Source organism: Prosopis cineraria, unplaced genomic scaffold (assembly GCF_029017545.1).
Source record: "Prosopis cineraria cultivar Desert tree isolate PC_DT_omini unplaced genomic scaffold, ASM2901754v1 PC4, whole genome shotgun sequence".
Classification (NCBI taxonomy): domain Eukaryota; kingdom Viridiplantae; phylum Streptophyta; class Magnoliopsida; order Fabales; family Fabaceae; genus Prosopis; species Prosopis cineraria.
The window spans coordinates 39,142,093-39,212,848 of record NW_026555335.1 but is presented as its reverse complement, the minus strand read 5'-3'; the positions used below and the strand labels follow the sequence as shown (position 1 = coordinate 39,212,848).

The 70,756-nt window shown below is 33.2% G+C and overlaps 6 protein-coding genes and 2 non-coding genes across 16 annotated transcripts; 4 read left to right on the top strand and 4 right to left on the bottom strand.

Annotated features, from left to right (window-relative positions):
- Positions 1-8,916: 8,916 nt before the first annotated feature.
- LOC129309121 (elongation factor 1-delta 1-like) lies at positions 8,917-11,851 on the top strand. Of its 5 annotated transcripts, XM_054950516.1 has the most exons (9): positions 8,920-9,088; positions 9,244-9,290; positions 9,716-9,827; positions 9,944-10,060; positions 10,291-10,384; positions 10,768-10,888; positions 10,991-11,104; positions 11,235-11,396; positions 11,532-11,851. In XM_054950516.1, coding segments are annotated over exons 3-9 (696 nt in total). In that variant the 5' UTR covers positions 8,920-9,088; positions 9,244-9,290; positions 9,716-9,741; the 3' UTR covers positions 11,534-11,851. The 5 variants fall into 5 exon arrangements, with proteins under 5 accessions (XP_054806487.1, XP_054806488.1, XP_054806490.1 ...); XM_054950512.1 differs by lacking the exon at positions 11,532-11,851 and having other exon boundaries at positions 8,917-9,088; positions 11,235-11,401; XM_054950514.1 differs by lacking the exons at positions 8,920-9,088; positions 11,532-11,851 and adding an exon at positions 9,117-9,132 and having other exon boundaries at positions 11,235-11,401.
- Positions 11,852-14,959: 3,108 nt separating this feature from the next.
- On the bottom strand, positions 14,960-19,474 carry LOC129308762 (uncharacterized). Of its 2 annotated transcripts, none has more exons than XM_054950107.1 (6): positions 19,159-19,474; positions 18,030-18,075; positions 16,919-17,030; positions 16,604-16,674; positions 15,626-15,738; positions 14,960-15,307 (listed from the first exon to the last, which is right to left on the bottom strand). In XM_054950107.1, the coding sequence occupies exons 1-6, from the start codon at positions 19,276-19,278 to the stop codon at positions 15,269-15,271; spliced, it is 501 nt and encodes a 166-aa protein (XP_054806082.1). In that variant the 5' UTR covers positions 19,279-19,474; the 3' UTR covers positions 14,960-15,268. The 2 variants fall into 2 exon arrangements, with proteins under 2 accessions (XP_054806082.1, XP_054806083.1); XM_054950108.1 differs by having other exon boundaries at positions 15,626-15,735; positions 19,159-19,472.
- Positions 19,475-20,681: 1,207 nt separating this feature from the next.
- On the bottom strand, positions 20,682-26,838 carry LOC129308760 (histidine biosynthesis bifunctional protein hisIE, chloroplastic). The gene is made up of 6 exons (XM_054950106.1): positions 26,695-26,838; positions 26,220-26,433; positions 21,776-22,021; positions 21,580-21,675; positions 21,361-21,512; positions 20,682-21,182 (listed from the first exon to the last, which is right to left on the bottom strand). Exons 2-6 carry the CDS (start codon positions 26,385-26,387, stop codon positions 20,966-20,968), a joined length of 879 nt encoding a protein of 292 aa, XP_054806081.1. The 5' UTR covers positions 26,388-26,433; positions 26,695-26,838; the 3' UTR covers positions 20,682-20,965.
- A 2,191-nt stretch (positions 26,839-29,029) lies between these two features.
- On the top strand, positions 29,030-48,208 carry LOC129308473 (pre-mRNA-splicing factor ATP-dependent RNA helicase DEAH1-like). 4 transcript variants are annotated; one of them, XM_054949582.1, is made up of 28 exons: positions 29,030-29,320; positions 30,618-30,722; positions 30,851-30,981; positions 31,122-31,316; positions 31,431-31,502; positions 32,584-32,670; positions 33,148-33,181; positions 33,301-33,355; positions 34,465-34,524; positions 34,693-34,764; positions 36,295-36,358; positions 37,203-37,282; positions 37,507-37,574; positions 37,680-37,737; positions 37,941-37,998; positions 38,073-38,141; positions 38,492-38,560; positions 40,031-40,120; positions 40,553-40,639; positions 40,876-40,991; positions 41,069-41,135; positions 41,474-42,514; positions 42,654-42,716; positions 43,042-43,165; positions 43,238-43,338; positions 46,770-46,832; positions 46,927-46,999; positions 47,759-48,208. In XM_054949582.1, the coding sequence occupies exons 2-28, from the start codon at positions 30,623-30,625 to the stop codon at positions 47,797-47,799; spliced, it is 3,138 nt and encodes a 1,045-aa protein (XP_054805557.1). In that variant the 5' UTR covers positions 29,030-29,320; positions 30,618-30,622; the 3' UTR covers positions 47,800-48,208. The 4 variants fall into 4 exon arrangements, with proteins under 4 accessions (XP_054805557.1, XP_054805556.1, XP_054805558.1 ...); XM_054949581.1 differs by having other exon boundaries at positions 42,654-42,737; XM_054949583.1 differs by lacking the exon at positions 29,030-29,320 and having other exon boundaries at positions 30,615-30,722; positions 30,851-30,916; positions 42,654-42,737.
- Positions 44,431-44,549, bottom strand: LOC129310184 (5S ribosomal RNA). Its single transcript, XR_008593027.1, has one exon. It is a non-coding gene; the product is annotated as a 5S ribosomal RNA (ribosomal RNA).
- Positions 48,209-52,360: 4,152 nt separating the features above from the next.
- On the top strand, positions 52,361-55,178 carry LOC129308644 (SNF1-related protein kinase regulatory subunit gamma-1). The gene is made up of 6 exons (XM_054949909.1): positions 52,361-52,596; positions 52,863-53,035; positions 53,207-53,377; positions 53,474-53,749; positions 53,951-54,114; positions 54,218-55,178. Exons 1-6 carry the CDS (start codon positions 52,431-52,433, stop codon positions 54,513-54,515), a joined length of 1,248 nt encoding a protein of 415 aa, XP_054805884.1. The 5' UTR covers positions 52,361-52,430; the 3' UTR covers positions 54,516-55,178.
- A 287-nt stretch (positions 55,179-55,465) lies between these two features.
- Positions 55,466-61,161, bottom strand: LOC129308643 (nucleotide pyrophosphatase/phosphodiesterase-like). The gene is made up of 12 exons (XM_054949908.1): positions 60,889-61,161; positions 60,464-60,555; positions 60,220-60,289; positions 59,993-60,115; positions 59,651-59,743; positions 58,941-59,070; positions 58,282-58,363; positions 58,054-58,186; positions 57,135-57,340; positions 56,888-57,013; positions 56,383-56,692; positions 55,466-56,131 (listed from the first exon to the last, which is right to left on the bottom strand). The coding sequence occupies exons 1-12, from the start codon at positions 61,096-61,098 to the stop codon at positions 55,826-55,828; spliced, it is 1,881 nt and encodes a 626-aa protein (XP_054805883.1). The 5' UTR covers positions 61,099-61,161; the 3' UTR covers positions 55,466-55,825.
- Positions 61,162-66,344: 5,183 nt separating this feature from the next.
- LOC129310209 (U1 spliceosomal RNA) lies at positions 66,345-66,505 on the top strand. The gene has a single exon (XR_008593047.1). It is a non-coding gene; the product is annotated as a U1 spliceosomal RNA (small nuclear RNA).
- Positions 66,506-70,756: the final 4,251 nt, after the last annotated feature.

The window sequence follows — 70,756 nt, the reverse complement described above, 5'->3', positions numbered from 1 at the left end:
AGTCAATTTTTTTTACTAATCAAATTGAAACTACAAAATTTGCATATATATTGATAAAAAATATTACAGTGTTCACAATTCCAATCATTTGTCCTTGTGATTTTTACTTAATTAAAACTTAATCTTTTAACTTTAATTCGGTGCCATTCAATACCCATAGTTTAGACCTGATTAAAACTCAGTTTCTGAATTTTAACTTAGTATAATTCAATCATATAATTTTAACCAATTAGAAAATTGGTTTCTATATTTCAAAAAATAAAATAGAAGAATTTCAATTTCAGACCAGGGATATCACATTATTTCAAATTAGATCCAATGAATTCTAAAATTTCATTTAAGGATCAAGGCATTAAAGTGAAAATAAGTTTTGAAAGGAAATGACCATAATGTCCTTTAAATGTTATTTGAAAAAAATTATTGATTTGACGTCCTCGAGAGTAGATAGAATTTCCTTTGTGGAAGAACTGTTGGCGTGTTGGGATGGAGCTAATCACTTCTTGATTTAATTCCATCTTCCCGTAAATTGCACATTTTGGGATGGAGCTATGACTTGTATTTAATGTTTCACAAGTTTGTTTCAAGCTGCAAGCGTGTCGCTCTATATCCTCGACCAAAGAATTCAGGTAAAGCAAATCAAGGGCAAAGTTTAGACCCACCTAACTTGATGAGTTTCAATAAGTACCCTTGCTTCCTCTGTTCTCGCTGAGTACTTTTTGGGTTTCCTTGCATGCTTTTTGCATTTGCCTAACTACTGATAACTCGTTTGGATTTCAGTTAGATATAATTAAATAATTAATTATTATATTTAATTTTAATTATAATTAATTATATTATAATGTAATTTGTTTAAATGTTGAAATTGATTTTAGCTATTTAAATTACTATAAAAGACATTACTTTTTAAAATTAAATTATTGATAAAGTTATATTTAATATTTTTAAATTTGTCAAACTTTATTTAAGAAGTAAAATATATTATTTAATAGTAAAATTGAATCCATTAGCAACCTCCCAAAACTTATTTCAAAACGTAATTCTGGCCATTAGTCAATTATTAAATTCATTGGTTGTTTGAATAACTTTCATTAAAATATTGATTTTGACCAAAAAAATTGATTTTATATCCTATCCAAACATGCTATAAGTTCTTAAGACTCAATAAAGCCCCATTCATTCAATGTCTTAGCCGAACATGACAACCAAAATTGTATTTTCACCTCCCACTATCTACTTTTGGAATCTCGAAGCCAGCTCAAACTATCAGCTTGCTCTAAAAATCCTTGAAGTATTTACACCCTCAACAATAAGTTCCCTTTTGTTTTTTCATATCTATCCACCTCATTGCTTGAACTCAAGCCCTATTGTCTAATTTTGAGATGAGTTGTTTATATGACCTATTTAATTATTTTGACATAAATATTTATGATTCCCATTTAATTGGAATTAGAATAATTCCTATTTCAATCTTGTATCATTAAAAATAGGTGCATAACCTATTTAATTATTTTGGCATAAATATTTATTATTATGAATAATGATTTGTTTATATGTATTATAGTTCCATGAGATAAATAAAATATATTTTTTAGAATTATAGAATTATAAATAGCGGTTTCCCACTATATAAAACATGTGAATGTTTATTGAATTATAAATTTGTATGAGAAAATTCATTAGTGATTATCCTCTCTTAATAGTAATGAACTTAAAATTTAATGATAATACCATAGTAAAATTCAATTTCATTAATCTAAAATTGGATTGGAGGCTAAGTTGTTAGAGATCTTCTTTGCAATTTTTTGGTGTAAAACTGATACTTGTTGTCGATGAGCATTTCCACGATGCTAACATGTTATTAAAAAAGGGGGGATGATTCTATTGCTCAATATATATATACATATATGCATTTTCAAACTTTAAAGAGTTTACTACATGAATTAATGTTAATCCCATGATAGAGTTATGTTGCTTGAAGATTGAGCATATCAAGTTGTCTTATAAGGGAATGAAACCAATGAGTGTTTGAGGGGTACCATAAATGTTGGTATTACATATAATGGATTTCCATTATAATAAAATAATACAATGATGTAAATTGAATTATATATTCGGATGAGGAAAAATTTATTGATAGCCAAATAAAATAGTATGTGAGCCAGAATGAGGCTAAGTAGTTAAAAAACTTCTTAGAGAATAATATTACATTGAGAGTAAAATTGACACATATTATGTCAATGATTTATGTAATTGCCAAATGGCGATAATCATTGTAAAAAGAATAATGGCATAGGTAGATATCGTTTGAGATACAATTAAGCATGCTAAAAAGAGTTATTTCAATTAATTATGTGAGAACAAATGTAAACTTGACAGATGCTTTTCAAAGGGTCAATTTGGAGATATATTGTTAGTGGCAGTAGCTCGTGACCTTAACGACCCATATTTTCCATTGGCTGTGGTTGTGATTGAGAGCAAAAATAAGGATTCTTGGATGTGGTTCTTGCAAGACTTGCTTGATGACATTGGGAACGTGGCTAAAAAAAAGATGGGTATTTATCTCAGACCAGTAAAATGTATTTATTTGAGTTTTAAAATTTCATGTATTTCCTTATATTGACTTTACTAATTGTGTGTTTCATTTTTAGGGATTAGTTCAAATATTTGAACACTTGCTTGAAGGTGCTGAACATAGATATTTTGTGAGGCATTTGTATGCCAGCATAAAGTCAAGGTATGGAGGTGGTACTGTAATTAGAGATTTAGTTATACGTGCAGCAAAAGCCACTTACAAGCAAGCATAGGAAGAACGAATGAGGCAGCTAAAAAATGTATCCAGGGAGGCGCACGACCACTTGATATATTTTAAACCTTCATGTTGGACCAAGTCACATTTTTCAGAGTACTTAAAATGTGATATGATTATGAATAACATATCAAAGTCCTTCAATGGTAGATTGTTGGAGGCAAGAATGTTCAATTGTTAGTTTACTTGATCGGATTTGAATTTATCTAATGAAAAGATTTGCAAAAAATCATGTCAAAGCATAAAAGTATCGTGATAAGGGAAGAGTGTGTCCTCAACCTCGTAAAAGGCTTGATAAAGAGGTTGAAGAGTCCTGAAGGTGGTTAGCAATAGAGGCTGAAAATGACATTTTTGAAGTCTCATTTAAATCTTATTGGTTCTTAGTTAATCTTAATTTTAAGAGTTGTGAGTGCAATTAGTGGCAATTGATTGGAATTCCATGCAGGTATTGGTTTAGGTCATTATATTTTCATGGTTGTCATAATAAAAAATAATGATATCGTGTATGTCTTGCAGGCATGTTGTTTCTTGTATCTATGCTAAGGGAGAAGATCCTCAAGACTACATCAACAACTATTTGACTCTAGAGAAATATGCTGATTGCTATTCTCCTATGCTGCAGCCTATAAATGGAAAAGATATGTGAGTTAGAACTAACTTAGAGCCAGTTGATCCTCCAAGATACCATAAGTGTCCTAGTAGGCCAACAAGGAAATGTAGAAGGGAGAAAGATGAGCCACCACCTCAGAACAAGCTTAAAAGAAGCAATACGAGCCTCAAGTGCAAGCTTTATGGGAAAAAGGGACGCCATCGAAGAACTTGTGGTGAAGCACTCAAGCAAGCTTTAAATGCAAGTTCACAGCCTGGATCTAACTCATAAGGTGGAAGTAGCCACTCTTAGGATAATTTGTTTAGCATATAGCAAATGACTTGGGTATTTTTATTTTGAATTTATAGGATATGGCTTTAGATTTTGAGTAATACTTTATGGTTGTACTCTTCTAAATGTTTTGGTTTTCGTGAATAACTTGAGTATTATTTTGGACTTCTTGTAATCTCAAGTACTTTTTTGGATCTTTAGCAAATATATGGTTTCATATCTTTAGGTTTTCATTCATGAAGGTATTATTTTCATTTACATGACAGCAAGTTTATTTTAGTTTATATGATAGCAAGTATCTATTATTTACCTTTTATGTTGATTTTCAAAGTGATAATCAGGTCGAAGGCACCCAAATGCAATATTTTGGTGCAAGAAAACAAGCATAGTTGATGATTGTGCTTTAATATATATAACAAAATGGTTGAGATTCAATTTATGTGTTTTCATAATATCATTAACAGGATGAGAATTTTCACTTTTTCTATTTTTACAAAATCCAAATTTAGTTTTTAAAATGTTTTGTTCCCAATTCTTTATTTATCGACATGCAGAAGTGAAGTAGATTGTCATCTTTTTGTTTGGCTCAAATTTTCCTTGTCATAATATATGTATATTAGTAGTTTCATGATCGTACAAAATTTTATAAGTGAACTGGTCAAGCTCTTTTTCATTGCTATTCAATTTGGCAGCAAAATTTGTATCCAAAACCACAAAAATGACAGTAGCAAAACAAAAGAAGAAACAAAATATGACATTAGAAAATACAATAATTTCCTGTTAACTGATCTTCATTCCACAATAATTTCCTTTACTCACAACATAAGTGGTCCATCTACCCACTTGAATTACAAATTACATACAGTATAGTATAATACATCAGGAGACAAAGTGATCTACCTTGCTACTTTATTATATTCCACAACTTTCAACCCAATAGTCCCAAACATTCTTAAACAATAAAGTCTACATTCAACCTTAAAAAAGCTTGCACAATAATCACAATAAACAACACAATATTCAATTTCTTCAAGTTTCTCTTCAACCTCTCACTTCATGTTCTCATTCACTTGTTGGAAGTGCTTTTCTCTCTTGCTTTATGTCCTCAATCTCTTGTTTTAGATGATTTGATTAGGGTCTAAATCTCTTATTTCTCTTCTTTTACACGAGCAACTGCTTGCGATTTGAAGTAGGGAGAACCATCTTTAGGAATATTTTGAATAATTTTGTCAATCCGATAAGAATCCTTGCATCCTATGAGGAAAGGAAAAAAAATACAAGATTGATAAAGGTAGACCAATAGAATATTATCAACCTCAAATTGAATAAGCAAGTGGGGAAAAATAACCTAAACACAATCTAAAACTCTCTGCACAAGCCAGTTTGTCACATAAAACAAATAATCAAAATTGGTTAAACCAAATAAAAATGCAATATCTACCTGTAAAAACCCAAGTCACAGTAGCCAAAAACCTTTCATATGAATTCCACACCACAAAACTATTTAAAAATACCCTCTCTCATCGTCCTTGCTTTATTACATGCCAAAAGTATTACTGTAACAACTACTTATAGAAACATTGCTTCTTCTCATTGCCACATGTGGTAATAGCTTCAAGATCTAAATTAAATTTGCATCAATCCAAATGCAAACAGAATTTAAGTGTTGAATTAAATTTTGAAGAAATTTAGTGTTGTGAAAAAAATAGTTAATTTAAAAATGGTAACCACTAAGGAATATCTTCTTCTTCCCCACTCCTGCTCCATTGGCCATTACCCTTACACTTTAGTGGAGATGAAACTAGCAGCACAGTAACTGGTTTTTATTGGCAGCACATAAAAAATAATAAATAAGAATGGAGGTAGTCTAACATGCTATCATATTGCCACTAAAATGTACGTCCAAGATAACACTTCCCTTACTGAAACAAAAGAAGCCATTATATTTGAGAAATTAAGTTAAAAGACATATAAGATAAAGTAAATCAACTAATAAATCGAAACTAAAAAAGGAAAGGTAAAAGATAGGGTTATAAGTGGAACGTCAAGTAAACAATGTGACCACACTAGAAGCATAAAAATTAGATAGTTGAAACTTCAAAATTAATAATATGAATATAGATAATAGATTTGTCCCACAAATTTTTCTTTTTTCTCTTTTTTTGTGCGCTCCTTTTGACATTTAGTTTGATTCCATAATTGTATAGGATTCCAACATCATAATCATTTCTGTTCAACCAAAAGTACAAATATTGGAAGTCCCTAAAGGTTATTAAATGTAACACTCTCAAAAAATACAAATTGATTTTTTGCAAATTATTAAAACCATTATCGTGGTAGAAATTTTTTTTACCATAATACATCCAAGACATAACACAAGTCTTAAAATATTCTAAAAGGCAATTAAAACCATGAGGGACAGACATAATCCTCATGGCATGATATTCAAATCAGATCATAAATCAAGAGGGACAGACATAATCCTCTTGGTCATATAAATACTTTTAATAAAAAGGATTAGAGTTTACATGCTTCACAAAGAAGATATGTCCTAAGTTGGCACAAGATACATTGTATAATCCAAAATAAGAGGCAACGTAAAAGATGGTGTCTCATACACCATAGTTACACCTCTGGTGCTTTCTCGGCCGGAATCGCTCCTGTAAAAATATTAACCACAGGGAATGAAACTTAAAAGTCCCAATAACCAAAAATTAATATGTAATGATGCATGCGGTTGTAACTAATCATGCGATTGCTAAGTAGGCACACAAAACATTTAACCGAACAATATTTTCAAACAAACTAAACAAGTATTTAATTTACATGACTACACCTTATATCCTCTTTTTGCCATGCTCGGACGCCAAATCACCCGGCCAAAGGTGAGTTAGACCAAGCGACACGCCACTCATTGGGTCCAATGAGGGCTTACCACGTGGTAATAATTAACCGAACAGAAATTCCCATTAACACCATACATTAAAATACCCTGACAAGTTATGCATCATTCAAATATCTGAACAGGAATATATCCGAACAATAATATCTCATCATGATAAATAAAAATAAATTTTTTTAACCCACTTGGCAATAATTTCAAACAAGTATATACAGTATTTATTTTCAATAATTCATAATTTTTCCAAACAATAAAAACAACACATAACCATTCACAAACACACCCATCACAACACATTAATAATGGTTACCTTGTGCCTTAAATAATAAGTTTTTCTTCACAACTCCTCTTTCACCACTATCTTTATCAACACAATCTACATAGTTATTTCATAATACTATATATTAATTTTACATTAAAATAAATAACTTTAATTTAAAGAGTTAGAAAATTTTAAATCTATAATCCATATTAACACAAATTTAAGATTTATGCCTCATTTAACTTCCCAAATTCTTTTTTAAAATTTTCATACCTTAATAAATTATTTTTTTTCTTTTTTATCCTCAAATTACTTATAGTATCACAATTTCATCCTTCTATATTCTAAAAATTCGTTCAAAAATAAATTAAAAATTTTAAAATTATCCTAAAGCCTCAAATCACCTTTCTATAACCTCAAAAATACCTATTCATACTTAAATAAATATTTAATAATTAGAGGTTCATCCCTACATCTCAGATTCAACATAAATTCAACTATATAGATCTAGAGTTTAACTCAAAATTTTTAAACATGAGTTTCAACCTCAAGAAAATATTATATAATATTTATTATATCCCTAAGAGCTTTAATCTATATTTTTAATCCATCATATCATCAGATTAACTATCCTATAAAAAAATCCTAATCAGAATATTTACTCTATTCTATAAAATAATCATATCACTAGAAAGCTATTTAAAAAAATAACTATAAAATTAATTTTATAGTTAAATAATTTTTTAAATGCTAATCTAAATAGAAAAGTTGGAGCATACCTGAAGAAAAAGAAAATAATTCTCCCTTGAGAGAAAACACCGAACAACGTGAGAGGAAGAGAGAAAAATAATATAAAAATGGGATTGTGGGTCCTAAAATTATATTAAAAAAATTATAAGTTTGAATTTAATTATTCAAATCTTTGGGTCATAACTTACAATTTTCTTTAAATTATATTTTGGGCCCTTAATTGTAATTTTTATAAATTGCATTAACTTTCTTTTTGCCTTCCTCTGCACGCTTTCATTTTCTTTTATACATGAGGAATCCTTTCCTCATCTTATATATAATCGATGTGGGACTTCTACACCCTCCTTTCATTTTTTTTACTTTCTTTTCTTTTTTTTAAACTCACACACACATAATTTTTTTTTAATCTTAAAATTATATCTTAACAAAATATTTTTTATATAATTTTAAATCTAAATTTTTAATTCATAATTAAATTTCTAACCATATTATTATTTCTGAATAATCTCAAATAATATAAATTCTTAATATTATTATTTATTTATTTTTTTAAATAAAAACTTAAATTTCACAGCAATTTTTTTTATCTAAAAAAAAAATCAAGATGTTACATTAAACACCCTCACAACTTAAAATTATAACAAACTAGAACAAACGACATTTTCTTCCACCCACCAAATTGAGAAAATCAATGCCATAAAAATGCATTCTACAACAAGCAGAACAATTTCCATTGATAAATTGTTTCAAATGAGGCACAAATATTTTTGGGCAGTTTTTTTTTTCTTTTTATATATTTATTTGGTTTTTTTTTTTTAGGAGAAAAATGGAGAGAGAAATCATTCTTGCTCAAATCGGTGGAGATCACAGGTGAATGAAGATCACCCCATATCCTGCCGCACAAAGATTGCCATCTTGTCTAGTGATTGCAGATGGCACAGTTGCACGAAGATCCCTATGGTTTTTTTACTAACAAAGATCGCCCCATCATCAATTGCAACAAAAATTGCTGCTTGAGATGCTAATTGCCTTGAAGCCTTGGTTTTGATTTTCAGAGTTAACGACTGTCCTCCTCTGTAAGTGCCTCAAGCTATTTTTCAATCTATAGGATGTAATGTGGCTAACGTTAAAAACTTGAAGGATGGAATGAACAGAAAAAATAATATAAGTACCAAATTATAAATTGAAAAAAATTATAGGTACCAGCAAAATGGTTTTCCCTACTTTTTTAACAAAACAGATATGACTTTTTTTTTTTTTTTTAGTACACGAAGCATAACTCACTTATTATTCACGTCGTCTCGCGCTCGCTCCCCGAGCCTGTCTCTCCAGTCCATTTCAGTTTTTACTTTTTTTGGATACACAGATATAATTCACTTATCTTGCCCTAATCGCTCATTCTCTCCTCCTCCTCCTTCGATTTTGTGCGCCGCTGGGCTCCCCTTACTCGAGCTTCAAGATCCCGCGACATCAACTCTCCTGCTCCACGTAATTTCGATCCCTTCCTCCTCTCCATTCTGAAACTTCTTCTGGTTTTTTTCTTCATCCTTTGCTCTTCCTCCATTCTCCTCCCATCGCTGGGTCAGTTCCATTTTTTCACTCATTCATATGGGTTTTGCTTTTTTTAAATTGTGTTGATTCAGGTGTGGCTTCTGGAAAAATCTTGCTTGAATTTTATCTCCTGGACGTGGTTCGTGTATATATATATATATATATATATATTCATTATGTAGTCAATCTTCAAAGCTAAATTTGAATCATTATCTGGTATTGCTTCTTGGAAAAAAAAAGAACATAATTTATATTAAAGTGCAGATTAGAGTAAATGGAATGTTTTGTTCTATGATTTCATTATATTTTATTTTCATTTCTTTTTTGGGCTCTTCCATCCCTTTAATTTATGAAGGGGCGAAGTTAAAATTTCAAAACTTGAATAAGATTAAATATATTCATCAGCCAAAAAAAGAGTCATAGTCCAGTGGACTGGTTCTGTTTTTTTTATTCTAGTTTCTATAAAATCTTTGTTGTACTTGAGGAGAATCTCAGACTTGCTTTGCTATACATTGAGTTTATGGATGCATCAAACACTTCGACCCCATTGTATGCATATTGCAGAAGCAAAGGAATTATATACATCAGAAATGGCGGTCACATTCGTTGATGTCAATTCTGCTTCTGGGTTGAAAAAGCTTGACGAATACCTTCTCACCCGCAGTTATATAAGTGGGCAAGTCGCTATGCTTGATTCCCCCACCACACCCCCCCCCAAAAAAAAAAAAGAAAATTTTCCCCCCATTTCCCCTCCTTGTTTCTAGGCGGTGCTTATAAGCTATATCTCTTCAGGTATCAAGCTTCAAAGGACGATATTACGGTATATGCAGCCTTGGCAAAGGCCCCATCAGCTGAATATGTGAACGCTTCCCGTTGGTACGAGCACATTGATGCTCTATTGAGAATCTCGTAAGTTCTAATCCCATGCCTGATTATGGATTAAGTTGGGTAATTGGGTATTGCAACTAGATGCACCGCGTTTCAATACCATTCATTTACTCATGGCATGTTTTTTATGTCTGAGTTTGTGATTTACCTAATGTTTAGTGCATCACAATTTTACATCTGATGTCTAAGAATGATTGATAACGTCATGAGTTTCCTGCTTATTCGATTTGTTCTTCGTTCTTGATATACAGTGGTGTATCTGGTGACGGATCGGGAGTCAAAGTGGAGGGTTCTCTCCCTATGGCAGACGAGACCATTGCCACTCCTCCACCGGCTGACACAAAGGCAAGTATCTTCCTTTATTTTATTCAGTTTTTATATTATGCATGAACTTGGTTCGCAAATGAATGAATGTAATATGATTAGATTCCAAACTTGTTTTCAAAATTTGAACATGGATGTTAATTGTTTGACTTCTTTTTTTCTTCTTTTCTCTTCATTCTCTTTTCTTGTTCAATGTTATGGTTTTGTCTTCATCCTTATATGCTTTGTTGTTTCTTCTCTCTCTCACTCTCACTCTATATATATATATATATAATTCTCCAGTTCTCAACGAAAATAGGGAGCCATCTATGGCCCATTTATGTAATTGACTGTCATTTTTGTTACCAAATTTTGTTCCTTTTGGAGAACTCATTCTAACGGTTGACTAAATATATGTTTTTCAGGCTACATCAGCTGAGGAGGATGATGATGATGTGGATTTGTTTGGTGAAGAGACAGAAGAGGAGAAGAAGGCTGCTGAAGAACGGGCGGCTGCTGTGAAGGCATCTTCAAAGAAGAAAGAATGTAAGTTGTGTTCCTACTGATTTTAAATTTATTGCCTTTGGGTCCTGACATTTTTCTAACACCTGTTTTATGAGTTATAACTTTTGCTGATTGTATTATCAGCGGGGAAGTCATCTGTTCTGTTGGATGTGAAGCCTTGGGATGATGAGACAGACATGAAAAAGCTTGAAGAAGCAGTGAGAGGAGTTCAGATGGAAGGATTGCTTTGGGGTGCTTGTAAGTTGATATTTTCTTGCCTTGTTATTTTAAATGATAAATATACCATCCTTTATTTTAAATGGTAATCTACATTCATCGTGTACCATCCTGTTTGCAATTCTGACATTACTCCCTATCAATGTCACAGCCAAACTTGTCCCTGTTGGGTACGGTATCAAGAAAATGCAAATTATGATGACTATAGTGGATGACCTGGTCTCGGTTGACAGCCTCATTGAGGAACATCTCATGAACGAGCCAATTAACGATTATGTCCAGAGCTGTGACATTGTGGCCTTCAATAAAATATGTTAGTATAGTCTAAAACCCTTTTGTTTAATATAGACAGATTACTGAAGATGGTATATATTTAGTGATGGGACACGCAACTTATGACCCATGATTGATATTTGTTTCTAATTCTATCTCGTAACTTCTGTTGCAGAATCTGGGATTCCGTGGACTTGGACTGTCCTTCCAACGGGTGAGAAGTTTGTAGTGTTAAGTGTTACTTCCGTATCTTGAGATGTTTTGTCTCTAGAAGCCTCCCTGTTACTCTTGTAGTGTTATATTTCGCCAAGCATCTTGCCCTAAATTATTGTTGCCGATGATTTTGCATGTATCGGGATCTGCAGCTTTTTGAATAATTTTAGAGTTGTTTTCCAATCCTTGTATTGGGCATGTGTTTTCCTTTATTATTCGGTGTACCAAATTATGGCTTCCTTTTTCGGGTGAAAATCTATAGTTGCTTTATTACTGATCCAATTATTTGAGGATTGGGTTTTAAGATGATCATGGTACCTGTTGAGAAAATTTGTTCCTAAATGTGTTTGCTGATAGTAGAGATTTTAGTCATACGGCTTACTACTAGAAAGAAAATTATTACATTATGACTGAGTGATGCATTTTATTTATTATTACAGGACGCTGAGGAAATCGAATAAGCATTAAGCATTTATTAAATAATAATACAACTTATTTATCAGTGGAATCAAAGGCTTAAAGAAAAAATGTATATGTCAACCCGTGGGTAATTCACTAACCCGAAAATTTAAAAGTATGGCCGTAATTTGTATCCGAAAAATTTATGTTATGTTTCTGTTCGAGTTTTGAAACCATGAATGGTTCCGCTGTTGTATGAGGCCTCTTGCAAGTGTGCCTTTTGCTTTTTCTGTTTCTCATCATTTCGGATTTTTTATCAATCATTTCATTTTTTTTAAATGTTGAAAATATCCAAAGCTAATGCTTCATTGAATGCATTTTTTTTTTGACTTTTTAGGATTTTTCATCTTTTTTTCCCGAAATTTCTAAGGTGCACGTGAACTGAGGCATAAATCAACTAGTGTTCTCGATGATACTGTATTTTGATGCGTTGGGATCCTTGAGTGTTGTTTTCCTCCTTTATAGTCCAAAGTGTTGTCTCCCCAAGAAATTAGTCATTAATTTAATCAATTATTTACGAGGAATATGAATGCTTAATTTTTTGGCACAATTTACAAAGAGTGGGCATGTCTTGTGCAGTCATCTGATTGAGTTTCCGAATTAGAAATCAGTTAAGTTTTGTGGTCTGTCATATAAATGTAAATTGCTATCTTCAATATTTTGAAATCTGAACCGAACATCGAACCATAAAGAGCAACTGGTTGCGGTTTTCATGATTCAACCAGTAATCGAACCGGTGATATAAAGATTAAATAAAAAATAATATTTATATACACACATATAACACTAATTTGTTGATGATGTTTGGAATCTCAACGTCGAAGGCTAAATGCCTGGATTGTTAGAGTTAAAGGTAGAGGCATGTCAGCACAAGTTTGCAATTCAAAGGAAAACACCAGAGTTGGAAGCATGCTGACACATCACAACTCACGAGCTTCTGATTTTAATCCCAAAGGTTGGATCACTACTGCTAAAGGCAAAGGTTGGAGAAGTCAGAGATTGAACATGAGTCATAAAGAAGAGATCATAGATTAGAGAAGAGAAAATAAAAGAAAATTAAAAAAGAAAAATCATGAATTTGAACTACTTAGCGTAAATTTTTTTTTCTTTCCTTTTTTTTAATTTTTTGTTTTTTTGGCTTTGAACTAGATTGACCCGCTTTAGGTTTTAAGTTAAATCTGGTTCTATAAAAACTGCCTAGTTTAATTCAATCTAAAGGCTAATTTGATTCAATTGGTTGAATTAAACTGTTTTATTCAATAGACGACGATCGAACCATTTGATTTTCACGGCATTGGCAATATCATGATTGCAATTTGGGGGAGAAACAACACCAAAATTGAAATAGGACCAAAAATACGGTGATCTAAATAATTCGTTCTCAATGCTTGAGTACAAAGTGCAATTGTAACCAATGAATGGACTTTATACCAAGACCTTGAAGGCCAATTCAAGTAGGCACATGCAAGCTGGGAGGGGCTATAATACCATTATTTAATGTTAATAGAGACGTTGACTACTAGTTGAACAAATGATAAATGAGATTATCTAAACTAATTAGCAAGAACATATTTTTAACAAAACAAATAGTCCCAATTTTTCCAGTCTTGCATCAGCCTTATCACCGTCAAATGATGTATACTACTTCATACTTCATGCTTTCCTTATCTTAGTATGCGTTTATTGACAGAATATCCTGTTAAAACATTGGCTTCCTTCAATTATGAAACCAGCCATTGGATTCATTGCCAATGCAGACTTGGAAATGACAATAAAGGCACTTACACATAGCGAATGAAGGTTATAATCCAAAAAAATTAAGTACAGGAAATTCCCATGAGAAAGTATTGTGCTGAATTTGTGATGCCAAGTCAGCATTGTAGAATTTAATTCACACACATGCACTGCCCACGGATGGGGGCTATAATCATTGACCTTTTCAATCATAATTTAATTAACTAAATTTTGAAGAACAGAGTGCCCAGTGGGCTTCTTGTTGGCTTCTACGTGACTGAATTATCTAAGGTAGAGGCTTAGAAGCATGGATACGTGCAAAATCCCAATGTGTTCGTGTCAAATACGTATCCGACATGGACACCTGTTTAGGATGCGGAAACGCCGCGTTCGCTTCTCCAATTTCAGTTAAACATGAGCTGAGACGGGTGAACACAGGCGATGTCTAGAACTTGGCATTTTGGCTTGGTTTTTTTTTTTTTTTTTTTCTAATTTCCAAAAATCAATGAACTCAGCTTCGTCCAGTTCAGTCGATCGTATCCCCCTTCTTGCGTGAGTTTCGCTTTAACTCTCCGTCATCTTCGAGCATAGTCCTTCTTCAATATTTAGTCACGACTCACAGTGCTCTCTCTTAGTTGAGGTTCGAGCTTTGTCGCTTCAGTTACTAACTTTGGACTCAATGCTTCTTCTCAAGGCGTTGTGCGTCTTCAGCAGTTCAGCTCGTGATTCCGTCACCCTGTCTCTCCGAGTTGGAGGTTAGTTCTTCTTCATCTTCTTCTCCAATGCTCTGTCACATTTGGCATCCCTAGTTCCCATATATTCTAGACTTCAAGTTCCCACTCCTCAATATGCTAAATTCTAGTTTTGGGTATTGCGACTGCCAGGTTGTTAAAAATATTTTTTAAGCTCTTATTGACTGTTAAATCTACTGCTTGGGCTGGGAAGCATGGATATGATATTAGATCTTGAGTGTCGATTTATTGGACATATTAAAATTGTACTTTTTAACTTTAAATATGAAATTATGAAATTAAAATATGTATATATATCTAAATATTTAATTTTTAATTATTTATATAACCGCACCCGTATCTTAAAATTTTTAAAAATTGTCATGTCCACGTATCGTATCCGATACTGGTACCTATATTGGTGCTTCTTAGGGTAGAGGCTAAGCGAAGACAAGAATACATGAGCTTGGTGAAACTAAATCTTAATGAGTTTTTCACCGTTGGATCTCCTTGAGATTCGTGTAAATTTCTTTTACATACACATAAAACTCACGAGATGATCTAATGGTGAAGAAGCTCAAGACATAAGCTAAGCAGAAAAACATAAGAGTACCGTTTGACCACACAACATGGAAACGAGAACACCGGTTTGCACTGACCACTGATGCTTGACCAAAAAGCTTCCTAGTTCCTAATTCAAAGATATACTATATTCTTACCTATCCAACAACATATATGGCTTCATGGGCAGGGTATTTGTCCCTCCACGCAATGCTTAGCCGTTGGCATTTTTTAGACGCGCAATGAGCTCATCCTACAAAATTTTTTTTGGTCATATTAGTAAAAAGCCAAAACACCCAGAAAAAAATAAATAAAACGGGCAAGAACTCTGAAAATTAGTCAGTCATGGCTATATGCCAGTTTACATTCCTGTTAACTTCCAGGAACGAGATAGGAGGATTTTGAAGAACTTGTTGCGATATGTTTGGAGCGCCTATAGCCTAGACTATACACTATACAGCACATGCTACTCCGCAGACTATGGGTTGCCAATTAAGGGAAAAAAGAAGAAGGCAAGATTGTGAAATGAACAACTGTATGCATGCATTTCGTCTTAATAGTTAATACTCGCCTTCTTTCCTTTGGGCGGAAGGCCTTTAGCTTTCAAGAGAGCTCGAAGCCTCTCTACAGTCAAGCTCTGCAAGTCCCTTTCCTTAGTAGAAGTTTGACTGTTTGATCCCTCTGCTATTGGAAAGCCAAAAAAGAGACAAGAAATAAGTTATATATATTGTGTACTGCAGACCACAGAAACATGCAGAGCAAGACATTTCTACGGCTCAGCCGCTCGGCTTAATCATACATGAATATATGGAAACCACAAACCAAGTATCTTATTCATCAACAAACCCAGGTCTTTAGTGGGTGAATTGTCATTTGTGAATTTGGATTTACAAGTACATAGACAAGAACAAGGACCACACTCCATATTAAGGCAACATAAACATCAAATTTGAAATATAAAGTTAAGACAGCATTGGATTTTTATAACAAACGTACTGATGTACATGATATACTAAGTGGTGTAGCAATTGGCCACAAGAAATTCCAAGAACGAAGGACACACCATGCACAAAGTGAAACAAAGACAACTAACTATGTACTGGTCAACAGTCCATTTCTAAACACTTTGCACCGATTCTAAACTGTTACTATAAACAAATCCACACATGAAAATAGATTAACACGCATAGCAAACATGACTATTTGATATTATGTATGTTCTATAATTTAAATGGCATTTCAATATTACTTCTACAAGTATTTAGGAATCATGCTTGAAAGGTGTCATGTCCTAATATCAATATGTACCAGACAGAAATAATATCTCAACTTTGGGACGTATCCCCGGGAAATTGGGAATAATAAATGTCATTTTCTAAAAGGCATGACGAGCAAATAATATGTGTCAATAAATAAATAAACAATGATTCCTGTTTTTAAGAAACACAGGTGTGCATAAAAGAGTGTATTAATGTGACAGAGAAGTATAGTAGTACATATATAGACTAAAACCAAATCTAGATACTATACAGCAACTACATGAATTCACCTTGTCTAGAGTTCACTTGACTATTCATTCTCTTTAATGAAGTTCTGGTATCTAGAATCTTTTCACCAGCCCTGATTAAAAATGAGTGAGACAACATTCAAAATCATTCAACTCAACTAAGATAAAATATACATTCAGTAATTGCCATGATGTAAAAATTATTCACATGAACAATAATATGTAGTAGGACAAAATTATCAAGATGTTCACAGAATATAGTAAATGGAGATGTTGCTATTGAAAAACTTGTGTTCATAGATCATATCATATTATACCATTACAAAATCACACTTCCATAAAAAGTGGGATTGGTACCTCTTCTTTGAGCTCTCAGTTCCATCCTTTGAACAGCAATCACCTTTGTGTTTCTTCAGTGTGAGTGATCTAATCAGTATGTTTTGTTGATTTGTCTTAATGTGTTGGTCCTCTGGATACACAACAGAGTCAGAAGTTTTACTGAGCAACAATTATCTAGTCTAGAAAACATTTAAATTTTGTAAAAATGCACAGAATAGATAGCTAGCAAATATAGAATGAAAATTGAAACCCTAGTTTAAAAGCACAAATAGTGACAGATGAACCAAGAGGATTGTAGGATAAATAATAATCACAATTGATATGGAGTACATAGAAATCAACATTGAGTAAAAAGTGTGTGCATGTGTAAATTTTACCTTGAGAAAACTAAGACAATGAAGGTTGCATGTTTAACAAAGACAAATTATACTTTGAAGACTACAATATTACACTTCATTATCATCTTCAACATAAATTGCCCAAAATACAGCACATTCTGATATCACAAGCTTTAATTTTTTTTGCATAGAATAAACAAGGTACAATTTCACGCAGAAAGTTTACCATGTATGAATGCTAAATCTAGCACTTTTCAGCATTATATTGAGTCATTGTCTATTGATATGCCAACATTATAAAAGATCCAGGTGACAAAAACATGAATAAAAGTATACCATCTCAAACTAGATACCATAATAGACTCAATAATACAATAACAATAAGCCTTATTCCACCAGGTGGGGTTGGCTACATAAATTACATGATGCCATTGTACCCTATTATTTATAGCTTTTAGGAATGTTGTTAACTAAGAAGTTATAATAGATTCAATAATATTTCAACAAAACGGTGACATCCATCAACAGGGCATGTTATAAGCAAATGAGCAGCATCTGAACCTGATCAAGTATAACACTCCTTAAGGGTGCTAGAAAGCCAGGTGTAGAAAACTCATGAACTATATGATGCTTCACACAAAATACCATATATCAAAGCTTAAGTGGCACTTCTAAAGTAGAAAAAATGTATTTTTCTAAACAAAAGGCTCTTTCATTTGCTATGGTATGCATTACAAGCTAGAACAAGCAACAGCTAGCCAAAATACTTCAAGAAGAATGCATGAGCTGACCTGGAGGACAGGTATTATGATCACAAATATAAACCCGCATCCCACCCTGCATAGTTGTTTGTCAAACATGAACACAATTAGAAGGTCAAACTCAAACAATAGGATATAACATCAGGGTTATCATGATAATACATAAAGATTCGATTCACAGCAGACAATCCCCACAAGCGTGGGAAAACATATTTTCCAAGTCAAGAAATAAAATTATAACCACTTGATTCCAAGTAATGTGTACATAAGAAAATCAGAATAAACAAATCACTAAGTAGTTGCATCATTATAAGTGAAGAATACATGAGAAGCAAGGATTACGCCATATTCAGGGAGTAGAGAAACGTTAATGAGAAATTGCATCCGTAATATTACCATATCCGAGTTTATATGCCTATTTTCTTAGTATAAATTAGTATCACATTCTTTCCCAACCATTTTTGAAGTCACGCCAGAGCACATTCTTCAGAGTGCTCCTGAGTTTATTCCACTATAAATCAGAGTGACTTATAAAAACGCTCTAAATTAAAAAAGAATGAACAAGTGAGAGAAAATTCCCAATTTCTTCTGAGGAAAAATGGTTAATAAAACGAATACAACTACCCATGTGATTAATGGGAACCGGAGAATTTGTCACAGTAAAATATACTACTTACAACACCTAATGTAAAACAAAAGGGGCCTTCCCCACTCCAGAAGACACATGGCATACCAATGTTTCCAGGAAAGACGCAATATTCTTTCAGATGCCAAAAATTAACAGCAACCCGTGTCCCCATCTTAAAAATTCCTACGAAAGTTCGACACTTTAAATTTCAAGGTCTTTCACTGGACAAGTTGACATAACACAGTATCTGACGGCGCTGCTATCCTAATATCTCTCACTAAATGCCAATGCTGTCTCCAAGATGCCTAAAATAAATTGTAATACTGAAGTAGAAATGGAATAACATCAGCGCAGCGCCCTATTAAAAGCACAAAGCATCCAAATTCCAAACTACATTCAACAATTGATATTGGATCAGTTAGCTTCACTAACTAAGATGAACAAACAAGAAATTTAAGCGATACAAAATACCACAGGCATATAATCTAATAAATAAAGTAATACAGCAAGAACCAAAAAGACAAATATAACCGGGTTTGAAGAAATGACGGTGGATGAGAAGAGGCCTCGAGAGGGAAGATTGGCGAGGAACTCTGAAGCGGCAGATGGTGAGGGATTACTATCGGAAGAGTGTGAAGACGGGCCCTCCATTGAGGAACAAAAGAAAAAAACCCTCGAAGTGAAACACAGCGCGAGGAAGAGCGAAAGAAGTCGATTGGGGTCTTCGAACCAAAAGTTGAGAGACTGCCAGCGACGACCGTAAACTGAACTTCTGTGTTACATTTACGGAAGGTGCAACTCGTCAATAAGTTTTGGACTCCTCATGGACCAGATCGCAGACTCAAGTGATGTCTTGTATTTCAAATACGGGCTATTGGTATAACATAAATGGACGAGTTCTTGCGTTTCTGTTAAAAAATCTTGTGTTTACAAAATGAGGTAAAAAAATTATAAATAGCAAATATTATTACTTTTTTTTTTACAAACAAATGTTATTGATTTAAATGTTAACTTCATAACAAAAAACAGTTGATAAATGCTTTATATATATATATATATATATATATAATACTTGAATGAATAATGTAGGACTTTCGCATCACTGTCTTTCAGATTATAACTCTTTTAGTTGAATATCCCATACCTGACTATATATTAATTCCCTTCACTAATGATTGCATTCCAAAAATATGAACTCTGGTTAAAGACATTATTTAAAACATTCCCATTTTTTAACCATCACTAAGTTTATGTGTCATCCTTAACAGGGGTTATACTAACCTCCTTTGTAGTTTCAATTTTATGTCATGTCCTTGGAGGGATCCCTTTTAACATAAGAAATCATTTTTTCATTCACTTGTTCTCTTGTATTATTCTTATTATACTGCATCTTTTGATTTTAACCTCACGTGGAAAACAAGCTTCTACAAGCATCATCTCAGTCTCACTAAATACTTAATTCATAAGGTTTTCATAAATCCTCATTCCTTTTTTTTCTATTCTCTCTGCCTTAAATCCAATCTTTGTTTCACACGAGAAGAAAGAATGAAAAATTGTCTTGAATAATTTATGAAATAGAAAACACAACCATAACTTTGGGTGGGAAGGTTATAATCAAACAATATCTATATATTTTTATTTTTAATGTTATATATTTTTCATAAAACAATATCTATAAATCTTATAAAAAACAATATATATATATATATATATATATTTAATGTTATATAGATACATAGATAATATATATATATTTAATGTTATATAGATACATAGATTTACATTTGCAAAAATGATAATAAAATCCCTTTAAAATATATAAATAATAATTTAATCCTTCAAAATGCCATAATTTTTATGAAGTCTTTAAGAACTTTTTTATCATAATTTAATGTTATATAGGAACTGAAAATACTTAAAAAAACTACAAGGACTAAAAGTGAAATCCCACAAACCACAGAGACTAGTGATTATGCTTTCCCTTCTCCTTTTTTCCATCAAATGACAGGCACCGCGAGACTTCTATGGGCGCAAAATTCTCAATGCCCTTGCCCTTGAAAGTAAGAAATAATGATAATACAGCATTCCATGTATAAGCATCCAAGCCATGCAATTAACTCACTTAACAAAGCCTTTAAAATGTGCAAAACTGGTTGAGGGGAAATTGTGAGGATAACAATCACATAAACTACAAGTATTAAAAAAAAAATGCACATCAAAATATGGCAACAGTATCCATGCAAAGTGAACATGTTTGCTGATGCGCATGCAAGCTGAATCCCATCCACCATCCCCACAGGCCCAAAATGGTGTTTCAGAAGCAGAATTGACAGAATCATCAATGTTCCTCTGATTTTTGAGACACTCGACTTCTCTTTTCCTCAATACCAGATTGAGAAAATCTCCTTCGAAGAACCTCCAAAACATCTTCTACTTTCACTTCTTTATTTGCCAGCAAAACCATGGCATGATATATTACATCTGCCATCTCTGAGGCAGCTCGTGACTTGTCCTCGTTCTTCTCGAGTGTTTGACACAACTCATCTGCCTCCTCCCTGTCAGTGCAAGTTATGGTTATAATCTAAAGATACAATTTTTATGTGTTTGATCCGCATTTTCTTTTCAAGCAAGTACAATTTATAAGAAAAATGAGTAGAGTTTAAAGAAAATCACTATACAAATGCAATTCCACAGTGTGGCCAGAAAATAACATGATTACATGAAATACCTTACCGGATTTTAGAGCACAGCAAATGATGGTCAAGCAGTAATCGCTTTGTCCATGAAGGCTTTCCAGTTTCTCCTCCTGCTAACTCTGCTTTGCGCTGGGAGATTGTTGACTCCAGTGCATACAATGAGGTTAAAGCTAATCTACTTCCTTTGGCCTGTCATAGATGACCTAAATCAGTGAATCACTTAGCTAAAATGCAATGATTGACTGATTGAAGCTACCTCTTGCCCTTTTAACAAGTCAAAGACGGATGTATAATAGCATGTCTCTGACCCGGTGTGACAGGTTGGCCCATCAGGCTTCCCAAGGTATATAATCTAAAAGACAATAATTACAAAAGAAATGGTATTGCATTCCATTAGAACTACTAAAGGCAAAATAAAATAGTTTAGCATGAAGAGGAAAAAAGGATCTTACAGAATCATGATCACAATCAAGGAAGATATCATGAACATTAATAAAATTATTAGAGGTCTCTCCCTTTGTCCATAATGTTGACCGTGACCGGCTATAGAATGTTGCCTTGCGAGAGGATATGGTTGTAGCTACAGCATCTCTATTGGCAAAACCTTGCATGAGTATGGCTCCTGTGTCCACATTTTGAGCTATTGCCACTGCTAAACCTTTGCCATCCCATTTCACACTGTCCAGAAGTAATTCAACCTGAAATAAGTTTATTCTATCTAAATGACAATCACATCTATAGGCAAATTACTGCTATGACTTGAGTAATACAAACCAAAGTAGAATAATTTTACCAGTTGACTCAATCACTTGGCCACCTTGCACAATTTTATGTATTACAAAAACGAATGCAGAATCAACCACAAGAGTGCTGCATAACAATACTAGGAAATGCCAAGAACAACTATGAAAAATATCAAACAGTCAACCAAGAACCAACTCCTTTTCTTTAATATCCTTACTAGAGACAGTAATTAATCAATAACACACTACCAGGGAAGTTCAAGATTCAATCTCAAATTTTTTCCATACACAGCCGTACCTATACAGCATGCCTATGCTTGTGTGAAAGAGAAAATCTAAATTTTAATATGCTATCTCTTAGGATATATTTTCAGATGTTAGTAAACTTATATGCTATTTCTGCAAATGTAATTACTATCTGCGAAAGAGGGTTGGCTTCCTCAAGAAGGGACTGTCAACCTTGGAAGCATGGATACACTGATTTTGGTGGCATATCCGTGTCAGATATGCACTGGACACGAACACTTGCTCCATGCAAGTACGTCCGTGTCTGACACCTTTTTTTTTTTGGGTGATGCAACATGGCGTGACCCTATGGGACATAGCTTCGATGCGGGACACTGTGTTTTGCATAAAAATAATTGCCTAAAGCCCTAATTTACAAAGCATCAAGTAGATCGAACCTTTTCAGATCAACAGATTCTCCATTCTCTCCTAACTCTCAAACTCAATCGTTCATCACTCTCTTCTCATTGAGTCCCAAATTGCACCACTGTGCTCCTCTACGGACCCTTGGAACACGCCACCGTGCCTTCCTGTTTGCATTGCCTTGAACCTATTCTCGGTTGCTCAGCTTATCAATGTCTATCTTGTGTCTCACGCTAAAACCGTAAGCTAAAATGAGCTTGTTATTTTATTGTGTTGCTCACTGCTTCATTTCAGCTCACTACTCGCCTCTTTGTTTCTTATTATTCTATTATGTTGCTGCTTAGCTCACATGCTCTGTTCTATTCCTCCTTTGAAAATTTGACTAGTATTTATTAATTTAATATGTTGTATTGCATTGTTCATATGTGCACACAGAACCTATGCTCACCTGCTTTCTATTTTATATTATTATGATATTATGTTGCTCAATCTGCATTTCAATGGTTCTAGTCCAGCAATGCTATTTGATATAAGTTTATTTCAATTTGTTTTTTTTCTTTTTTTAATTAGATATTGCTATAACCAGTAGTTCTAGGGGAAGTATTAATTTAACAACTCGTTATTCTTCTACAAATGAGCTACAAAAGATGGAACTCCCTTATGGTGCTATATCACTTTGGTGAATAAAAATAGGGACATACCAAGGGGTGGAAATAGATATTAGAGGAGTAATTATTGTAACAAAGAATTTAATGGCGCTTACTCTAAAGTTAAGTGGCACTTGTTAAAAACTTTTAGCAAAGGAATTGCTATATACCCGAAAGTTGATGAGTATTGCCTAGTTGAGATGAGAACATTACAAGAAGATGCTGATAATTAGACCAAGCCAAAGCAAGTGCCATTACCAGCCCCAACTGAAGGTTCATCTCCCTTAAATGTTATGACAAGTGAATTTAACCAAAGCAAGAGAAAGGCAGTAAGTTCATTAGAAAAAGCCTTCCAACAAGGGGCTAGAGAAAATCTACATGCCGAAATTACAAGAATGTTTTATACAAGTAGTTTATCTTTTCATTTGGCACGCAATCCATATTTTATCAGTTCATATTAATATGCTGCCAATAATATCATTCCTGGATACAAACCTCTCTCGGTTATAATGCATTACGGAGCCCATTGTTACAAAGAGAAAGAGCTCATACAAAGAAGTTATTTAAGCCAATTAAAGGGACTTGGCATTTGAAAGGAGTGAGCATAATCATAGATGGTTGGAGAAATGCTCAAAGGAGGCCTTTGATTAATTTTATGGCTATATTTGATGGGGATCCCATGTTTTTTAAGGCAATTGATGGATCTAAAAAATATAAAGACAAACATTTTATGGCTGACCTGATGCGTCAAGTGATTAAAGAGGTCAAGCCTTAGAATGTGGTTCAAATAATTACTGATAATGCATCTGTTTGCAAATCTACAGGTAGACTTATAGAGGCCAAGTATCTCACCATTTTCTGGACGCCATGTGTTGTGCATACACTCAATCTTGCATTAAAAAATACATGTGCAGCAAAAAATATAGAGGCAAATGAAATTGTGTATGATGAATGCCATTGGATAGAGGAGGTTAAGGATGATGCTGTTTTTATTAGAACATTTATCATGTATCATTCTATGCGATTGGCAATTTTTAATGAATTTGTGCCATTAAAATTACTTGCCATAGCTAACACTCGATTTGCATCCACGATTGTTATGCTGAAAAGACTCAAGCTCATTAAAACTTCTCTTCGCACAATGGTGATAAGTGCAGCATAGAATGCTTATAAGGAAGATGATATTGAAAAGGCAACCACGGTTAAAAATTTGATTCTTAATGACTCTTGGTGGGATAAGGTGGATTATATACTTTCCTTTACTAGACCAATTTATGACATGCTTCGAATGGCTAATAAAAATAAGCCTATACGTCATTTAATTTATGAAATGTGGGGTTCAATGATAGAGCAAGTGAAGGAGTCCATTTACAAGTATGAGAATAAAGATCTTTCTAAGTATTCAAGTTTCCATGATGTTTATAGAATCATTATTGATCAGTGGATAAAGAATTACACTCCCCTTCATTGTCTTACACATTCATTGAATCCTAGGTTAGTAATAGTATTATTGCAATATTTACCATTCATGAATTATTTAGTTTTGTTTTTAATACTTTTTTTTTGGCAAATGTCATAGGTATTATACACCCCAATGGCTTGAAAGTTCTCCCAATAGAGTTCCTCCTCATTTAAATAATGAAATATCATCTGATAGAGTAAAGTGCCTTCATAAGTACTATACTGATCCTGAGGAGAGAAAGGCAGTTTTCCAAGAGTTCCCAAAATTTGCTGAAAGTTTAGACTTTTATTTATCATTTGATTGCTTGCAAGATAGATGGAATTTAGAACCTAAAGAGTGGTGGTTAAATTATGATTCTTTCACCCCCTATTCTCCAGAGGCTTGTATTGAAACTTCTAGGTCAACCGTGCTCTTACTCTTGTTGTGAAAGAAATTGGAACACTTACTCCTTTGTTCACTCATTGATGAGAAACAAAACCACTCCTAAAAGAGTTAAAGACTTAGTTTATGTGCATACTAATTTTCGTCTCTTGTCAAGGAAGAGTGAAAAGTATCACATTAGGTAGAGTAAAATGTGGGATATTGGTGGAGACACTATGGAGTCATTTGATGTTGCCAATAGTCTTGAGATGGCAAGCTTGTCACTTGATGAACCCATTTTAAAGCAAGAAATTATAGGAGAGTCTAGTAACATAATGGAAAATGAGGATGATGAAATGTAATGTACTTGGTAATACTTTATATTTCATTAAATAGCTATGCACTTTTAATAGTTGACGTGTTGCTTGCATTTATAAAAAAAAATTTATATATTCCCGCACCTGTATCCTAAAATTTTTAAAATCTGCCGTATCGCCATGTCATGCCGTATCGTATCCAATACTCGTACCTGTATCTATGCAACCTAGCTATCGACTGGGTGAATAAACTTAGTTTCTTATTTTCTCAATAGCTCCCTATGGCAATTTCCTAGCTAAGATCCTAAATAAGCATCAAACTCCTTTTTTACTCTCCTTGGCTCTTATGATTCCATCCCTACCTCATGATGTCTGTGGAACATATATAACATAATGTAGGATCACAAACTTTATAAGGCTGTTTTCAGTGACCACTGCCTTAGAGAAAAATGGATGCACCTTGTCAATCTAATAATCCTTAAAAGCCAATTAAGGAAGGTTCGACTTCAGCAACAGAAATAGGGTTGGAAGAATCCAATTACTATTTTATGCCACCCAAAAACAGAAGATAGGGAATGCTCATTTTATAATTTATATTTCAGTGCATAATTGATGAATTACTTGAAAGTATAAGGGATTCAATGATAATGCAGAAAACGAGAATTTGTGCAGCATGTCTCACACATAGAGATCAAGCTACTTGAAATATTTGTAAATACCTTGGGGTCAATGGAAACGTCTCTCTCTGATTGCTGAATTGAAGCAAAAGCTACACGAGGGCGTCCTCTCTTACCATTGTATTTACCACAGTCATAGTGCGAAAGATGCAGACAGCTCTTGCGCAAGAAGTTCGCAGATTGAAGCATGTGGGCATGAGGAACAGCCATTCAGACACAAATGCAATTTCACACGCTGAACTTGCAGCCTTTGCAACTGGGAGAAAAAAAATAAGTCAGGGATTTTCCGCTTCACACTCACTGCGCGAGAGCGAAGCTTATAAAGTGCAGAAACACTTTTGAAGAAAGCCGTCCATAGTCGAAACTTCAATGAGTATGATATCAGATCAAATACCGAACCCCAGAGAAAAAGAGGTAACTAGAGTAGCGAAAAGTGATCGAAGACTGGTAAATAAGAATGAAAGATAAAATCAGAGCAAATAATAAGCATCACCTACAAGGATTCTGGGAAACTCACCGATGGCGAGATGACAACGGCTAGACAACGCTGGGACGACACGCGGCGAGACGAGGTTCAGTGACAGCGAGCTCACCGGGACGAGGGTCTGACTCTTGAAGCACAGATGCAGGGTGAAGATCACGTGGGGTTTTCTGCTATTTATGTCTTAGATTAAGGTTGGAGGGAATTGAGAATAGAACACCCCGAAAATGCAAATGATAATTAATTAGCATTGTTTTTTAGTTTTTGGGATTTATTTGCCAATTGGTTTTAATATAAAAAGATTTTTTTTGCCCCTCTAAAAAGATAAATTTAATTACGTTCTAGTCATTTTTTAAGAAAGTTAATTTTTTTAAAGAATAGTGACTGATTTTTAATCATTAAACTTCATTAATAAATAAGTTTGTACAAAACACCTTATAATTTAATATTTTTTAGTCATTTTTAGAAAAATAGTGATTAATTTTTAATTATTGGATTTTGTTAATAAAAAAATTTGCACAATGAAATTTGTAATTTTCTATTTACTTTTAATTATTTTCCAAAAGATGGTCGTGATTAATTTTTAATTGTTGAGCTTTCTAATAAAATTTTTGCATATAGCAATTTTATTACTTTATTTTAACTACTTTTTTAAGAAAATTAGTCATTTGTTAAAAGGAAATAATAATTGATTGTTACTTGGTAGGCTTCACAGATAAAGAAATTCATAAAAAAACAGCTTATAATTTGCTATCATGTTATAATCATTTTTTCAAGAAAACTGTCATCTCCTTGAAAAAAATGTAATTGCTAATTTTTAATTGCAATCTTATTTTAAATTTTAAAGTATGAACAAATATGTCATTTCCAGTTGATGAAGTGAGACTTTTATTTCATAAGGATTGAAACTTAGTTATTCATCATTTTAATAAATTCTCTAATTTATATATTAGCTATTTTGTTAAGATGTCTCATTTTATAAATATAATTTTTTATATTTTTAATCATTCTCACCTATGCCACGAGAGGTGATGGATGATGTAAAGGTTGTACTTATAGGCTCAGTCATGTTATACTTATTTTTAGTCTAGGAATGCACTTTTTTGTTAAAAAAAAGGTATCTTGTGTTTTTTTTTTTCCAATTTTATTGAAATACTTATGTATACATTTATATTTGGAAGAATGAAAGTTAGGTTATAAAGAAATAAATTAATGATAGTTAGTTTCTCAAAAAAAAAAATCACAAAATGAATCATAAATATCAATTCAAACTAGGAGAATTCATGAAATGGGATGGAATTAGAACATTCTTGTCTTATGTCCCATTTTGAAAAAAGACCGGCACTAAATTTTGATACTGTGTCCCATTTCATCTCAAAAGTCATTTTATCCTGTTAGGAATTGGAACATGATTGAGATGAGATCGAAACATCTCACCATCTCGATAAATTGGACAATGCGGGAGAAAGGTCTGGATAATAACATTCATTAAATTTTTAAATCACATGATTTCTTAAGTCTAAAATTAAAACAATATGAGTACATATTGTTCTTCTTAAATATAAAAGTAAATTTAAAGTTAATTATTAAATTTTATTAATTATAGCTATAAATGCATAACATATTATGATAGTAATTACAAGTTATCTTCAGGCTGTAAGAGTAACAATCACAAACAAACCGAACACAATATCAAGACGTTGTTCTTCTTCTTTAATTAAAACATGAAATAAAGCAAAAGGTATGATATAAACAAAAATTATTAAATAAAGAAATATAAGAATAAATTATATTAATATATTATAAAGAAACATATTATCCTGTAATATTTACTCTATAAATCTATATCATTAAAATTATTAATATAAAAAATTTTTAATTTTAAATAAGAATTGCATGTATTAAAATTATAATTGATATAATTACCATGAGTATAAATTATATTAATATAATTAATATATATTTAAAAAATAATATATATATATATATATAATATTTATGATGGAATGTCTCGAGGGTAATCTTGTGTCCTATTCTAAATTTCTTCTTCATCCCACCTCATAAGGTCCCGTTTCAATTGTTTTTGGGTTGGGATGAGAGTCATCTTAATATGACCCAAACAAAATCGAATCAATTGAAAATAATTCAAATTGAATACTCTCTAATTTAAATAGTTACAAATAAAAATTTCTATTATAATTTAAATATTATATTTAATATTTAAATACTTATTTATGATTAAAATTTTTGAATTTACAATAATTTAAGTCGATGTTAATTTATTTTTAAAAAAATTTGTTGGGCTTAACTAATATTAATTTAATTTAATGGTTCGAGACCTTTGTATTTTTTAAAAATTGGCCCCATTGGAGCCTTCAAGGCTGGTTGCCTGGTTCCGTTCCGCCCCTGCAGTCGCGGTCTTGCTCTCATACACTTCGCTCTGATTTATTCTCGCACAGTCGCATGCTCCTGCAACTTTGCCGTTGACGGTCTCTCCATCTTCCCCCGTGAGTCACTGGTCTTCCTTTTCCTTCTCCGTCTTTCTCTTCGGCGTCGCTGGTCTTCATTCAATCTGAAGTCGAAGCTTGTGGTTCGTGGCCTTTCACTCTCTTCGCTCCATCGCACCTAAAGCTCGTTCCTCTCTCAATCTTGTGGCCTCCATGTAAAGTCCCTGTCCCTACTCTCTGATTCATTGTTCTTGTGGTGGGTTTGTTTTTTTTTTTTTGTCAAAATGGGAATTTCATTCAAAAAATTCTTTACACTAGGGAGGTCTGGTGTAACCTGAAAAAAAATAAAAAAAATGCCACGAGACTACAAAAATACAATCAAACAAATGAAGAGAGCAAATCATAACCTTATACTCTCTGATTCATTGTTCTTGTAGCGCGTCAATTATAAATGACACGATTTTTTGGCCATTAAAAATTACACGATTGATTCATTGTCTGAAATTTTAATTATATAAATGATTCATTGTCTAATTGGTTTTATTATTTGGATTGAAATTATAAATCATGCATTTATACAGAGTATTCTCTGATTGTTTTCTGCTGGTTTACTACTCTGGATTGTTTTTATATCTATGTTTTGAATATTGTGTTGCTTGGATGACAGTTATGTAAGTATATTGGGTTTTAATATTTATAGAATCAAATATCTAAAATTTTATATGCATATAAAGATGATTCTGGAGGGTTATGACGATATAAATGCTCCTGATGCATAGTGTGGAAAGTAGATGACTGATATATGCACCTCGTTTAATTTAGAAACAGAGAACCATATTGCGGTGTTATTTTAATGGAAATTTCACTTATTGTAGCGTTATTATATTGAAAATTAGATATATTATGGATTTGTGATGCTACTGTATTGATAACTCGACAAATTGTGGCGCTATATGCATATAATATTATTTTTTCATTTAATTATTACATCACTTGTTTGACTACTGTTCTAACCAGCATAAAAATTGTGATTTGCTGGCACTTCCAGTCTGATGTGCAGTTTGGTTTTTAAAACATTGGCTTTATTTTGAACTTTGAAGGTTCAAAGTATTCAAAATATAGCTCATACTAGCCAAGTTTGATTGCCTTGGGTTCCTATGCCGTTTTTGATTTTTTCAGTCTTAATGAACTTTTGAAAGACTTGCATTCATTTACAAAGTATTGTTTCCTTTTTATCACGGTGAGTTACTGCACCTATGTATGTAAAACAAGCACTTTTTTTTGCACCTTTAACGTGGATAATCTTATTGTGGCTACCTCTCATCTTTGACATCTGCATCTATTGCAAAGATCTAATATTTGTTGCTTTGTTTTTTTTTGTATTTTTTTTAATGTGCAACTTTTGATTAACCTTTTTATGACTGATGGGTATTTTCAGCTCATTCATTCAGTTTTTCTTGGCCTTTCAATTTGTTTTAGTCTTATTTCTGGTGTTTTATGCTCTCCATGCAGTGAAGATGGGGAATGATGATAGTTTGAAGGCATGGGTATCAGACCAGTTAATGTCACTACTGGGATATTCTCAGCCCACTATCATACAATACATTATTGGACTATGTAATTCATTTCAAACCACTTTCCATACTGTTAATTTCTTCTATATTATCTCTAAAACTGATTTTGGAAAATGTATGAGGCCTGGGGCTCATGTGAAATATTTTGGAAATATATTATTGTTGTTGCAGCAAAGCAAGCTACTTCACCAGCTGATGTGGTGGGCAAACTGGTTGAATTTGGGTGCTCATCAACGGGTGAGACTTGTGCATTTGCTGAAGAGATTTTTGCAAGAGTTCCTCACAAATCATCTGGCTTAAATGTTAGTTGTTTTATATGTGAGGCACACTGAACGTATAGTTATAGATTTACCATCAGAACATCGTTTATCCTTTAAAACTTATATGTTGGGAGCATCTTATATCTTTATTGCATTGCCATGCTTGTTGTATTATGTGTCAGATTTATCAGAAACAAGAGCGAGAAGCTGCAATGCTGGTTAGAAAGCAAAAGACTTACACGATTTTGGATGCTGATGACGATGATGACAGCAATGATGGATCTTCCATGCGAACTGGTTCTGAGTCCAGAAAGACTGAAGGTCGGAAAAAACGGTTCAGGAAGAAAAATGAAGTGGATGATGATGAAGATGATGAGGCAAAGCTCTCTTAACCTAAAATTTTACTTTCATTTTCTTTTGTCATGGTAAGCTGCTGGTCAGTGGTTCTTCTAAGAGCATTTGACTTGTTTTGACGGAATGGAAACCTGCAGGTAATTGCAAGGGAGGAAAAAGAGAGACAAGTTAAGAGGCGAATTTCACCAGATGAAGATGATGGTTCGGAGGTACTTTTTTGTGTGTATAAATGTGTGTTTTAATGCACTAAATAGTTTTCTAGATAAAATACATATGAGATATATTTTCTAGTTTCTACTGATTATGATTTGTGCAATCAGCTGGATTTATGTGCATGCTCAGAATTGGATTTTACTTAAGTTCTATAATTAATATATTCAACTTTGCATTGATCTTAGATGTTCTCCCATTGGTTAACTAGAGCCCTTGCTAGGTGATACGTTGATCTGTATTTGCAATAAGGCTAGTGAGATTATTATTGTCTTTCAAAAATATGAGTTATGGAGGCTTGATCTTCTTGTTTATTCTCGCAATGTCCCTTGTTGAGATGTTGTTTTCTCTTATGATGCTGGAATACATGAGTTTTAGATGAATGTTATGTTAATCTAATGTTGATGCAGTATTAGAGGAGAAAATCTATCCTGTTATCTTTTTTTTTTAATCACCTAGTAATTAGTAATTTAGAGTTTGTAACTGATAGGAGTCCTTTTGGGTTTGTTTTTATGATTATCATGGGCATAGAGAGATGTTATTCCTTAGTAGTATCTTCATAGGTTCAGGATTCTATTATTTTACTCCTTCTGTCTCAAATTATAAGACAACTTTGGAGGTATTTATTGTCCCAAAGTATAAGTCAATTTGAGAAAATTAAGGTTTCTTTAATTATGATTTTTCAATATTATCCTTCAATTGGAGACTGGAGAGAGAATTGAAATGATGTTGTAGTGTAAATAATTAAGTGTGTAGGAGCATTTTTGAAAGTTTATGGTTTTGTTTTAAAAAAATAAGTTTGTAAAGTATTATCGAGCTTTGTTAGTATGCGTAATCTTATCTCAAATTGTCTTACAATTTGGGACGGAGGGAGTATTTGATTTTTGTTAGGATTTCTTGTTTTGGATTGCTTTGTAGTCTGCCATTAATATCATTCCTGATTAATATAATATTTTAAGTAAATGATTTATAGAGTAGTCATAGTTTTTTTTTCTTGTTTGGGTTCCTTTGACATTAGGCAATCGCATGTTTTCCCCATCTGTTTTCGTCTTTTGTGATTGCTTGTTGATATGCAAACAGTCAGAAGAAGAAAGGTTGCGTGACCAAAAAGAAAGGGAGGAATTAGAGCAACATATAAGAGAACGAGATGCAGCAGGGACAAGAAAGGTACTTGTGTTTGTGTATATTTCAGCTACTTTTTCTCTTCCTCTTTCTTCAATTGTGGGTGTCTGGTCTGCTTAGACTTTATTCTTGCCTAATTTGCATTATTTTGGATGGAGGGTATAAACTATCATTTTATGGAATCAAACAACATTCATGATCTTGTTCTTTGTTAATAAGGATATGAATAAGTTAGTGTCTGAGTTACTGGCTACATGAATTGACTATGGCTACTAAGGCCTTAATTTTGGCCTTTACCGTTTGAAATTGTTGTGCCTATTATGTTTTGTTAAATGATCTTTAAGAAAAAAAATTATATTATATACTCACATGTGTGTATAGTTAATTGGCTGAGATCTGACTCAGAAACTAGGCATAATGTATAAAATTTCCTTGGCTCAGCTATTAACAGGTCTTTGGTTTTTCTAACTCTCTTTCTATGTTTCATATCTTGATCTTTTTTCTGTGTTTTTTTTTTGGCAGTTAACTGAGCAAAAATTAACACGAAAGGAGGAAGGTATATGCATTCTATATCAGTTTATTGCCATGCCTGAAGTATACATATAAGCTTGCATGCATATTTATATAGATTTGTATGTTGGTTTTTTGACCTTTCCTCATTCTTTCTTGCAATAGAAGAGGCAATTCGAAGAGCTAATGCTGCAGAGCAGAATGATATTGAAAGTCTAAGGTTTATTTATATTTTTTAATTCATTGTTCATGTGCTATGCATTTTATTTATATAGTCAGGACGTCTTCATTTTATAGCTGTACTGGTCAATGCCTTGGTAGTTTATGGTCCAGGTCTTTGGAGAAAAAAGTTCCTTTTATATAAGCCATCTAATCTGTATTTATCTTTTATATTTCTCAAATGTTCTTTAATGATAAAAGCATCTCAGATGCCATAAAGAAGTTTTCTCAGTAGGCCCCTTGTTCATTATAGAGGTTAGTTTAATTTTCAATTTTTCATGGGAAAATTCTACAGCCTCTTCCTTAAAACATGCCCACATTATACTGCATCAAATTTCCCGTTGTATTTCTGTTGAGGATGTTCAGTTATGCTACTTTGTGCTTCATATGAATTCTGAATTTGGATCCTCTCAATTGATGCATAATACCATCAGATTGTGATCTGACCTAATGGCGATGAAATGAAGACCTTTGTTTATTTTATTTTTTTTAAAAACATAAAGTTGTAACTCCTCCCTCAACACCATTAGATCACAATCTGATGGTTAATACTCTTCAATTGAGGCTTAATTGAAGAAATTTCAATTCAGGGGATCCATATCAAATTCCTTTTATTTCTTGTTAAAATCTGAGGAAAAAAGTGAAAAATGAAAATGTGAGGAATTCCTTCTCAACATGTGAATTTCTTGTTATTTGCCATCAGGAATTCTTTAGTTGAGTGATTTTGCGGTATTCATGATAGTTTGCACCCAATGGCAAGGACTTGAGAGCACCACCACCCACTCCAATAAAAGAAAATTGTAAGAAAATAAAGGAGGATGAGAAATGAAATAGATAATCAAGCTTCATCTTACACTTATCTTGAGCATCGTTTTTCAAAAAATTATGTTATAGATATTCTCTTTTTTACAAAACACTCTTATTTGTGCTTATACTAATTTTCTTTCATGGATTTTTCACATTTACTGTCTTACTTACTTGTACATTTTCGGATTGGCAAAATCAGTTGGTTATATTCTCTCATACAAGGAATAAATTTTGACTGCTTATGAAAAGGGCCAAAACTAAGCAATATTTTATGACACTTCCTGTTTTGTGCTTCTGGTTCAGAAAGGTTTCAAGGCAAGAATACTTGAAGAAAAGGGAGCAAAAGAAATTAGATGAACTGAGGTTTGATCTTGCTTCATTGTCTTATTTCTTGGCACTTTTAGATTATTCAGTCTCTACTGTTGAATAATTGATTTTTTTTTCTTCTAATTAAGCTGCTTTATATGCTATAATATTGAGTTATTTTTTATGATTGGATATGTCTTTACAATATAACATGTTTTATCTCAGAGATGATATAGAAGATGAGCAATATCTATTTGAAGGGGTGAAGCTTACAGAAGCAGAATACCGTGAGTTCAGGTAATTTATCTCATTACAATTCTATTAAAGTTTTCTGGTTCAATTTTTTGGGGCTATTGAGAGGCAATTATGTTTTCCCTTCTGAAAGGTAATGCATGAACTTTGAACATCACTCTTCCATTATTTTGATTTTAAATTACATTTAAGCTGCGATTCTTTCCCCCCTCATCTTTATTGATATTCCACCCTTTTTTACTTAGAAATAGTAAACATCAAATAATACAACAAGCCTTGTCCAACTGAATGGGGTTGGCTACATGAATTGTACAATGTTATTGTGTTCTATTATTTATCAAGCTTTTCGAAATGTTGTTAACTAAGTGGTCTTGATTAACAACTTTCATAAGTCATTTCTTTAGCATTCCTTTGCCCTTTTTAACAAGGCTCAAAATTATCCATTCCATTCTCCTTATTAGTGCCTCTTGTGGTTTTCTTTGTACATGTCCAAACTATTTCAAATGATTTTCAAATAATATTTGTATAAAATAAGTCCCTTTCTTTTCTTCCTTTTATTATTCCAACATGCTATTATACTTTGCTAAAGGATTGCAACATAACTCATATAGAATCTTTTTATCAATTTCGTTTGGATGATAAAATAAGAAATCACTCCAGAATTTATAACAGAGGCAATGGTACCCTTTCATTCCCTTTCCTGTCAGTTCTGAATTCTTCATCATTTACTTTGCTATCTTCTTTATCACCCATCTGTTAAACATAAATGTGTGGGTCTACAATATCTGATCTCATTTTACCACTGCTAATGCTGCCACCGCTGCTACTGCTGTGATGACTACTATTTTATCTGGAGACTGAGTAGAAATTCAGAAATAATTAATTCCTCTTGAAGTACAATTCATAAAATGAGATGCTGAGAAACTGTGCTCTTAACCTTCTTGATTGTACTTTATAATAACAGGGTGCCGCTTTCTTTACTGTTTGAGACTCTATTTTTTGTTATTGCTATTGTTTTTGTTTTTTTCCTTTTCTTTTGGAGGATGCCTTATTCTACCCTAACATCATTGATACCTTTTCCTTTAAAGTTTTAGCTGTTTACCTTCACCCAAGAATGAGGTCACCTTGAAGTCAACCCCTTAATAAAAGCCCATTGTGCTTGAAGTGTGGAGAAGGGAAGAGTGATCAAAACCTAGATGTCTTGGTGAAGAATACTGTGGAATTGTTTTAACAAACGACAGATTGAGAGCTTAAGATATTCAGAGAAAAACTGATCATGAGTTTCTTTACATCATTATACAAGCAAATCTCACTCACTTTGCACATGCTTTTTTTTTTTTTGCTGCAAACAGCTTTAGGCCATGTGCCATATCTACATCGCCAAGTAACTCTCCCCTTTATGCTCAAATGAGGTTGCATGTTGAACTTGTTTGTTTAGGATATGTACTTGCATTTGGTGTCTTCTGCTTGCGCATGTGAAGATTACAGTCCCCCTATCACAATGCAGGAATGCTTGCAAATATGTGCTTTATTGTCTTTAATTTGGGAGAAGTCTCAGTTCATTCTGTTCCCCAGGTATAAGAAAGAGATTTATGATCTTGTAAAGAAGCGGTCGATGGAGGAAGATGATGTGAATGAGGTAATGATAAGTTTATAACTTCGCATGCCTCGATTAGCAGGTCAAATTTCAGTTATTATTCATTGTTAATGTTTATTGACATATAACTTTTGAATTTGAAATTGTTTTTCAATTATTTTCTTTTTGTTTGGGTTTGCAAATGCTTTCTATTGACTAGAATTCACTAATGCTAAGACTGTGGAGCTCAAGACTAATTCTTAAAATATAATATCAATGTCTCATTGGCAAAGGAAAGTTGGCATTAAGTTATTTTTTTTCATACTTTTGACCTGTATGGAATCTAGGCAGTGACATGTGATTCAAGTTCATTATTTAGAGTTTGAATCCCAAACAATGTATAACTGTTATTGGCAGCATCATTATTGTTATATATGTACAGTTTGAATTCCAAACCATGTATAATTGTTATTCTCGTTGCAAATTGTACAGCTTCTTCCAAAAAAATAAAACAAATTGTGGTTCTTAAAATGTTTCCTCCACTTTTGATATTTTCAAGACTGGATTTGGATGGTCTTGCCTTCATAGTTTCATTTTTTGTTTAGATTCTTTAAAGTTACTGAAAGTGGGCTATCAATACTACCATATTGCCATCGGTACTGGTAGGCTAGAGAATCAGTTTACAAATTACAAATTTCAATTGATGATACCATTCTATTAGTTTACAGAAGTTTTTTTCAGGGCTTTTGGGGGGGGGGACAATTCATGAAACATGTAAATTTGCAGTCCTTGAAAACATATTTTGATGAGCGAAGATTGGAACATCTGTATACTGTATATTGTTACTTGTGAACTTAAAGTCATTTCTACATCCTCACTAAACTTCTATGTCAAACTGGGAGTGCAGTACAGGATGCCAGAAGCTTATGATCATGAAGGGGTTGTTAATCAGGAAAAGAGATTTGCTGTGGCTCTGCAGCGCTACAGGTTAATTTTACTTCACATTAGGATATGCTGTGATGTTTCAGTTTACTTATCACCATGGTTTCAAATTCTAGAAAATATGGAACCGGACAAATTGATATCTCATTTACAATGTCACCATAATAATCAGAAACTATAATGTCCGGTATTTCCTCAGATTTTCTTTTGATGTAAGCTGACAGATGAAGTTTCTAACAGTACCTAATCTTTCATTTTATTGTTTACAGGGATCCAAATGCTGAGGAGAAAATGAACCCATTTGCTGAACAAGAAGCATGGGAGGAGCACCAAATTGGTATTTTTTTTCCCCCTGACGCTTTATCATTATTTTTCTGTGTATTCCAAACCAGTTATATTTTGTTATATCATTCTGTATATACATCTAATTTATGTTTTTCAGGGAAGGCAACGTTGAAGTTTGGTTCTAAAAATAAAAAGCAAACATCTGATGACTATCAGTAAGTTGTTTTTATAGATTTATTTTGATACTAGTTTTATTTTAGAGATTATATAGTGATTTGTTACACTTGCTTATTGGAAGGCACTTTAGTATTTACGTCCAATGTTAGTGATATGAATGTATAGTAAATCATGTGATTGATTGGATCACTCCTTGTTTAACTGTGAAAACTACAAATGATTAATTGTATTTTATATTCAGGTTTGTGTTTGAGGACCAGATAGATTTTATTAAAGCATCAGTGATGGATGGAGATGAGGTATGTCAATCACAAGTTGACACATGCTAGATTCTTGGAACTATACTTGTGTTTGAATCAGCCTCTCTTTGCAGTTTGATAACGAGGAGATGACAGATTCACTTGAAAAGTCCAAGGCCAAGACAGCTTCAGAGGCACTTCAGGTAGTGTGTAATTACTGACATCAAGTAAGCTTTGAAAGCGAGGGTTGGCAATTTTCTCTGATGCTAGCATGTCACAAAGAACCCTAATGTATTACCTTCAGCTACTGACCATCTTAAGCAAAAAAAAAAAAAAAAAAAGTACAAGCGGAGATTAGACAGGCCACAAATTTAATATTCTTGGTATCATATGTCAATTGGAAAGATTGAGTGATGAAATAATCTCATTGATCATGCATGAATTTGGCTGTTTTCGATTTACATATTAAAATTCTACAAGTTAAAAAAAAAAAAACCATCATTCTGCAAGCTTGTATGCAGTTTCCTCACTCTTAATTGTCTTCTTTATTCAGGAAGAGAGGAAAACATTACCCATCTATGCATTTCGGGATGAATTGATCCAAGCTGTTCATGAACATCAGGCATGGCTTACTTCCACTTGTTTTTAGTTCCCTTTCTTTTCATTTATCCCTTACCCACACTACTATTAGATGGAGTATGATTCAGATCTGTTATTCATTCTAAAAATATGTACTAATTTCAATTTTTGACTAAATAACTTAAATGAACTAAATTACATATATTTTCCCTTCATGAACCGTAATTTCTTTTCAGTATATCTACACTTTGGAGTTGTTTGATATGTAGGTATTTTAGTTAAGAAAAAATATGCATTTATGTTCATGGAGAGTATTTGTATAAAACAAATTTTAAATTGGACTGAAGTATAGAAGAACTTGATTTCTAGAAAAGGGAGCAATATATTTTAAAAGTCAAAGGAGGTGTTCATGTGATTTTAGTGAAACATAAAGCAGGTTTGTCTAATGACGGAATATATTCAAGTGGAAATTCCCAAATGTATACTCTTCGCGGATGATATAGTTCTTATAGCAGAGACAAGAGAAGAGGTTAATTGCAAACTTGAGTTATGGAGGAGGACATTGGAGTCGAAAGGTTTCCGTCTAAGTAGGAGTAAGACGGAATATTTATATTGTAAATTTGGTAAGAGACTATTCGACAATAATTTGGAAGTGAAATTGGGAGATCAAATTATACCTCAAGTGGAAAAGTTTAGATATTTGGGAGTCATTATTCAAAATGATAGCGAAATCAGTGAAGATATTTCACATAGGATTCAAGCTGGGTGGTTTAATTGGAGAAAAGCTAAAGGAGTTATTTGCGACCGTAAGGTGCCTAATAAACTTAAAGGAAAGTTTTATCGCACTGCTATCAGACCGGCAATGTTATATAGTAGTGAATGCTGGACTCTAACAGGACAGCAAGAGTATAAAGTTGGAGTAGCAGAGATGAGAATGTTACGATGGATGTGCGGACATACACGTAAAGATAAAATTCGAAATGAGCACATACGCGAAAAAGTGAGGGTAACACCTATTGAGGAAAAAATGATAGAAAATCGGTTGAGATGGTTTGGGCATGTACAAAGAAGACTAAGGGAGGCACCAGTGAGAAGAGTGGAACATATAACTTTGAGTCCGATTAAGAGGGGTAGAGGAAGGCCTAAGAGAACACTCTTGGAAGTTGTTGAACGCGATCTCTTAATTAATAATATTTCTAAAAGCTTGATAAATGATAGAGCACAATGGCGTTTTGCAATCCATTTAACCGACCCCACCTAGTGGGATAAAGGCATGTTGTTGTTGTTGTTGTTGCTATCTAATTTATTCCACAAATTATTAAAACCCGGGCTTCATGCCTCTTTTATGTTTTCAAGGGAGTTGTTTGGATTTTTTCCTCTCCGAATTTGGACTTCATTTCTGTCACCTGTGAACTTCATTGTATTCCTTTTTGACCAGAGTACTTGCTAATAGTTCTATATTCATTCAGAGTGTATAATCTGACAAATAACCTTGATCAACTGCTTTGGATAGGTACTTGTTATTGTTGGTGAAACTGGTTCTGGAAAGACTACCCAGATACCCCAATATCTTCATGAAGCTGGGTACACAAAGAACGGGAAGGTATCATTTCATTGTTTAATTAGCTTGCGATGTGTTAAAATTCTTTTACAGTTTTTGTTGATGTTTTAGTAGAATTTTTTTGTGTTCAAGCTATTTTAACATTTACAAATTTCTTGTTGTGTGGTCACTGGTAAACTCATAATTTGTTGTTTATGTTGTGTCTCTGTCAACTAATGTTTGTAAATTTGTGGACAATTAACTGCCTGTACATTCTATAATGACGAGCATCAGAAGATTATTTTAATTGTATCATTCTGTGTTATTAATGATGATGAGCATCATAAGCTTATTTTTGTTGTATCATTCTGTGTTATTAATGCAAATTGTAGCCACTTCTGCTCTCCTTCCTGAATTATTGCAACCTTTTTGGGTATTGGTAGAAATAAATGGAGCTCTGCTGGTTATTTTAAAGCGGGTTAAACTTCTTAACAGATTGCATGTACTCAGCCTCGACGTGTTGCTGCTATGAGTGTTGCTGCTCGAGTCTCACAGGAAATGGGTGTGAAATTAGGACATGAGGTAGGATCCCTTCATCAATACAATTGTTAATTATTTTTATGAAACATTTGCTGTTGAAGGGGTTACTTGTGACTAAAATTGTGTCTTAGAGCTAATGTTTGTAGTCATCTGGGTGAAACAGCCATTTCTAAAAGATTTTTTTATTCATGAACTGTCTATGTCTTCCTTTTTTTCCCTAGTTGAGTCTTTCAATCATCGTTCAAGTTTTCATAATTCAATTGCTTTAATTTTTGAAGGTTGGTTACTCCATTCGTTTTGAGGACTGCACCTCTGAGAAGACTATTCTGAAATATATGACAGATGGAATGCTGTTGAGAGAATTTCTTGGTGAACCTGATCTGAATAGCTACAGGTGAGCTTATATTTTTGAGTTGGGTCTTGATCAGTTGATGCGATGCAATTCTTATGAATTTTTGTTTCTAATTGCAGTGTTGTGATGGTGGATGAGGCTCATGAAAGAACACTTTCAACTGATATTTTGTTTGGATTAGTAAAGGTGAGCAGAAAATTTGTTTTATGGATTCAAAATCTTTGTCTTTTATCATTCAAGTGGAGTGATGGACAGTTGAGTTGTTTTTCTTGAACAACGTGCGTCCTGACTCTTTTTCATGAAAGTTGAAGCATACAACTGCTTGTGTCTTGCATTTATTATCTTCTATATGTATAAGAAATCTGTTATAATCAGGTTTTTGCAATGATTTGCCTAGCTATGTTTGTTTAATAATGGCATGTAATTTTTTCTGCTATTATTTTACAATTATACTTATATGGATGCATTCCCTCTTTATGACCCATCAGAGCAAGATACTTATGTTCTCTGTTTTTATCCCATAGGATATTTCTCGTTTTCGGCCTGATCTTAAGTTGCTGATCTCGAGTGCCACACTTGATGCAGAGAAGTTCAGTGATTATTTTGATTCTGCTCCCATATTCAAAATTCCGGGGAGACGATATCCTGTTGAAATACACTATACCAAGGCACCAGAAGCTGACTATTTAGATGCTGCTATTGTAACTGCTCTCCAAATCCATGTAACTCAACCTCTTGGGGATATATTGGTGTTCTTAACTGGTCAAGAAGAAATTGAAACAGCAGAAGAGATCATGAAATATCGAATTAAGGGCCTGGGGACTAAAATTGCTGAGCTAATTATCTGTCCTATATACGCAAACCTTCCAACTGAGCTGCAAGCCAAGATATTTGAACCGACTCCTGAAAGAGCACGGAAGGTAGTCCTTGCTACTAATATTGCCGAGACATCATTGACTATTGATGGGATCAAGTATGTTATTGATCCAGGGTTTTGTAAGATGAAAAGTTATAATCCAAGAACAGGAATGGAATCCTTGTTAATAACACCAATTTCAAAAGCATCTGCAAATCAACGAGCCGGTCGCTCTGGAAGAACAGGTCCTGGAAAGTGCTTCCGGTTGTATACTGCATACAATTATTACCATGATTTAGATGACAACACTGTACCAGAAATACAACGGACTAATCTTGCAAATGTAGTTTTGACTTTGAAAAGCCTTGGGATTCATGACTTGCTGCACTTTGATTTTATGGATCCTCCACCTGCTGAGGCTTTATTGAAGGCACTGGAGCTTCTATTTGCATTGAGTGCGTTAAATAAGCTTGGTGAGTTAACAAAGGTAGGTAGACGGATGGCAGAGTTCCCCCTTGATCCCATGTTATCTAAAATGATAGTGGCTTCAGACAATTACAAGTGTTCGGAGGATATCATTTCTATCGCTGCTATGCTTTCTATTGGGAACTCGGTATTTTACCGTCCGAAGGATAAACAAGTACATGCAGATAATGCACGCATGAATTTCCACACTGGAAATGTTGGAGATCATATTGCACTGCTAAAGGTTTAATTATTTAAGAGTTAGCCCCTTGACTATTTCCATAGTGAACGCCTGTGATATTTTAGACACCTAATTTTAACTGCTTAGGCATTTGGTTTAACCTTCTGTTTATGCTAATTCATTGGGAGTTTTTGCTGTTCAGGTATACAATTCATGGAAGGAGACCAATTACTCTACACAGTGGTGTTACGAAAATTATATACAGGTGCTTTACGTCAGTTTGCAAGTTAGTGCTGTTACGTCTATATTTAGTGGAAATATTTGGTGTTGCTGATCTCATATTTAATACCAAAATAGGGCATGAATGTGCTGAGAAGAATATATCTTTAAGCGTCTGTAGGTCCTAATCCTAGTGGAACGTGTTTTATGGACGCAATTGATTGGATATCTTTAGTGATGCCAATGTATAATGTTTCCCGCACAAGCATTGTAACTCATGATCTCACTATCCAAGATTCTGTAACCTGTCTTCTTTCCTTGAGTTTGAATTTTGTTGGAATTTCTTTTATGGATTTTCTTCTGATGTGCAGGTGCGGAGTATGAAACGGGCTAGGGATATCCGAGATCAACTTGCAGGCCTTTTGGAGAGGGTTGAAATTGAACTAACTTCAAACGAAGGTGATCCGGATGCCATAAAAAAATCGATAACATCTGGTAAGCTCTCAATAGTTGTACTTTTGCACTCTTTTTTTCATAGCCTACTTAATCTAATTTTAACCACTGCAGGCTTTTTCCCACATTCTGCAAGGCTGCAAAAGAATGGATCTTATCGGACCATAAAACATCCACAGACTGTTCATATACATCCTAGTTCTGGATTGTCTCAGGTACCTTTCAGCTGTAAGCTGTTAATAATTCGCTTAGTCTATCTCTCCAATGAATTGTTTCCTTCCTTATGCAATAATTTGGAAAAAAATTTGCTTGGAAGATTTCTTGTGAACTAAGCAGGTTGAGCGCAAAACTAACTAAGTGTAAACAATTCATTGAAGAGATTGGCCTCAGTGCAATTTCAATAGAAATTTTACTTCATAACAAGTTTTTGAATCTATTATGGTGCAAATTATCTCGTTACTCTTCATGGCTAATTAATATTGTCACTAAGCTATTAAAAACAAGACTGGTCAAAGTGCTAATTCAATGTTTAATGGTTAGACTATGGTTGAAACAATTGTATGAAATTGGTATGTTTTTTAATTTCATCTTGAAAATATTATATAACAAAATTTCAATAATGATTTCATGATATTTTAACCAAAAAAAATCTAAAAAACATGCGAGGGAAGGAAAAGTGCCAGGAAGTGAGAAGACAGATGATGAGAGCAAGAAGAAAGAGGACAAGAAAGCTATATTTGCTAAGAGAAACTGAGAGAGAGCTCAGCTCTATAATAAACACAAAAGAATTTATATGCAAGAGTTGACAACTAAGGGAAATTCTAAGGTTTTGCTATTGATAACTTGAGAACCGAATCAGTGTTACAAGGGGGAAGTCACTGATTCTGGCCAAAAGCCTGTTCCCTAATACTGAAATAAATTACAAGGAGACAGAACATAGCAACACAGAACAAGGTCCCTCGCTAGTGTTCGAGAGACCAACACTCTCCTTACTTCTATCTCGCTCTCAAAACATAATCTGAGCCCTAACAAAATAAGAACAAAATATTAAAGCAAGTAAAAAGGTGACCCTAGCATCTAAACTGAATCCACACCTACCCCATGCGCATTATGACTTAATGCTTAAATTCTTTACCCTTAGGATAATAGTTTTGACCGGCTGGATTTATCTTTTCTGCCCCTTGTTAGCTGTTACCCCTGTTCATGATAGATTCAACAAATTTTTACATTGGCTGTTGATGGCCTAACACAACCCTCCTCCTTTACCCAGGCTTGGGACCGGCTATAAACATAAGCGGAGTTTGAGTGGGGCGCAACATGAGGACTTCCCAGGAGGTCACCCATCCTAGTACTACTCTCGCCCAAGCACGCTTAACTGCGGAGTTCTGATGGGATCCGGTGCATTAGTGCTGGTTTGAGTGGATTGGACTACATCAGGGATCATCTCTGAGTCCTTATTTGTTCAACTTGATTTTAAATGTTTTGACGGAACATATTCAAGAGGAAATCCCGAAATGTATGCTCTTCACGGATGATATAGTTCTTATAGCAGAGACAAGAGAAGAGGTTAATTGCAAACTTGAGTTATGGAGGAGGACATTGGAGCCGAAAGGTTTTCGTCTGAGTAGAAGTAAGACGGAATATTTATATTGTAAATTTGGTAAAGGACTATTCGAAAATAATTTGGAAGTGAAATTGGGAGATCAAATTATACCTCAAGTGGAAAAGTTTAGATATTTGGGAGCCATTATTCAAAATGATGGCGAAATCAGTGGAGATATTTCACATAGAATTCAAGCTGGGTGGTTTAATTGGAGAAAAGCTAAAGGAGTTATTTGTGACCGTAAGGTGCCTAATAAACTTAAAGGAAAGTTTTATCGTACTGCTATCAGACCGGCAATGTTATATAGTAGTGAATGCTGGGCTCTAACGAGACAGCAAGAGCATAAAGTTGGAGTAGCAGAGATGAGAATGTTACGATGGATGTGCGGACATACACGTAAAGATAAAATTCAAAATGAGCACATATGTGAAAAAGTGAGGGTGGCACCTATTGAGGAAAAAATGGTAGAAAATCGGTTGAGATGGTTTGGGCATGTACAAAGAAGACCAAGGGAGGCACCAGTGAGAAGAGTGGAACATATAACTTTGAGTCCGATTAAGAGAGGTAGAGGAAGGCCTAAGAGAACACTCTTGGAAGTTGTTGAACGTGATCTCTTAATTAATAATATTTCTAAAAGCTTGATAAATGATAGAGCACAATGGCGTCTTGCAATCCATGTAGCCGACCCCACCTAGTGGGATAAAGGCTTGTTGTTGTTGTTGTTAGCTGTTACCCCTCTTATTTGTCTGACATCCCCAACGGCTACATCAGAAACCAAGAAAAATGCTCTGATGTTGCAGAGATTGAAACGCAGATTGAAGAAGAAACTGAGAGTGAAAAAGTCATAATGAGAAGAGGGAGCAGATGACGATGCTGAGAAGGGGGAGGAAAATATTGAGAAGCCAAAAGCCTTAGTTTAAAAGATGATAGGGAGGAAGACAAGAAAAAAACCGTAACTGAGTAAGAGTGAAGAAGGTACAAAAGTTGAAGCTCCAACTGATAAAATGAATGGGAATAAAGGCATGGGACCCACACGTGAATACAGTAGTGAGTGAGTGAGAGTAGAAGATGGTGAAGGAAGATGAAACTGAGCTGGGAGGAGAAGCTGAATGCTTGTGCTTGCCTTCACTTTATTTACTTTAAGTCCCACATTGCTTATGTGATGGGAGAAGTTGGATCAGGTTGTCTATAAAACGCTAAAGGATGGGAAATTGATTGAAAAGCACATAGGCTGAGGCATAAAATATTATCCACAGCCCAAAACTCATTATTTCCTTTCACTAGTTTATTAAAGCTGGTCTTATTGTTTACTGGTTGTTGGTTCCTAATCGGTTTAACTTTGTCTGGTTTGGGATTAGTTTAGACTGGACTGGAGTATCGTTTTCATGTTTTCCAATTGAACCGTCCAGTTCAGTTTTTAATATAGGTTATGACGTACACAAAGTTGCTGCCTATCAACTCTACATCATAATTATTATTTAATGGCAGTCCAAGTTTATATAAATTAAAAGTCCCAAACCTAGGAAGAACTCAAGTGGACAGATTTTTAGTGTCATGAAAGTTAAATATATGTGCCGCTGGCTTGAATATCTGTAATTTAACCTTGTCTTGCCTGCCAATATCATTGATTGTGAAGGGAGCTATTACTTCTGATCATAAGTTTTCAAATGCTTGTTGCTTTAGACCTCCTTTTCTCAAATTTTTTCAGGGGAGGTTGGGTGCTCCAATGCCATTATAATATTCCTATTACACAGTACCTAGTAAATTTGTTCCGTTATTCATGAAGGTTAATCAGCATTTAAATTGTAATCTTGTCGGATTGATGCTTGAACTTGTTCATAAGCTATGGAACATTCCTCAGGACCTTGTTCTTCCACTCAATTTGAAGCTTCCTGTAACAATTATTTAAAGCAATTAAAGAATCTTTTATGTTGCTTACACATGAATGTTCAAAACACAAGTTATGACTGCTATGTTCTTGCAATGAATATCTAACTGATACTCTTTCCTGATTCTTATTTATACTTAATTTACATTTCAAAGGTGCTTCCAAGATGGGTTGTATATCATGAACTGGTTCTTACTACCAAGGAGTACATGAGACAGGTAACCCTAATCGTTAATCAATTCATTTTTCTACTACGACATCTTTGACTGGATAATACTTATTAATAGCTGAAGCCACCTATTGGAACTGCAGGTCACAGAACTAAAGCCAGAGTGGTTGGTGGAGATAGCCCCTCACTATTACAAGCTTAAGGATGTTGAAGATGGTATGCACTTTCCTCACGCAATTCTGTTTTATTTCCGCAAAGAGTAATTATAGTTGTTGAGGCTTTTTCACAAATAACATGGGCTTTAGCTCAGTCTTTATGTGAATAAAATATATGCAAAATGAAACTTTGTCAGCATGCAAGCAAAACAGGTTTATAATGAGTTATGACTATTTTAGATGATGTTCCCTTGCAGTTCGTTATTTTCATTTGTGCTGTGGTCATTCTTCAAAGGAAAAAGAATTTGATGTTCTAAGCCTAGGGATTTTGATGGATATCTTGATGTAGTTCAAATATTCACGTTTAAAGCATGGAGGATTGATTTTGTGATTTGTTATGTGTTATCAGACTGCTTGTTAAAGATTGCTAGTCTAGTCATTGTAATTGATACTCTTCCAGAAATTTATCCGTTATAACATTTGAATAATCTAGAATTAAATTCTACCCTTATCTTAGAATGTGACATCATAAAAGCTTGGCGCTTGACTGCTTGTAATGAAGCTTAGGGTTTAATTCAGTAATGGGTGGGAAGTGTCCATTACAGCGGTCCGTTTGCACCTCACAGGAATTAATGAAATGTTTGTTTTGGTTTGTGCGGTCTGGAACGTTCATTTAATTGCGAATTGATGGTTGTGATGGACTCTTGTTATTTGTCTCTAAATTTGCATATTAGTTTCTGAGAGGGAATTTGTTCAATCACCATATAATATATCAATGAGGTTTAGTTTATCTTTAGCTGAATTAGATTGTTTGTGGCAGCTGCTTCCAAGAAAATGCCTCGAGGAGCAGGACGAGCATGATTGGACAGACAGCACGCAAATTTCTGGAGATGGGTTGGGAGGATTAAAGAACGCTCATCAGGTGGATGTGAGAAGAGCTTCTCTTACCGGCGGGACAAGGCAATGTAAATAACATTTTGCAGATTTAGAGTAACATTATTCACATTGTGAAAAAGAAAAGAAATCAAATATCGGCGTATCCTTAATTGATATTGTAAAATGCATGGCCCCGCTTGCAGCGTTTCTTGGTAGGGAGGGGTGTGGTTGGCTAGTTCAGGGAAGCCCAAACATGGCGCCTCTTTTTGAGTTTTAGGGTCTGTTTGGTTTTCCTTTTGGATCTTCAAAAGGACGTTCGAAATGGATTCTGAATTTAGATGTTATTTGGTTTCTAATTTTTTTCAAAAAGTCCATTTAAAAAATTCTTTTCAAATGTGATTGAATGTGCTCTTGATCAACTTAAAATGATGGAGCTTTTAAAAAGTGAGATGTTATTTGATCATACTATTTTAAGTTTAATTTTTTTATTTAAAAAATAGTTAATTCATTAAAAATATAATTATTATTTAAATAATAATAATAATGATTAGGTATCAAGTTTTAACATTATAAATTGAATAATTAATCATTTTAATTTTTAGTATTAATGTATAATAAAATTACAATTTTTATCATATTTTTTAAAATTACAAATTAAAAAAGTATAAATAATTAGAGATTAAGTGTTTTAACATTATAGGTTAAATTTTATGTTATTTAAAATATTTTATATTTATATAATAAAAATTATAAATCACTATAAATTAATATTTTTTTTGATAATAATATATTCAAAAGTATATTTTACTATTATAATTTAAATGATTTTTAGTTTATTAAATTAATTTTTTAAAAAAATATATTCAAATACAAATATCGTTGTAACAATTAATTTTTTTTAAATTAATTTTTGTCAAGTGAATCTTTAATAAATGAAAATGTATTTTTGGCAAGTTGAAAATTAAACATATAGTTAGCTTCAATTTGTAACCAAATTAAACATATACTTAGCTTCAATTTGTAATCAAAAGGGGTTCCTGGAGATGTGTTTATTTATTCCATGGGGTTGCATAAGTTCATTTGATTTGGCAAATACTCCCTCCTAGATGGGTACAAGCCACTTCTAATTAATTCATATTTAAGCAAAAAAAAAAAAAAAGGGTTAAAAGTTAGTTTAAACAAATATACAGCTTTCAATATTATTCTTATTAATTATATTGAGACACACCATCATTCTTACATAGTAATTTATCTTGAATTTTTCTAGTAAATAAAAAGCTGTGATGCAGTTTTTAAATTCTTCTAATCTTAGCATTTAAATTGGCACTTTTAGGTACCCTCATTCCGAATGATAGGTAAAGAATGCAAACAAATGTAAATGCATTTTCCCCTTTTTGCACTTTATCTCTAATAATCTATATATGAAAAATTTGAGGGGAAAAATAGGTTAAAATATACTCCCTCCATTTCAAAAATGTAAGGTATTTTTTGAGGAGTTAAATGTTAAAAAATATAAGATATTTTTAATTTTTTGAGGTGTAATTATTATTTTTTTTCATAAATGTTCGTATTGATAGTGACTTTATATTTATTATAAAGTGTTTAATAATGATAAATATGAAAAGATAGGATTAGTTTGAAAATAAGGAACTACTTTATTTAACAGTGAGATTTAGTTAAAAATACCTTATATTTTTAAACGGAGGGAGTATATGAAATTTTCCTAAACTCTAAAGTAAAATGCATACAATCTCTTTCACTTTTAAAATTTAAAATTAACTGCCTTAAATATTTTTTACACAAAACTCCAATTATTAATAACTCAGTTATCTTATTAATATGGTTTTCCCTTGTCAGATTAATAAAACATGTGGCACTTGACAATCACTTTTTAAAATTTAAAATTAACTGCCTTAAATATTTTTTACACAAAACTCCAATTATTAATAACTCAGTTATCTTATTAATATGGTTTTCCCTTGTCAGATTAATAAAACATGTGGCACTTGACATGAAAAAAATAATTTAATATTTTTAACACAGCTTAAAGAAGGGTGAAATTGCAATTTGCTTCATCCACACTGTTTGGATGTATGATGAAGATAATTGTCAATCAATAGGAAATGGTAAATAATAAAGAATGAAAAGGTTAACATTAATTAACGTGCACGCAGCTCATGCCATGGAGTCCAGCACTTCATAAATCATTTTAAACACATTTCACACTCAAAACCACATTTTAGCCAATAAAAATCATCTGCTCAAAAGTTGTGGTTTTAAAAAATTACATTTAATTTTCTTAACCTCTATTTTTAAGAACTAATTAAAAGTCTTCTACAACTAATAAGTGCTTGTTTGGAATCTCATTTAATTGATTCAAACTACAATTTATAATCCTAAAAGCCAGGTAGGGGTAATCAATTAAAGTTGGTGTAAGTGGTAAAGGTTTTCTCATCACTTAAATAAGTAGTTGGAGGTTTGAATCTCAACACTTGTATATGTAACAATTTAGTTACAAGAGGTATCTCATTTGTCTTCCTAAATTTGGGAGAGATAATCTCTATTGTTAGTGAAATCTATTCTTAATGCTATAAAAAAAGCCTAGTTAGGGGTAAAAAAAAGGTTTAGACAAGAATAGTTAACACATGAGCTATTATTTCTCAATTATAATTAGGTTAGAAATTTACTTTTGAAACTTTTATATTAGTTATGTTGGAACTTAATCGTTGATAGTATTTAATATATTTTAAAATTATTAAACAATTCATTCATTTTTTTTCTTTTCTCATCAAGATCAGGCATGCCTTTATCAAAAAGCATTTATACACCCACCAACAAGGCCTTTATGTTGGTAAGGATATTTGATTCAATAATCTTGTAAGTTATTTGGTTAAATTCTTATCAATTTGAGTAACTTTTATTGGTAGCAATTATCATTTAAACTTAATAGTTAGTTTAGATGAATCGAGTCTCAAGGACTCACTTGGGCCAATATATATATTTCTAGGCTTAAAAACCACTTACAGAAGTATTTATAAATTATCCATCAACAATATCTTTACATTGATAGTGAGATTTAAACTCATAATTTTGTGAATTTTGTGTCAAATCTTTATTAATGGAACCAGCTATATTTAGCTATTGATTTAATTGGAAGAGGATAACTAAATTGCAAAAGTATAATGAGCTTTTTTGAAAGTGGGCATGTTGACAGACCCCACCAGCAACAATAATAATAACCGTTTGAATTTCCATTTCGTTCACAAAACAGACACTTATTGAGGCATTTCAAAGGTGACAAATAGATTAAGAGTATCCAAACATGCAACTCACAATATCCTAATAAAACCAAATATTTGTCAGATTCAGAACTAGTCCACGCTCCAGTTGATGTAAAATATTTCCTCTTCTCTAAAAGATATGTAGTACATCCAAGCCAAGTATTATGGGTGGAAATTAATACCACAATAATAAGAACCATTATCTCAATGGGACTAAGCGTAAAATAATAATTTAACAGCCCATAACTCTACGCTTGAAACACCATTCTCCATCAAAGTTCTAATGGAACCACACTCCCATGCTCATGGGAATGAAGATTCCTAAAGGAATGGAATGGGAGATTCAACCTTGCAAACAAATATATTCCTATCTCAAGATTATTTAAGCCAACGAAAGACGGAATTAATATCTCACATATTAACTATTAGAAAGTAATAACAATCTATATATCTAATTACTTTTTATATACAACAAATACATATATTACAATCTTTACGAAATCACGACTTATATACAGTATTTTAATTTAATTTAATTTTGACTTTTTTTGGTGATACATTTTGACCTATTTTGATTTGCATTGAAGTCCGCTTTTTCTTCTCTTCAATTATTGTTAGGTCCTATTATTATTTTTATTTAAATTTAATAATGTAAGACTAATAATTTCTTGCTTAAACTCTGAAAATTGCTTGGCCATATCAAATCAACTCATCAAGAGGGGAGAGAAATTGACCATAATGGTCTACAATTTTCTAATGGCAATGATGAACAAAATTTAGACGATAGAGTAATGAGCAATCTAAACGAGTAGAAATATTTGAATTATGGGATTTATTTATTATACATTTATTTTTCTAGCGGAAATGTGGGATTTTTTTCCTCACATATAATTAATTAATTTAGATAGTGTACGGCTCATTGCGAGAACGGTAACGGAGAGCAAGGCACGTCCCGGCGCATGTTAGTGTAGCACACAATCATGGCCCATAGTAAAATCTGGATGAGGATGATGAGTCTTGAATATTGCAATTATGGATATGGATAAGCAACGCGAATAGTACGTGGAAATAAATCCAAATTCTTTGACCGTTATAGTTCAGTCATCAGCGTCATCGAAGTTTCCGAAATGCTCTAAATCAACGATGTAATATCAAAAGTCTATAGATTCAACGGCGAAGATCTCAGGTATAACTTAGCGGTACGTATAGTGGAAGTAGATTTTTTTGAAGTTATTTATGAGCTTGTGATGCACTCTCTTTGTCAGCGTTTCGATCAGAGAGACAAGAGAGAGACAAACCAGAGAGTTAGAGAGACAGAGAGAGAGAGAGAGAGTTATGGCGGCTACCGGAGAGAGTCCACGAAGCCCAGAAGCGAAGCTGGGGATGCGAGTGGAGGATCTGTGGGACGTTCAGGAGCCACAGCTAAGTCCCACCGAGAAGCTTAACGCTTGCTTCGAAAGCATCCCAGTGTCTGCTTTCCCTTCAGCTCCTTCAAGTCAAGGTGATGATCGTGTTAATTTACATATATTTATATGATCATGTACATGGAATTCCTGGATTGGCTGAATCGCTCTATGATATTTGATTTCAAATCGATCCTGATGAAAATTCAATGTACTGATGATGATGTCTGTTTGATCAATGGACACGCTCATCATTTTTATCTTTGTATCTGGTAGTAGTCTCATATAACCAATTCATTTATTTTTCTTACTTTCTTCCTCTGTGATTGGATTGTGTTTGAACGTGTAAAATTTCTGTGTTCAGTGGTGGAGATAAAATCAGACGCCACCCTACCGGAAGCTGTAGAAATACTAGCACACCACAATATTCTGAGCGCACCGGTGGTGGATGTTAAAGCACCTGAAGGTGCTACTTGGATTGACAGATATATCGGAATAGTTGAGTTTGCAGGAATTGTTGTATGGGTCTTGCAACAGGTTAGCATCCCAACTTACTAACCTACAAGGAATGTGCCCAAATAATGAAAGGGGTAAAAAAGTTACGTGTGTGATAATAGAATGCATGTGGTTCGGTTTGCGTAAATTGGTTTTGGTTTTGGTTTTGGTTTTGGTTTTGTAAGCCAACGTGGTAATTCATATCCTTGACAGTCTGAGCCTCTATCTCCCAAGAGTCCAACCAGTGGAGGTGCTAATGTAGATGCAGCTAATGGTTTCAGTTATCCTCTAGAACTTGGAGGCTTAGGATTTGGATCTGCAGCAACAACTTCTGGCAACTATTTTGAGGATCTAACTTCTTCTGAATTTTATAAGAATACCAAGGTTGTATTGCCCCCTTGCAATGTTGACTGAAAGCAAAAGATTCTTGTAGCTGATTTGATTGAATCTTATTTCACTAGCTAACTGTTTAGCACACAGGTTTGTGATATTTCAGGATCATTCCGCTGGGCACCATTTCTTGCATTGCAAAGATCAAACTCATTTCTGACCATGCTCTTGCTACTTTCGAAGTATAATATGAAGAGTATTCCTGTGGTGGATCCGGGTGCAGAAACTATTGATAATGTTATTACACAGTCTGGTGTTATTCATATGTTGGCGGAGTGCGTGGGGCTTCAGTGGTTCGAGAGTTGGGGAACCAAGAAACTATCTGAAGTTGGTCTTCCCGTGATGACACCTGATTGCATCATCAAGGTGTGTAACCGTCTTAAGTTGAAGTTCTGTTTCAGCTAATACAAATGGTGAACATTTTAATCTGTCATACAATTGTAAAGAGGCAGCTTTAATGCCATGCAATTAATACTAAGAAAATCTCTTTCGCTTACATCTCACCCTTTCAAGGAGAATGATTGTTACTGATTTCCTTTGCAATGGATGATTTTTTCTTGTTTGCAGGTTTATGAGGATGAACCAGTGCTTCAGGCGTTTAGATTGATGAGGAAAAAGAGGATTGGAGGGTTACCTGTGATAGAAAGGGGCAGCAACAAGGCTGTGGGTAACATAAGCCTACAAGATGTTCAATTCTTGCTAACTGCTCCAGAAATTTACCACGATTATAGGTTCAACAGCTCCTCTGATCTCTTCGATTTATTCATCCTTGATATTGCCATTCTTTTGATCTTCTGTGTGGCATACTCATTGGTTGTTTTTATAATATGACAGAGCTATTACAGTAGAAGACTTTCTGACAGCAGTTAGAAGCTATTTAGAGAAGCACAAAGAGGCCTTCCCAATGTTGAGCGCCTTGGTTACATGCCAAAAGGATTGCACTGTCAAAGAATTGATTCAATTGCTTGACCATGAGAAGATTCACCGGATATATGTTGTGAGTGATGATGGTGATCTAGAAGGAGTGATCACACTCAGAGATATCATCTCAAGGCTAGTGGACGAGCCCAAAGGCTATTTTGGTGATTTCTTTGATGGTGTTCTTCCTCTGCCTCCAGACAGCCGGGTTTAACATGCTTCAAGAATGAACAACTTTTCAGTTCTTGATATCTAATTTTCCTATCTATTAATAAAAAAAATTGTTCTCTGTGCTTCCTATTAGGGATAGAAGACGGTGGACTTACTAGTGTTTGTGACGTGTAGTTTGCAAATTACTTCCGTACGTCTAACCACAGCATGAGAGTGAGATTGTGTGTATTCTGTTGTTTCCATGAAACCATTGAACTCTTTTTTGTAAAGCGAGCTCCCTTTCAACCGTACGAGTTCTCTGCATCATTATGCTCTCTTGAGGTTAAGAGATCGTAGAAACGAAGCCGTTTTTCTTGAGAGTCTATTTGGGACACAACATGCGACTTTCAATTCCACAAGGTACTGGAAATTTCTGCATGATTCGCATGGTTATGTTATGCTCCCTGGTCCTGGTTCCAGAGGTGGGGTAAGATTGGTGCTTTCATCTGTTTTTGTCAGAAACTATGCAAATCTTGTCCTCTGTGCTTGGCATGGGGATTGAAGAATGAGCCGCATTATTCATGAATTGTAAATGGTTCATCTTGATATATATCTTATATTGATGAGGATAAACTGATGTTTCTATCAATTATCCAGGAGAGCAAGGTGAGGATGCTAGTAAAAGGACTCATTTCAATGATGATATAACTGGATATTCACACTGACAGATCACAACTTTTGAAGCTTGATTGGCTCCTGATACATGTCCGTAGGCCAAAATATGCAGTGAAAAATAGATGAATAACATGTTCACGTTTCATCATCCAAAGTGAGATGTTAGTAAGAGAGGCGAAATTTTAAAATAACATATTTATATCTATAATATATAGATAGATAGCTTATTTTTTAACCCATCAGCCATTTCAAAATGTGTGCGCGTGTGTAAATTGAAGAGTAATAATCACTAAGCAGTAACAATAAAAATTATTTTTTTATGACTTGTGTATAATACAATTGATATGAAATTTTAATATATAGATTATTAATGAAATGTTTCTAACGCATTTCAAAATTACATTGGCATGGTTTGAAATGTTTTAGCTCTGATGGTGTATGGAATAGAGAAACGCCACTATATATATAGTGGTGTTTCATGGTTGTGGTATTTGGTTTGTACATTGCAGCAATTAATTTTACCACAGGAACTGAACACATCCATTATTCTTATTGGTACATGACGCGGTGGAGGTTTAAATCTACGATCTCCTACTACAGACTACAACAACAAAGCTGTCTGCTGGGCATGGACTTCTTTTATTTGTTGTGAGAATATGTCATTGCAGCAGAGACCAGGAGTACAGATTCAGGCTCATTTCAGGTAGCTAAGGTGGTTTTCTCACAACCGTCATGCACACAAGCCAACACATCTCTGTAGTCCCTTGATATTGTGAAAGAGTCATATACCTTTCCATCACTACTTTTCATGTACTCCCACAGAAGATATGAGTGATTGAATGCTGTCAATTTTCCATACCCAAAGTCATGATCTCTGTAAATACTCCAAACAGGGGTTATCACGCTGAAGGCTGACAGGTGGCTCCCTCCTCCTCCAACAACAATATGAATTGTTCCGTTCACCGTGCCAGAATAATGGGACTTTTCTGATTTCACACATTGATTCTGCATTTCATGCACTTAGATCATCAGAAAACGAGCTTGGAATTGACCATAAGCTCACATTGCAGCTTTAAGAAAAAGCTAGAGGAAACTGACAGTTTAGTCTTTGAATAGTTCCACAAAGTGAGATACTTAAAGTTCGTTTCTTTCGAGATACATGGCTCGCTTGACAAAATGACTAATGTGCAGAGAGTTCTTTATTTTTCTAAAAAATTATAATATTGTATCATGGTATGTGAGTCCATTCTATTTACCTGATAGATGGGGCATGATCTTTCATAGTTATGGACATGGCCAAAAAATGCAATGTCTACTTTGTACTTTTGCCACAGACCCTGCAAGCTTTCCCTTCCCATGGGCTCTTCGAATGAGCCTTCTAAGCCATACCAACGATTAGAAGAATACCCAAGCACGCGATGAGCAGAAAAGATCAACCACGGCTGTTTTCGCCTATCTACTGTTGCAAGGCAATGCTCAATAAATTTGTACTGCTCTGATCCTTCTCTCCAGTCATGTTCACTGTCAGCTATACAGAACCTAAACATACCATAATCTAGTTTGTACCTGAAATTTTCACCAGTTTTCTCATATCAGTCTAAATGCATTCGGGATTTTGTAACTGCAGAAGCTACAGAACATATGCTCATTCTGTAACCCAAAAATGCAGATCCATTAATTTTCATGTGCTCAATTCCATGTTTCAGAAAGTGAATGAATGTTTTCAACAAAAAAAAAAAAGAATGAATGAATGTGTTTTACCAAAATTTAGCTCTGTTCTCAGCAGGCACGTAATACATGGTTTCTGCCAGCACTCCACATTCTCCTCCTGAATCACCAGTGTCATAAAAGGATCCTGTGTTTGGCCAATCACGTTCATGATTTCCACTGCATTATTTAAAAGTGAATTATGTTTATTCTAATAATAAAAATTAAGATCTGATTTAGATACACAATGAATTCATTAATTTAAATATCAGTGGAAGAAGGTAAAGGCAATCAGATAAACCTTGCGACCATATATGGTACTGCCGATGAAATTGGTGCCACTTGAGCTGTGAATTGGTCCCACTGTGAGATGTATCCATTCGCATATGGCATATCTCCAATGTGGAAAACAATGTCATAATTATCCAAATCCTTGATGAGCTGGTCAGTAGTGTTCAAAGAACCTGGTTGGTAATTAGCATATTCGTTTGAACCATCACGCTCGGCCTAAAAGGCATGGAAGGGAAGTAAGTAGCTTATCAATATCCTACTACTGTGAATTTATCATATAGCATAAGCTGATAGGACTAATTCAATGGATGATGAACGAAATGGTTCAAAATCAATCCTCTCTGGAGTTGACGTTATTGAGCTAAAAATTCATAAAACTGAGCAAAAGGATTGCCGCCATTGAGTTTTCTGTTTCATCATAGCTATAAGAATATGATGAACAATCAAGTCCATATACCATGTGGATGCAACTTAAAATCGTTAACTTTTGTTGGCTCAAAAGTTGGAGTTCAATGTCTAAAATACAAGGAGATGATGAAATATTTAAATCTATGATAATAAACTTCACTAGAAAAGTTCAAATTGACCCCCTTCCAAATGTCAAATTGGAGCTGGTGCATCTACTTAACAGAAAAGGAAATTTCAACAGCAGACAAGGCTAGTGAGAGGAAGGCTGATGAAGAGATGGAGACTTGAGGAGATAGGAAAGAACATGGAATCATTGATAAACGTAATATTGTTAGAGATGATGATGCGCATGACGATGTTTATTGCTTCAGTAAAATTTGCTTAATGAATATTGAAGCCGTCAATTGCAAATCAGTTTATCTTGTCAAAACATAAACATGTCCCACCGTTATACTTTTATGAGGTTTTAAACATGTCCCACCGTTATACTTTTATGAGGTTTTCAGTCATTAATGATATACCTTCCCCATGTCACCAAAGATGATGACACGTTGCAATGAATTCTGTCCAGGAAATGGTGATGCCCTGAACGAGTAAACCTTGCTCCAGATATATGATCCATTAGAAAGCAAATGCCCCAATCTGTAAGTGTACCTGAATTTTAAAACCCAAAAAAAAAAAAAATCCTTCAGATTAATCAATACCATCATCTCCTACTTTCAGAAGAATAAAAGAAATGAGATGCATACTTAAAATTTGGCCACAGATCTTTAAGGAAACTTGTGTGAATAAAACCAGGGTCACGCCAACCAACAGTCCGTGCAGGTGGACCTGTAGAATGTCAAGATGTCAAAGGTATGCAGCACCAATGTGAAAGCCCACTCTCAATCTCTATTGCAAATAGATCCATTTTGAAAAGATCAAAGAGCTAGCAATCCCAAGTGTTTCAATGCTTCCTTGTGCAACATATAGCCATGACAAACGAATTTCCCGCATAACTTTGGGTGTGCAGGAACCAATTGCTTAATAAAGTGTCATCAAATTGTTTAAGGATCGTAATTTGTTTCCCTGGAAATGTAACATGGATAATGGGCATTACAATATGGACCATGAACGAAGTCCTTATAGTTGGAGCTCATCATCTTTTCATGATTTGCAAACTCCCCTTCTTCCTTTTTGTTGTTTTTCAATTTTCCTTTAATTCATCCTTCTTTTAGTTTTTCTTTTGGCAAGGTTTTCCACTTGCTTAGGTTGTGCTCCTTGGTATCTTTTTTATGAAGGATCACAAGGAAGTATAACAAAAGTATAATAAAAGACCTCTCCCTGAAGAATAATTAACACAATGACGTTATAATACTTTAATAAACAATCCGGTGGGTGCAGTCCCTAGAAGTCCGAAGAATCATACCACACATGCTGTTGCGAGTGAAAGTCAATGTTCCAGCAGGAGATCGCATTTTCCTTCCTCCCTCAGGTCCCCACTGAACAAAGGGTATGGCTTCATCTATGTCATATCCACTTGTCCAGGTAACAGTCATCTGCAATAGGATAAAAAAAAAAAAAAAGAATCTCAAAATGTTGTTCTTGTTAAAGTTCACATATCCAGCAAACGGAACAATGCTAACAGCAATTCAGGATGTTCAGGGATCCTATAATATCAATTTCAAATACTTAACGTCAAAATGACCACGTCTCAACAATACAATATCTTTTGAGAGTGTGTGCCATAATTAATAGAAAAACACAATCATTGATCATTATTATTTTATCAAGTTTTGCTTTTAATCTCTATATTTTTTTCAATATTTTCAATTCCTATAGTTTCACAAAGATTGGGTGATGTTTGTTCTTCAAATTCTTATAGTTTTAGTTTTTTCAATATTTTTAGTCCCCCTATAAGGATTGAAAACATTAAAAAAAAAACTACAAAAGAAATAAAAGCAAAACCTAACGATTATGACAATATCAAAATTATAGATAATGTATTTTGAGTTGCCTATCATTTTTAAATTCATCAATCATCACTAAATCATTTCATGTCAGGATAAATAGGAATGGCAAATACAACTATTTGGACACATACAGGACCAAGGATGTCAGGAGTGAAGATGAACTTACTTCATCCCAAGATCTCCCTTGAGCAAGGCGTGGATGCACAGGCGCTTTAGGATTGGCAAATGATAAGTAGTTGGAAACTGACAAAAGTTTAGGCTGCAATGCTCAAATAATTAAATTGTCACTAGTTAGCTATGATAGAATCGTCAGCTACATATTCTCAACAAAGCCAGCCTCTCAGATGTCAAGAACAATGGTCTAATGCACTAATTTTGTGGATGAAAATGCTAGATCTATAATAAAGTGAAAAAGAAAACGAATATATTTATTGCTTTTACAAGAAAATGGGAAAATATTGGTGGAGATAGAGAAAATTAGATACACCAGAAAAGATCATAGACGCACATTTGAAAGTCCACCAGAAAATAATGCAAAGGAGAAATCTGCACGTTGATTGATCAACCGGAACTTCAAAACAGCTTTCCCTGTTGCTGCGTAGTCTGGGTTGGAGTCATTCGCATACTTGTACTGGTCAAGCGTACAAAGATTCAAATCAATCAAAGGTAGAAACCCATCATAGTTACCTCTCAAATCCAATCTACAAGTTAACTCAATCTGGTATAGACACTCACCTTTATTGGGGCTGTGCAAATGTATGGTGCTTCGATCCACTCTCCGTTCTCTGGCGGACAGGTAGCTGAACTGCAATGTATAATATCAGATTCCCTTTAGTTCCTTTTCAAGATAATGAGGTGCTCAGAGTTTTTCCACTACCATGACAGAAATTGGTCCACACCACCATAATGACAGTGTCCGGTGAATTGTATGCAGTCAGAACTAAAACTACATCGATTGCAAATAAGAGAGGTATATTACTTGAAGTTTGCGGGAGAAAATACCCCCACCCAATCATCGTCAGATGGGTTAGGAGCATGAAGTTCTACAGTCACCCATTGTGTATCCTCACCCTGCAACCATATTTGACAAAACGATTTAGAAGTTCTGTAAATTACTACCATGATTTGCAATGTTACATCTTGGATGTTTGACAGTAATGGGGAAAAATCCAGAAGGTGGACTGTTCGGAATTTCATAATTAACCAAACCACTGTAAGAAAAATCTTTCCGTAACGAGTATAATCATTTTCACACTGCACAGTATATAGAGCAGCATAGACTTCACGATCCCATATACAGAGTTTATAACTTAAAACTTAATCTACCACTGACACAACTCAAACAGCTGGGGGACTAGAAAGGGGAAATTAAACCAATTAAACAATGATGGGCGAAGAAGTTACCCTCAGGCCAAGCAAAGAAGGTTCAGCTTTAATGGTCGCGCGAATGTCGAGCTCGAAAGTGGCCTTGTGAATAGCAATCTTGGACAGAGGCTGCTCGCCGATTACATGATGAACGTGAGCCAAAACATCGACGTTCAAGTTGGCGAAGCACAGCGTCAGAAATATCATATTCATCAGCCTGAAGCCATGACCCATGTTATCGTCTTCCATCTTTCGCAGATGGAGAAATGATTAAAGGAAGCGAGTAAGTGTTTATAATATAACTCCGATGATGAAAGACATGCCCTTCATGGTTTGTATTTATAATGTTAAAACCTGGCACCAAATCTTTTGGGTGGGCTCCATGGATCTCCCTCATCGGCGTCATATATCTATGGCAATTTTCAATTTTGCATGTATGAGTGAGAAATTCTAGTGTTTCGCATTAGAATTAAATTCAGGATATTTTATCTTTGATTCTGTTTAGCTTTAGTGGAAAGAACTCCTTTCTTTCTTGTTTTTTTAATACTACGTAAGAACTCCTGTCTATTTTAAAATATTTCTAAAATATTCTAAAAATAACATTTATTAATTAAGAATCTTAATTCTTAAACATAAATTATATTGATATATTTATGATATGATAGAGTAGTTTGAAATTAAAAACAGTGGAGGCTTTGGAACTTATATGAAAACAGCGACCAAAGGGAGGGTTTTATATGTATGAATGTCTATAAGGGTATTATGATAATTAAGTATAAAAATAAAACTTATCTATATTTTGTGGCCTTTGAACTGTAGTGTTAAAGTCCTTCCAACAGACCGTTCCAATAGATCATACTAGTCTTCCTAGTTTTTATACAGACTCAACTATGCTCAATAACTATATATGAATAACTGGCAAATGACCATTTGGTCTCGTGCCATCTATTAGTATTTACCATCCCACCTCTTGTAGCAAGAGGTTAAGGATGAAACCCCAATGGGATTAAAGGAAACAAAATGTGTGTATGCCGGGAATTGTTGTGTAATGTGAGCTGCGTGGTGTGTGCGTGAAACATAGATTTGTGGTCCCTTCACGTGAGGAAGGGTTAGCTAGGTGTGTTAAAAAAATATGTGAATAAATGTTTTTTTTTCAAGAAAATATAATTTTCCTATATTTTTATTGTGTTTTGATATTAATCTTCTTCTTTTTTTTGTTGCTTCAAAACTTTTAAGTTTCATTTGTTTGGAATGGTAATCCTTATATTCATTGAAGGAATGAAATCTGTAGGCAGGTACCTAAGCATTTTAATTTTATTGTTGAATTGGTAAAAATAAGACAAACATCTTATGAGCAAAATAACTATTAATTTTACAATGTATCTATCCTAGGTGTCGTATCTTCTTGCTTATGAAGCATCTTCATCATGTGTTTAAGGATTTTTATTTAATGTCTTACTTATTTTTGTTACCTTATATTTATTTTTTATACAACTCATTGTAATTTCAATAAATCAATATAAAAAATTGATAGGAATCAAGAGATGAGTTAGAATCTAACATTTATTATCTTTAATTTATTACAGGGCATTAGAGGACCAATGACTATATCCAAAGTTAAAATAAGGAAAGAAACTCTTAAATTTATTAATTAAGGATTTCCAACGTGATCAACGAATTCTAAAGAGACATAAAATTCTAAAGAATCCAATAAAAACTTTTATCATATTGAACCTAACAAAATATTCAGGTCCATAAGTCCAGTTAGTTCAATGAATATTATTTTTTAAAACTTTAAAAATTAGTTTATCTTATTTTAAATTCATATTTAAATTTAGAAAATTAGTTTATCTTGTTTTAAATTCAAATAAAGATAAAATATATCTATTAAAGATATGATATGTCCATTTAGAATCCTAAATTAACTAGGATTGTATTATTTAGGTTTTTAAAAATTTATTTAAATAATTTAGCTTTCTGTAATTTTTTTTTAGACTTGATTGCCATGAATGATGACATCTTGGATGCCAAATGAGTTGCCACACAGAATGGCATCAAAAGTCATGCAACTTGTGTAACCGTTAAACATTTTTAAGTCATTATGGTCATATTTAAAAACATAATAGACTGGTAAAACTTAAAGAACTTGGAGAGTAACATAAAAATAAAAGAATTAAAATTGAATTACTATAAAATTATGGAGACCAAAAACTATATTTTTTCTTATTTTTTTAATAACTAGATTCTTTTTTTTTTTGGGTAAAGAATAAGATGATGCTTTTATATATGAACTGCAAGTCTGCAACATTCTTTAATTTTAGGTCTTTTCAATTAACACTCGCTGTGATTAATTTCCAAGCATGAAAATGAAATTCTAAATTTTAATAGAAATGTGTAAAAGTGAAACAAATTATCTTAGTTTACATGTTTCAAAATCTATTTATCAACGAGTGACACACAATTAAATAACTATACACAGTACTTGCATTTTTCTCATAAAAATTGGGTTATATTTTTAAGTTCTTATCAAGTCATTAATCTTGGGATGAGTTCATATATTTTTAAAATGGTTGAGCTAATTTGAGATGACTCTTTTAAAGATATTTTATGCATCCACACGAAGTCAAATCTAAAATTTCATATTTAAACTATCATAATATCTTCCACTCTGACATTGATGGGTGAAATATCCAAATCTTTTATACATAATAGATATTAAATATTTATTATATTTTATAGTTTATACTAAGAAATCACATGCATGTTTAAGCTTATTATTATAGATATTTTCATTATTAAGAGAAAACATAATTTTAGGTTTTTATAATTTACTCAAATTTAGTTATAGGTCTCTATATTTTTTAAAATTAAAAAAATGAGTTATAAATTTAACAAAAAAATATTAATTTTATTCATTTATTTGGAGGTTTATTCCTTCCTTTTCATTACAGAGTTGAAAAATATAAAATACTAAATTTAAATGGTGCAATATTTTGGAAGAAGACCATTTGTTGATTAAAAAAGACCTAAAAGATTTAAAAGACTTAATCATTATTATTTTTCTTATGAGGTCATTTTTTATAATTCATTTGAAAATATTATTGTTATTATTATTAGGATTAAATTGTATTTTCCCTATACTTTTATTTGAGAAATGTTAGACATTCTATACTATCAAGTATTTTTTTTTAAATTATTTTTTAAATGAGCAAAAATCTTTTCCTGTTAAGCAAATCACTAACAGACCACTAATAAAGAAAGATTTTTGTTCATCTAAAAAATAATTTTCAAAAAAATGTTACACTTATTAATATGAGTGTCCATCATTCTTCAAATGAAATTAAAAGTATATGAAAAAAATGCACCTCAACCCTATTTTACAATTTATTGTTTAAAAACAGTTGATGAACAGTGAACTCCATTAAACTTTATAAAATATAATATAATAGAAGATATAATTTTTTTCCTGTCCATTTTGACTGTTTCAACAATTTTGTGCAATTATTTTATTACATTTTTATAGAGATCCGAGCAGTTCCTTTTTTGTTTAAAAAAAAAATAGCATTATGCAAAGACCTTTTCTCCTAACAAAACATTTTAATTTTTTTTTAGAACCAAAACGCAAATGCCCTTGCCATTAGTGATTCAGTAGTATTGTTGCCTGTGCATCTAATCTTTAACACTTGCATATTTAGGCTTGAATTTAAAATTACTGTTCAAGTTGAGATAATTTCTTACCGGTTGATCCGGAGCTCGGTGGTCCTTCCCTCCATAATTTAATCAGAAATAACCTACGACAAAGAAGAAAAGACATCAATGAGATTGAATACAATAATGGAGTTAGTCTTTAAGGGATCGAGGGTTCAAATATTGATTAAAAACGTGTTCAAATTTAATGCCCATCATGTTACTGGGATGAATAGAATTGTAAAAACGAGGAATATTTGTCGTGCTTTACATGTTGACTTCAATAATTCAAGGGTGCCCTGTAGATTTTTTTTATAGATAATTATTAGATTTGACGTGACGCGATTGGGATCACGTTTTGCAAATCACGACTCACATGCCCACAAATCGGCAGCCTAAAAATAATAGATAATAATAAAAATCTTCAATCTATGGGATCTGGTTGCCCTTATGTCCAGAATTGCAGGTTGGCAAAGGTGAAATCCATTCTTGCAGTCTAAATGTCAAGCTTCTTCTTATTTTCAGATCTCCTATGCAATGCTTCTAATATTAAATACAGATAATTTTTAATTACTTTCTTTATCTTAAATTATAAGATTCTTTTAGACAGAATCTCACATATCAATAAATATCATTAAATACACCTAATAATATTATCTTTTCAAAATAAAAATATAAACTTTTAAAAATATCCATAATTTAATTAATATATTGAAAAGAAAAGGAATGTAAATTAATTATAAAAAGAGAAAAGGTAATATTGAAATTGACACATTTAATGAAATCTTAATTTATTTAAAGTGTCTTATATTTTGAGATAAATAAATTTTTTTACAAGTGTCCTATAATTTGGAACGGAGGAAGTATTATTTTATAAAATAGTTTTAAATATTTTTTAAAAAAATTTACTCCTATTTAAAAATATGATTCTGAAAAAGACAAATTTCAAAAAGTTGGAAGGGAACAGGGTATTTTTTTTGTTTTGAAAAAAAGCTACTTAATATAATTTTTTTTTAGCTAATATATGAGAGATCACCGATTTTTCCTAGAAGATGACTAATAGATTGCACTGTACTCATAGCTAAGAACATCAACATAACATATTTTATCTTAAATAAATATAAAGAAGACGAGCCGAATTGAAAATAAGAGATAAATTTTGCACGATTTTGAGTCTAGACTCTAATCTACGTTTTCACATCGGTATCTTCCTCTCCGCCTCAATTTTGCTTTCACGTAGAAAATTTTTTGCTTTGCATCAGACAACAAGTTTTGAGTTTGTAGGCTAGAACATTCTGTTGGACATCTGTTAAAATAAAAAAAAATAAAGGATCCGTATTTATTTTCACCTTGTAAAGGCGAGTATTTCAAAAGAACATACAGTAATATTGAGTCGTGCTTTTCTCATCGGGAAGGAGAGAACGACGTCGTAAATTCAGAATGGTGCGGGATGAGGGTCTCCGCGTTTCGCGAGGTACAGTGCAAGGACTTGCAATATTGAAGATAAACAGTGCATTTATTTATTGTAATGGAAATACTCCACACTGGTTTTAACTTCTTTTCTAGCTTATTAATGAGCTGCATTGCATAAATCCATCATTCAGTTGCTGTAAATTTTCAAACCCTCTTTCCAAAACGTGAAGTTTCCAAATTTTCTGGTGTCATATTGTGTTGTAAAGAAGCACCGGAAATGCCAAGATTACGCCGACTGCATGAGGATTCAAAGGTTGGAGTCCCACATTGGGAAGACGCAAAGTTGGGGAGAGGACGAGAGACTATAAAAGGAAGCAAAGGAGTACCATTTGAACATACTTACCTGGACGGAGTCAATGGGTGATCACGAAGGCCCATGGCTTAGATAAGGGACTTCCATTGCACTTTGGAGGGGCCCATATCTAAGGTCTACCTAAATGGTGGAGCCTACGTCATAATTTGTGGTAGTGGGGGCATGCGTTCGCGCGGCCCCTGTCCAATTCTAAGCCCAAGATTAAGTAATTCGTTACATGTTCAGGTATAATGTTTGGGGCCAACTGTTTAGTTAAAATGTCTTCGGCCGAGAGCCCAGTTAAAACAATATGGGATCTTTTTTCTGCCTAGCTACTAGGTGGTCCAAATTATTTTGGTCTTCTTTTCACAACTGAGATTTAATCATTTCTATCTCTCCTTTTCGGATTGAAGAAGGTTAAAATTGAAATTAGGATTTATTAGTTTTAACTACTTTAATTTCAATAGATTTTCTTATAAACGAAAGGTGGCTTAAAATTCTTGTAAAAGGCATTGGATTTGGATGGGATACGATTTGACTTTGTCAGTTTCGTTATCACCATTAAAACGTCAAGACACGCCTTCGAAACCTTTAACGAAATCTACAATCGAGTAACAGCTTTGCATTAATCGTTCAAACCTCAAAACCATAACATACATTTGCTTCCCTATGTAAGGCAATAGACGATGTTAGGAATTGGAAAGCAAGAAGAAGCAAAATTAAACTCTTCGAGACTAATTTTCATACCACAGCTTTGCTACTTCAAATAATTAAAGTCATGGAACAAGTTCCCCTCAAGTTAGCTTTCTTGCTTCTCCTTATTGGTACGTATAACTGATCTCTTCATCTCAATCTCTTAAACAACAATACTAGAATATTATAATCACAGAGGTGATATTATTATATGCAATATATGCACAGGATGTTCAGCTGCGAGGGAATTATGCAGTGGAGACGAAGAATGTGGGAAAGGCATGGTAACGGAGAGAGAAGGGAAGAAGGACGTCGTAATTAATGGAGAAGCATGTGGGGTGGGTCGGTGCAAGACTGTTTTGGAGTGCCCGCCTGGATTTTGCGGTGCAAATGTATGCCATGGCAAGCACTGTCATTGTGAATGCATTCGCCCTCATTAATTCCTAACTACTCTGCTACCTATTCATACTACTAATTTGCCATTAAAATGCATCAACATATTTTGATATGTGTGACAGTGTGTGTGTGTGTTTTATAATGAGTTCCATGAACTTCCAAGTTGTGAGTGTATACATATTCCCAGAAGATTCACATCTTGTTTCATTTCACTCCCCCCCCCCCCCCCCAAAACACAAGCGCGACAAGAGTAGGGCGGTTTTCATTCGGCAAAAAGTGACTTGCATAATATTAGTCACTATTAGATGACGAAGCTAATGAAAATCATAGTAAGCACAACAAATAGTAACCATATCCTTCACCCAATGGCAATCATTTTAGTCACTGATGCTTATGCTGTTCATTTGCCAAAATATAATTTGATGTTTAGAGGTAATTAGAGAATGTTTGATGCTCTCTCTAATCCTATTTATAAGTTATTTCTACCAATTCATTAATATCAATATAATAAAAGTATAAAGAATAATTGTAAATAAAATTTCAAAATTAACCCTTAAATGAAAAAGAAATAGTAATCAAATCAATATAATATTATTTTTTCTCTCTTATATTTTATAGAAAAATTACTCTGTCTATAGTAAAGAAAGTACTTTTAATTTTCTTTTATGATAAGAGTGTTTTGAAAACTTCATTTTAAAATGAAAAGTTATCATTATTGAATGACTTTTATTGTAGGCTACATTTTCCTTCTAAAATGTGACCGATATAGTGGACTAGGGGAGTGTCACACATTTTCTTCATCAGTACATATTTTAACAAATAGTAGGCACAAAACAATCTCACATACCATGAACTAAAATTTTTACAGCAATTAGAAATGTGAAAGTAGCGATATCTACTATGAAATTTTGCAGAGGAACGTTGGCGCGTGACCAAGGGATAAGTCAATGTATGGAAAACATAAACAAATGTAATAACCACCATAGAAATAAAAAGAACACACACAGCTTAAACTACTTTTCTTTGCTTGTATATGTAATTTTATCTTTTATTTCAGAAAGTGATAATTAAGCAAGTTCATGCAATTTTCTGCTAGGAACAAGAAAGTTCATACAATTTTCGAAGTCTGTTACAAAAGCGAAAATTTCTGGTGTCACATTGGTCTCGCTATCATTTGTACTAGGCTGATAATGATATCAATGTGGTGCGAGTCCCACATAAGGCAGATGAGAAGAGGGAAAGCAGAAGAAAGAGTATAAAAGGGAGAGAAGGAAGACGATTCGAACATTGAGCGCCAATGGGTTTTTTTGTTTAAAATTAAAAATTAAGTGATTTTAGTTTAAAAGTTTTATATAAAAATATTTTACAAAGATTTTATAAAAAAATAAATATTATTTTATGTTTGATTATAATAATAAAAAGTGATTATTAATTTTTTATTTTTTATAGAAATAATTTATTATTATATTATTTTAAAATTTTATGATATTTTAGTGATAATTAGTTATATTATTTTATAATTTTATATTTTTTTGTCCATGTTTTACTACAGGAGCCCATTTATAAAAGTTGGGCCTTAATCTGGCCGAAATATTTTGGGCCGCAACTTAGGAGTCCCAAGACTTGTGGGTTGGATGTAGAACCTAATCAGTGGATAATAATGGGGCCCAAATTAATTCTCACATTTTTAATAAATAAAAACAATGGTGTATGCCTCTAATTACGCCTCTCGGTTTCAACAGCTCGAATATTCTCTCATTGCAGGCCAACAAATAAGAAAGGTGAAAAGAAGAAAATAAACGTGTTGATGTATCCAAAAAAAATAACGGTGTAAATTTTATTGTTTTCACGAAGTAATTGCTATTTTTTCTTTTTACCAGCCAGTAATTACTATTGTTAAGAGATGTTGTAATCTCCACTGGTTTTTTCAGTTCACATTTCCCAAATTATAATATCATATCCCAATATTATATTATTAAATAAGACTTATATATTTAGTCTTATATACTTAATATATTTATCAAATCATAAAAATTGAATCTTAATATATTAATAAAATTAATAACAAGACTTTAGCATAGAATAAATAATTTATACAAGATCCGCAAGTCTTGATTTAATTGAAAACAAGCACATTGAATATATAAGTTTTTTCTTATACTATTTTATCTTCTGATTTCCTGAATGTTCAGTCAATTATTATTTCAAATTTCTAAAATACATATAACATAATGACTAATGAGTCAGTTGAAACTTAATTGCATGCCTCACTGAATTTTTTTTAACCCGAACATACATCACTGAATTTAATTTTATTATTTTGTTCAGTTTTCAATGTATTTTTTTAAGTCCAAGTATTCTGTCCTTTCTTATGTATTTTGATTGTTTCCTTAGTATTTTGATTTATAATTTTTCCATGGGATGTAGGTGTGATTTTTCCTATTATGCAATCACAATTTTTTTTTAATTTATCTTTTGTGTAATGTTATTTAACTTTTAAAAATAATATATTCTCGCTTATATTATTAATAAAAGTTAACTTTAACTATTAATTGATTCAAAACTAACAAAAAATGACATGAAAATTACAAAAAAAAATAAATGGGCCAAAAATTACAGATAAAGATCATGAAAATTCTATCATCCTTTCCTGTTATTTTCTAATCAAGTAATGGTCATAGTTAATTTTTATTAATGATAAGGATTAAATTACACTTTTTTAAAATGTTTAAGAAAATCTTATACAAAAAAAAATTTAAAATCTCAAACACTCTTAAATATATAATTTAGGGATCAATTTATTTTTACCCTATTTCTTAATTGAATAAGTAAATAGTATAATCTCTTGGAGTAGGAGCACTTATCATCTCTAATACTAATTGCATCTATGGGTGCGTAGCAGTTTTGTTCACCATTCAAATTCTTTTCATTACCTTGATACATGTATACTACTTATTTTTTATGTTGAAATATTTATTTGTAAACTTATATTAATTAATAAGTTTAAATAGATTAGTTTTTATGATCTTATGTGGATTATAATAGGCGAATCACATAAGTGAGTCCAATGGATTGAGGCCTAACTTACAATCCTATAATTATCAATTATTCTCTATCTCTTAACTGACTAAGTCAGAAATAATAAAATTATTTAATTTATTTATTTATTAAAGAGGTTATTGAGTTGGTTCTTATAAGCTGATTAGTCGATTACCACAATACACAATAGTTTTTTATTTATCTTCATTATCTCTGAACTCTCTGCGAACTACGGGGGTTCTGTGGATTGTATATCTGTCCATGCTCAAGGTAATCAAGCTATCTCTAATGATACTAAATTTTTTTAAGTACGCACACATTATTTTA

Coding starts and splice junctions, on each gene's coding strand:
- LOC129309121 (XM_054950513.1), top strand. CDS start 9,742: ATGGCGGTCACATTCGTTGATGTCAATTCTGCTTCTGGGTTGAAAAAG. Junction 10,385..10,767: donor CTCCACCGGCTGACACAAAG/GCAAGTATCTTC, acceptor TATGTTTTTCAG/GCTACATCAGCTGAGGAGGA. Junction 11,105..11,234: donor AGGATTGCTTTGGGGTGCTT/GTAAGTTGATAT, acceptor TCAATGTCACAG/CCAAACTTGTCCCTGTTGGG.
- LOC129308762 (XM_054950107.1), bottom strand. CDS start 19,278: ATGGAGGGCCCGTCTTCACACTCTTCCGATAGTAATCCCTCACCATCT. Junction 18,076..19,158: donor CCGTCATTTCTTCAAACCCG/GTTATATTTGTC, acceptor ACAACTATGCAG/GGTGGGATGCGGGTTTATAT. Junction 16,675..16,918: donor ACTGAGAGCTCAAAGAAGAG/GTACCAATCCCA, acceptor ATTTTTAATCAG/GGCTGGTGAAAAGATTCTAG.
- LOC129308760 (XM_054950106.1), bottom strand. CDS start 26,387: ATGGCTGTTCCTCATGCCCACATGCTTCAATCTGCGAACTTCTTGCGC. Junction 22,022..26,219: donor ACGTTTCCATTGACCCCAAG/GTATTTACAAAT, acceptor AACTTATTTCAG/GTTGAATTACTTCTGGACAG. Junction 21,513..21,579: donor ACTTGTTAAAAGGGCAAGAG/GTAGCTTCAATC, acceptor CATCTATGACAG/GCCAAAGGAAGTAGATTAGC.
- LOC129308473 (XM_054949581.1), top strand. CDS start 30,623: ATGGGGAATGATGATAGTTTGAAGGCATGGGTATCAGACCAGTTAATG. Junction 32,671..33,147: donor ATGCAGCAGGGACAAGAAAG/GTACTTGTGTTT, acceptor TTTTTTTGGCAG/TTAACTGAGCAAAAATTAAC. Junction 33,182..33,300: donor ATTAACACGAAAGGAGGAAG/GTATATGCATTC, acceptor TTCTTGCAATAG/AAGAGGCAATTCGAAGAGCT.
- LOC129308644 (XM_054949909.1), top strand. CDS start 52,431: ATGGCGGCTACCGGAGAGAGTCCACGAAGCCCAGAAGCGAAGCTGGGG. Junction 53,036..53,206: donor TTGTATGGGTCTTGCAACAG/GTTAGCATCCCA, acceptor TATCCTTGACAG/TCTGAGCCTCTATCTCCCAA. Junction 53,378..53,473: donor AATTTTATAAGAATACCAAG/GTTGTATTGCCC, acceptor TTTAGCACACAG/GTTTGTGATATTTCAGGATC.
- LOC129308643 (XM_054949908.1), bottom strand. CDS start 61,098: ATGGAAGACGATAACATGGGTCATGGCTTCAGGCTGATGAATATGATA. Junction 59,071..59,650: donor AAGGGAGATCTTGGGATGAA/GTAAGTTCATCT, acceptor ATCCTATTGCAG/ATGACTGTTACCTGGACAAG. Junction 58,364..58,940: donor CACTCGCAACAGCATGTGTG/GTATGATTCTTC, acceptor GACATTCTACAG/GTCCACCTGCACGGACTGTT.